The sequence below is a fragment of the Lactuca serriola genome, chromosome 2 (assembly GCF_051521515.1).
Source record: "Lactuca serriola cultivar US96UC23 chromosome 2, Lser_US96UC23_V15, whole genome shotgun sequence".
NCBI classification, from domain to species: Eukaryota; Viridiplantae; Streptophyta; class Magnoliopsida; order Asterales; family Asteraceae; genus Lactuca; species Lactuca serriola.
Window position 1 is genome coordinate 21,710,499 of NC_136409.1, and position 72,089 is coordinate 21,782,587.

At 40.0% G+C, this 72,089-nt stretch overlaps 3 protein-coding genes and 1 pseudogene across 4 annotated transcripts; 2 read left to right on the forward strand and 2 right to left on the reverse strand.

Moving 5' to 3' along the window:
- Positions 1-4,437: 4,437 nt before the first annotated feature.
- Positions 4,438-4,980, reverse strand: LOC145089052 (uncharacterized). Its single transcript, XM_079027552.1, has one exon. It carries the CDS (start codon positions 4,978-4,980, stop codon positions 4,438-4,440), a length of 543 nt encoding a protein of 180 aa, XP_078883678.1.
- Positions 4,981-11,787: 6,807 nt separating this feature from the next.
- On the forward strand, positions 11,788-17,366 carry LOC145086049 (uncharacterized). Its single transcript, XM_079023763.1, has 9 exons — positions 11,788-12,821; positions 12,941-13,180; positions 14,401-14,517; positions 14,664-15,474; positions 15,552-15,670; positions 15,768-15,848; positions 16,846-16,912; positions 17,070-17,161; positions 17,247-17,366. The coding sequence occupies exons 5-9, from the start codon at positions 15,650-15,652 to the stop codon at positions 17,286-17,288; spliced, it is 303 nt and encodes a 100-aa protein (XP_078879889.1). The 5' UTR covers positions 11,788-12,821; positions 12,941-13,180; positions 14,401-14,517; positions 14,664-15,474; positions 15,552-15,649; the 3' UTR covers positions 17,289-17,366.
- A 5,150-nt stretch (positions 17,367-22,516) lies between these two features.
- On the forward strand, positions 22,517-23,026 carry LOC145089054 (secreted RxLR effector protein 161 pseudogene; annotated as a pseudogene).
- Positions 23,027-23,870: 844 nt separating this feature from the next.
- Positions 23,871-30,326, reverse strand: LOC145086050 (disease resistance protein At4g27190-like). 2 transcript variants are annotated; one of them, XM_079023765.1, is made up of 4 exons: positions 30,249-30,326; positions 29,197-29,271; positions 25,031-27,740; positions 23,871-24,899 (listed from the first exon to the last, which is right to left on the reverse strand). In XM_079023765.1, exons 3-4 carry the CDS (start codon positions 27,710-27,712, stop codon positions 24,402-24,404), a joined length of 3,180 nt encoding a protein of 1,059 aa, XP_078879891.1. In that variant the 5' UTR covers positions 27,713-27,740; positions 29,197-29,271; positions 30,249-30,326; the 3' UTR covers positions 23,871-24,401. The 2 variants fall into 2 exon arrangements, with proteins under 2 accessions (XP_078879891.1, XP_078879892.1); XM_079023766.1 differs by lacking the exon at positions 29,197-29,271 and having other exon boundaries at positions 30,249-30,317.
- Positions 30,327-72,089: the final 41,763 nt, after the last annotated feature.

A 72,089-nucleotide genomic window follows, 5' to 3' on the forward strand; every position in this document is an offset into this window, starting at 1 on the left:
AGCAATTAAAAGAACAAAAACCAAGCTTGCATACGCTTTAAAGCAATAAAACGTCTGATACAACTTGGAAAACACGAAGGCATCAACAACCAATAAAGTCTGATACCACGCCCTATTTATAGACTCGAATTACAACCGTAAGGAGTTTACGGCCGTAAACTCACTCTGACCGTAAACTCAGACAAAAACCTTCCTTATACACACCCACTACTATTAAATACTATACCTAGACCAAACCACTATACAAGGGTCTTTCAATAACTACCACAATGCGTTGTGATTCATTGGTATAGTTAGATCCTGAAATTGTTCCATGCTATAGCACCTTATTACGTTCTGTTCTGTTTTGTTCTGTTCTGGTATTGTTCTGTTCTGTTTTGTTTTGTTTTGTTCTGTTCTGTTATGTTCTGTTCTTCATTGTACTAGAATTAATGAATGGCATTCTCTTAAACTATACCTATAATAGCTTACTAACGCTCTAACTGGACTGTTACTGAAAAGACTCATTTATCTAATAAGTTATGCTTATACTTTAAAAATAGAGTTTTGTATAACTATAAAGTAGCATAACCTTTAAAAGAGTTTTGAAATGTTTTAACAACTTATAAATAACAAAAGTAACATTTTGAAAGATGTTTATATCAAACATTTACACAATTATCATTGTGTTCAACTTGTATTCCCCCCTTAAAACAATTAAAATAGTTAAAAGATTCATTAAGGCGTATGAACTCACCTGATGTGGGTGATTCAAACGGGTATGTGTGTAAGGATGAGAAGCTCCACGAATGAAGTCCCGAGACACAATAAGTCCTAAATGACATATAAGGATACATATTGACATAAATATAGTGTTTACAACAACTATATGAAAGGAAACGCCTTCCGGGACTAGGGAACACCTTAACCAAGTGTTGGAATCACATGTGATTCAACATAGGAAGGTATAAAGGCACTTAAATGAGTTTACTACCATGAGTTCATGGCCCAAGGGAGTTTACGGCCGTAAACTCATGGTTACTCATGAGTTAGTGCAAGTTTGAAGTCTAGGGGGGTGATTTAGGGACATTAGCTTTAACCTAGGATGAGAAAGACCACTTCTTTTGGCACTTTTGGGGTGTTCACGGCCCAAATGAGGTTACAACCGTAAACTCATGGCCAAATATTCTTATGAGGGTCCTAAAGGTCATAAAGAAGCATTCTAAATTCATGCCTAAGCCCTTGGAAGTGCTTGTGGCATCAAAACACCCCTAACTTGAGTTCTCGGCCCATAGACCATTTGGTCATGTGTTTGCGGCCGTAAACACTTGTGGGTGATTATATTTTAATTGTTTTGGGTCCTAGACACATCAAGGTAAGAGGCTATGCTAGTCTCTTGGCTTAAGGGTGGCATTTAGGGCATTTTGAGACCCTAAAATGGAGTTAACTCTCCAAATGGAGTTTACTCTCCAAGATGTTCTTGGGGAGTAAACTCTCAAATCTTATTGTTTTGAGTTTGTTTTCTGTTCCTAAACTCATTTGTGTACAAGTCCAAACTAGTTTCATGGCTTAAGGAAAGGCTAGGCTCCATTTGGCTCCTGAAAAGGAGTTTACTCTCCAAGATGTTCTTGGGGAGTAAACTCACAGATCTTGATGTTCTGTTGTGATTTTGATGTTATTAAGCACAATCTAAGCTATATAATACAACTAGATTGAAGTACTCACGATTTGGGATAAAAACCCAAAGATCCGTGAGAGAGAATTTGGCTTTTCTCTAATTGGGAATGTAACTAATGAATAATTTGGTTCAGAATCCTATATATAGTCCTGGGATTTTTGGCAGAAAATATTTTATTCTCGGAATGAACTCTAATATCATAGAGTTTTGGAATAACAGAGTTGCACAAAACCCAAGTGCATCCTCTCTCCTAATATATCCTTAAGTGTAAATCCCGAATTGCTCAAACTTGTCCCAAAAGTTTGAAAGTTAGCAGCAACAGGCTTGGCTTCTATTGAAGTGGATGGTTTCACTGAATGGAAATTTTTGGGTTGGCACATGGATTGAAAGGAATTCATCCATATACTGCTAATGATAAGACGAGGGTGTAGCATAATGGGATGAGCTGGCACCACCGGCAGGAGAAGCATGGTGGTCCTCCTCTTCATCATCATTATCATCACCATCTTCCTCTTCTTCCTCTTCAGAGAAGGAATTGGGGAAAAGATATGGTGTGATTTGCCAGTCGGTCATATGATTGGGGTCTCGGAGATCAAGAATGCCTTTGTTGTCGGGTGTGATGAAGAGCTTGGGATCATGATTTTGACCCACGGTCCAGTGATGTGTGCCATCGTCTGCCGAACGGAAGAGTCGCATGGACTCAAGGACAGTAGTGGTGAGGTAAGGCTCACCCGGCAGTGGCTGGTGGGGACCGGGGTATGGGGCTCGGATTTGGGCGCTCTTGGCGAGCATGCTGACAATACCCCCGCAAACAATCTTTCCCGATCGGGATGTGCTTAGGCGGATGAGTTTGTGACACAAAAACCGACCATGATGAGGAATGAGGTTGTTCTCGGGATGGGTCATTGCATAGAGGATTTTGAGTTCTAGCGCGCTGATGGTGCTTCGCTCCTCTCTAGGGGGGACGAGCGAAGCAATGATTCTATGAACTACCTTCATCACGGGATGGATGAGTGATGAGGCTTTAGCGGCACTAGAGACATATGGGTGTAATCGGGTGAGTTGGGTCCACCACGTTAAGTCAAAATATCCTTGAATTGGGTCGGTGGGGCCAAATGTGTTTTCCGTTGGGGCCCCCACAATGGCATTGATTTGATCTAAAGAGATCTCATAGTCTTGATTCATTAGACGGAAGGAGAGGATCCCATGGTCCAAATACACTGAGGATAGAAACTCAGCTGTTGGGACTTTATAGCTCAATTCATGGACCCTCAACAAGCCGTGCCACCCTATGTTGCGAAACAGGGTTTTGACTTGACTATAAACATGCAACTCTTTTAGGGATGGAACATGCGCAAATTTTTGGATGGCATGACCCCGTTAAGGAATGACTCAAGTTTGCCTTGTTGAATTGGGCCAAGACATACGACACCACAATGAGACGGGTCGGCTGGAGGTGTTGGGGATCTAGATGGAGGTGATGGAGATCTAGATGGAGGGGATGGGGATCTAGGCCTCCGACGGCGGGCGGATGATTTGGTGTGTCTTGGTCTTTTGGAAGATGTAGCTTCCATAGTCAAGTTTTGGGACAAATTAAAAGTCAATAGGTTAATATGTCAAAAAGTCAACTGTTGACGGGTCTAGTCAACTTTGAATTTGGCCACCAGAATTTCGCGGGAAATTTGGTTTTCAACAATTTCCTACTAAGAATCAAGTCCAAATAGACCACAATTTCAAGTAATTTGACCCAAGAACACAAAATCCAAAAGTTAAGAGTTGGAAAGAATTTACCGAATCGTGTGTTGGATTGTGTTGTTCTTGATGGAAAAGATCTTCCTTAACCTCCCCAAGCTTACTCCTTTCAAGATTAAGACACTAAAACACCAAAATCAAGTGAGATTTTCGGATCTAGGGTTTTTCAAAACCCCCAAATCCACCATTAAAATGCAAGAAAATGGTGTTTAAGATGGAGAAGATGAAGTGTAGATGATGAAAATCAAACCTTTTTGTAGATGAAAGCCAAAATCTTGAAGAAATTGAAAGGTTTTTGATGAAAATCGGACCCTAGGTTTTTGTTGGGAGAGAGGGGCTGTTAGGAAGTGAAAGTGGGGATAAATGAGGTCAAGTCCCGATTTTTTTTCTTTAAAAAGGGTCATAACTGCTGCGCGGACACGACCCGTGTCGACCCAGGCCAAATTGACACGCCCCGTGTTGGGGGTTTTATGCTGAGTTAAGGACAAACACGACCCGTGTTGGGTCAAGGCCAAAACCAACACGACCCGTGTTAGTCTCTGGAAGAATTTGGGTGTACTTTTGCATGGACACGACCTGTGTCCATTATAAGCCAAAATGCGACACGACCCGTGTTGCCCTCTGGAAGAATGTGGGACTTTTTTTCACGGACACGGCCCGTGTCAATTGTAGGCCAAAACCAACACAACCTGTGTTGGTCTCTGGGGGAATTTGGGTCTTTTTTTCCATGAACACGCCCCGTGTTCCATTAAGGCTAAGAGGGACACGACCCGTGTTGGTCCCTGGATGCTAATCCCCACTTTTTGAACTTGAAAATTTCCATCTCTTTGAAATGAAATACTTTTCCACCCTAAGGTCCGTTCTTTTGGTTTGAAAACAATGACAAAACACATTTGGAACATTAAAAACCATAAGAATGCAAAGAACGAAATGTTTTAACGAAAAATGACGAAAATACCCCCGGGTTGCCTCTCGGTTAGCTGCCCTTGTTTTAGGTCATTGGCTCGACTTTGTCCCCCAGGTGTGCTTCATTCTTGGTATGTGGGGTTCTCCAACTCATCAACCTCTTCATTCTTCACCTCAAATCCTTCATAAAACGGCTTCAACCTGTGACCATTAACTTTGAATGTTTTACCTGTTTGCTTGCTCGTGATTTCCACTGCACCATGGTCAAACACCCTTGTGACCATGAAAGGACCAACCAATCTTGATCTTAACTTTCCTGAAATTAGCTTGAATCTTGAGTGGTAAAGCAACACCTTTTGTCCTTGTATAAAAGTCTTTCGGGAGATTGCTCTGTCATGATATGCTTTTGTTTTCTCCTTATAGATCATGTTACTTTCGTATGCATCATTCCGAATCCCCTCTAGCTCTTGGATATCAAGTTTCCTTTTATTTCCTACATCATCCTCACTCAAGTTGAATTTCTTTACCGCCCAAAAAGCTTTATGCTCAAGCTCAACTGGAAGATGGCATGCTTTACCAAACACAAGCCTATATGAGCGCCTTTGGTGTGCCAAACCGTGAGAAAATCTATACCTTAAGGAAATCGACCACAACTTTGGAATCATTAGTACAGGTGGCCTTAGCCTCCACCCATTTGGATACATAGTCCACCGCTAACAAAATATAAGAACAACCAAAAGATGGCGGAAATGGTCTCATAAAATCAATACCCCATACATAAAAAATCTCATATACTAGAATAGGGGTAAGGGGCATTTGATTTCTAGAGCTTAAAGATCCGGATTTTTTTCACTTTTCACAATGTGCACAAGGCACATAGGAATCATGGAAAATAGAAGGCCAAAAGAATCCACTATCTAAAACTTTCCTAGCTGTCCTTTGGGGTCTAAAGTGACCACCACAAGCATAAGAATGACAAAAATTAAGGATAGATTGTACCTCTTTTTGCTCAACGCATCTGCGAATTACTTGGTCCGTACAGTACTTCCAAAGATAAGGCTCGTCCCATATGTATCGTTTGGCTTCCTTCTTGATTTTGTCTCTTTGCCAACGGGATGAATCTGGGGGAAATTGACTTGTGACCAAGTAATTGACGATATCTGCATACCATGGTGCTTCTTTGGCTGCAAATAAATGCTCATCTGGAAATGTGTCACAGATTGGTATACCATCTTCGGGCGATACAATGCGACTTAGATGATCCGCAACCACATTTTCCTTTCCACTCTTGTCTTTGATCTCAATATCGAACTCTTGCAAAAGCAGCATCCGCCGTATTAACCTCGGCTTCGAATCTTTCTTTGTAAGTAAGTGCTTTATGGCTGCATGGTCCAAATATATGATCACTTTAGTTCCAAGGAGGTATTGTCGGAACTTCTCTAAAGCAAAGACAATAGCAAGCAACTCTTTCTCTGTTGTGGTGTAGTTGCCTTGTGCCCTATCAAGGGTCTTTGATGCATAATAGATGACATGGTGTGCTCGGTCAACCTTTTGTCCCAAAATCGCCCCAACCGCGGTATTGCTAGCATCGCAAATGATTTCAAATGGAAGATCCCAATTTGGCGGTTGAATAATGGGGGCGGATGTCAACAAATCTTTAAAAAGATCAAATGCCTTTTTACATTCATCACCAAACTCAAAATCGGCCTCTTTTTGTAGAAGTTGACACATCGGCACCGTGATCTTGGAAAAATCCTTTATAAACCGCCGATAAAAACCTACATGGCCAAGAAAAGAACGTACTTCTCGAACATTTGTCGGGTATGGTAAGCTCTTAATAACATCTGTTTTGGCCTTGTCAACTTCTAAACCTTTTTGGGACACCACATGTCCAAGTATCAAGCCCTTGTCAACCATAAAATGACATTTTTCATAATTAAGGACTAAGTTCGTGTCAATGCACCTTTGTAAGATTTTGGTGAGATTTTGCAAACATTCATTAAAAGAGTTTCCATAAACAGTAAAATCGTCCATGAAAACCTCTATGATATTTTCCACATATTCTGAAAATATGCTCACCATACATCTTTGGAAGGTCGCGGGTGCATTCCACAAGCCGAAGGGCATGCGTCTATACGCAAAGGTGCCGAAGGGACATGTGAACGTGGTTTTCTCTTGGTCTTCTGGGGCAACCGGAATTTGATGAAAACCAAAGAAACCATCAAGGCAGCAATAGTGGGATTTCCCGGCCAATCGTTCTAACATCTTCTCAATGAATAGCAAAGGGAAGTGGTCTTTGTGGGTGGAAGCATTCAACTTCCTATAATCGATACAAACTTTCCACCCGTTTTGCATACGAGTGGGTAACAATTCCCCTTCGGAGTTTTTGACAACGGTAACTCCGACTTTTTTCGGGACTACTTGCATAGGACTCACCCACTTACTATCAGAAATGGGGTAGATTACACCTGCATCCAAGACCTTCATGATCTCCTTTTTAACCACCTCCATCATAGGTGGATTCAACCTCCTCTGTGCTTCACGGGTTGGCTTGAAGTCCTCTTCCATCAGTATTTTGTGCATGCATAATGATGGGCTCAACCCTTTTATATCCGCAATGGTCCAACCAATAGCCTCCTTGTATTTCTTCAAAATTCCAACTAACTCTTTTTCTTCTTCTCGTGCCAGCTTGGTCGAAATTATCACCGGTAATGTCTCTTCCTCTCCAAGATAGGCATACTTGAGATGGTCGGGAAGAGCCTTCAACTCAAGAGTCGGTGGTTGTATTATGGATGGGAGAAGTTTCGGATTAGAACTTTTTAGCTTCATGCGGGGTGGTTCAACTCTCATGGGTTGTGCTTTCTCCAAGGAATCAATTACTTCAATCAATTCCTCTTCCAATGTGTACTTGTCAGCCAACTCCTTAATCCCTGTCTCATCAAAGTGTTTGCTCAAGATGGTGGTTAGCACATCTTGGCTTGACATCTCAAAGCAATCATTAGTACATGAATCAATAACATCTATGAAGTTTAAAGAATGAATATCGCTAGGATAACGCATGGCTTCAAAGATATTAAAGTTAATTACGTCACCATCGAACTCCATTGACAAAGTACCATTGGCTACATCTATTTTTGTTTTTGCGGTACTCATAAAGGGTCTCCCCAAAAGGATGGAGCTCGATTGTGGGGTGTTTTCATCACCCATGTCCAAAACATAAAAGTCAGCGGGAAAAACGAGCTCATTAACTTGCACTAACACGTCCTCCAATACACCTTTCGGATGTACCAAAGACCGGTCAGCAAGTTGAATGATAACTCCAGTTTTTGATAAAGGTCCAATTCCCATTGTCTTATAACTCGAATAGGGTAAGACATTAATTGATGCTCCAAGATCAAGCATGGCACGTGGTACAAAAAGGTTACCCATTTTGCAAGGAACCGTGAAAACACCCGGGTCCTTGCATTTTTTTTGTTGCCGCTTTTGTAACACGGCTGAGACATTTTCACCAACCTTCACAGTTTGATTTCCTTTAAGCTTTTTCTTAGATGTGCAAAGTTCCTTAAGGAACTTAGCATATCTAGGAATCTGTTTAATGGCATCTAAAAGAGGGATATTGATTTCAACCTTTCGAAACATGGTCATGATTTCGTCATCTTCCCTTTCTCTTTTGGTGCTTGCCAGCCTTGAAGGAAATGGAGCTGGTGTGACTTTCACTTCGGATTCTATTAGCTTCTTGGACTTTGGAGTACTCTTCTTTTCCTCTTCTTTGCCAGCTTCTTCCACCTTAATCTCTTTTTTTTCTTCTTCTTCTTCTTCATCCGACATCCTTGGACTGTCATAACTTTTCCTACCTCTTAGTGTAATTGCACACGCATTGTGTTTTGGGTCCTTCTCCGTTTGAGAGGGTAGCTTGCCTTGCGACTCCATCTTACTCACAGATTGAGCAAGTTATGATACTTGTTGCTCCAAGCTTTTTATGCTTGCCTTGGGTTCTTGTTGAAAGCTTTGAGTACTTGTGGCAACGCTTTTTACTATGTCCTCTAAGGACATACTTGAAGAACTTGCTTGTGGAGGGGGTTGTTGTGGATGCCTTGGTTGGTAATTTTGAGGTTGGAATGGTGGTCGTTGTTGATTTTGAGGAAATGGTGGTCTTGGTTGATATTGATGCGATTGATTTTGCTGATAATTCCCTTGTTGATTGCCTCCCCACCCTTGATTATTGTTCCATCGCTGATCACCTCTTGGTTGCTCATAACCTCTCTGATTTGCCCCTGAATAGCCTCCCATGACTTTCGCTTCTTCATAATCTTCCTCTTGAAGTTGTGGGCACATATCGGTTGGATGGCCCACTTGGGTGCAAATACCGCATGGGCGGGGTGTGGGCTACACACCTTTGTCTTTGGCCAACATCATGACTACTTTCGTGAGCTCGGACAATTGAGCTTCGATCTGAGGAGTTTGAACTTCTTTTACACCCCGGGGTGCATCCGTATCCCATTCTTCATCATGGTTTGAATGTTTGGAATCTTCGGCCATGTTCTTGATTAGATTTTGGATCTCAGTTGGGGTCTTATTGGGCAAAGATCCGCCACTAGAAGCATTGAGAAGCCTTCTTTCCTTAGGGGTCATACCTTCAATGAAATACTGTAGGAGTTGATACTCGGTGATCCCGTGCTTTGGACAACGAGCACAAAGTTTCTTGAATCTTTCCCATTATGTGTGGAAAGCTTCTCTTTTGTGTTGTTTGATTCCGATAATTTCTCGTCGTAGGGATGAAGCTTTCATTTCGGGAAAATACTTGTCCAAAAACAACCTCGCAAGGTCCACCCAAGTAGTCACCGTCCCCGGTGGAAGGTCATAGAGCCAGTCTTTGGTGACGTCTTGCACTGCAAAGGGGAATGCCCTAAGCTTAATATGATCCTCCGTGACATTGTGTGGTTTCATACCCACACATACTACATGGAACTCGGTGAGGAACTTGTGAGGATCTTCGTTCTCCAATCCTCTAAAAGTTGGGAGTAAGTGAATAAGTCCGGATTTTAGTTCCAAGTTGGTGGCGGCTGGGTATGTGATGCAAAGGGGTTGTTGAGTCACCTTTTGTCTTGACCATTGACGGAGAGTTTGTCGGGGTGGTGGGTTTGGAGGACCTTGATTCCCTCCAAGGTTATGTGCCATGGCTTGAGAATTGGTTGTTGTTTCTGTAGGTGAACTGTTTAGGATATTATGAATAGGTGAAGAGGGTTGAGTGGTATTTATGGGTGAGGCTATTTGTGGTGAGAGTGATGGGCTGTCTGTTTCTGATGCGGATACACTTGAGAGGGGTATGTCCTCCCAAATGTTGATGACCGGGGGATTGGACGATGAAGAAGTACCGGAAACCGGTTGCCTCTTATGAAGCTTGGCTTGCTTCCATAACTTCTTTGTAGTCTTCTCTATCTCCGAATCAATTGGCAATGGTGTACCTGTACGAAAAGATCTAGGCATAAACAATTAGTAACACCGTGTCCCCGGCAACGGCGCCAATTTGTTAGGGGTGTCAGACCCAACAAATAAAGGGGTACGATATACTCCTAAGTAACACTACTCTATTGCACTAAAAAGTAGTACAAGGCAAGTAGGGTCGATCCACAGAGAAACGAGACAATCAGTCTATACCCTTTTTGTGTAAGGTATTTGTTCATAAAAGATGAAAGAAAAAAGGGGGGTTTGATTGCAATGATTAGACAAATAAAGTAAAATCACAAGTAATTGGCTAAACGAGTAAATTAAATTCAAATATTATAAAGACTCCAACTTCATGTATGACAGTTCAACAATGTGAATCCAAGATGACAAGACCTTTGTTTCATTCTATCTAAGTTGGTACTTGAAAGTGTTAACAAGCTCTAAAACTTTCCATTCACCACAACAATTAACCAAAACAAGCTCTTTGATTAATCCTAATCTTACTAACCTAATCTAAACAAGCTCTTAGAATTAGATTGAAAGATTGCATGAAGCGTTATGTGACTATTCCCAACAACACCCAATACTCCTCATAAGCTCGGGAGTGTAAAAGTGTATGAATAATATTTACACTAAATTCATTCAATAGAGATCAATTTAATGCTTCTTACTTGTTCAATTTCACAAAACAATTATGGATTTTGTAAAAGAGATAACTGGAACGACCTAACCCTAATTCAAATGGCCAATAAGAATCACAATTAGAATCAAACATTCGATTGAAGCAAAATCAAATTCATTAGATAGAAATTAAGAACAAACATCAAGTCATATGATTAGATTCACAACTAGAAAGTCAAAACATGAGTTGGAGAAAGTAGAGTTCTAGCCATACATGACTAGAACAAAACCAGAAATCTAGAAGATGAAATCAAGAATTAAAATGCTTACAAATACGAAATCAAAATGTTTCCAAATGCTTAACGGACAATCCTTGCTAAAAACTTCAACTTCTTCCCCTCAAAAAATGCTTTCTCTCTGCTCTGCTTCCCCCAAAAATGACCTCATTCCCGAAATAAGAAAAGAGGAAAAACTGCCAAAAAGACAGTTTTTAAGTCGAACACGCCCCGTGTCGAAATAGAACAAATCAACACGGGTCGTGTTGAGTGTAAGTACGATGCTCAAAAATGCCCAAATAGCCCAACACGCCCCGTGTCCATATAGGTTAAATGAACACGGGTCGTGTTCATCGAAGTCAGAAGATAAGTGTTTGATAGCCAAACACGCCCCGTGTTTGATTCCAGTGCAAACCCAGCACGCCCCGTGTTGCCCTCTAGATGCTCGTCCAAACTTGAGTTTTCTAATTCTTCCGATTCTCTCCCAATCGTCCCGCAATCTTCATCAACGCTCCCTAGCACCTCCAAAAGTGCGCTCCAACCTCTGGTTCACCTGAAAATGACATGAAAGAGTGCAAATAAGGTCATTCAAGAAATTAACCTAGATATGCTAAAATGAAATAAAAACAACGAAATTATGCTAAGGATATACATAGAAAAAGGGCTAAAAATTGTGCAAAAAGGGTGCACAAAACGCACCCAACATCTATAAACTAAAAATGTTTTTTTTTCATGAAAAATTAGGTAGGTTTCAAATATATACTTTTTTAAGATTAATTTATAATTAATATATATAGTCAAATATCATGTTTTCATTTATAATTTATGATGTTTGTTACATTTATAAACGCTCGTTAATCATGTTTGGCATGGTTTGCAATATTAATTCAAAAGAGATTGGTAGCGGTTAATTATATATATATATATATATATATATATATATATATATATATATATATATATATATATATATATATATATATATATATATATATATATATATATTAAAATTATCACTTCTTAGCTACAGGTACCTAACCCAATTACTGTTCATCAGGTTACTTTGGCTCCACCATGGTTACTTAGCCACCGCCTCATCCGGTATCTACACCTTTTCATCTAGATCCTTCCTCATTCCACTGTCCCAAGAACCCACCGCCTCATCTTATTTTTCCTCAACCTTCTATCGACCAAATGTATGCTTCCTTCTCTAGCTTCTCTTTGGATTCGATTACTGCCGCCTAATGTAACCCTTCACCCGCTTCACCAGTAGCGATTCTTCATTTATCGTTTTTAGGGTTTTATCTCAATTTCATGTTGTTTGCTTATAAAATTGAATTTGGGTTGTTCGTTGTGTACTGCAACAATTTTTAGGTTTTCTGATTAAATCCAATATGATTACCAAGGAGGAGGAGCAACAATGGTTTCTTCTTCCATTTGTTATTTCGATTTGGTGGTGGGGGTGCTTGGGAAACCGGAATGCTTGGTGGTGTTGTCACCTGGTGGGCACGTCTTCTCCCCTTTTGTTCTTCACCGTCTATCTGTTTATCACGTTTCCAACCGACAACTCTCTTTGCATCCAGTAGGAGATGGAGGTAGCTACAGGAACTAACGCCACCACTGTTTATAGGGTTAGTTAGTGTATCATGGTTAAAGTTTAATTCCACACCGTATGTTCACCGAATCTACATGTTCCCACCGTCTTTCTCTTGATCGAGCGCTCCTCCCCTAATCGAATCAATCGGTGTCCCAAAGCCGAGAGAGAGAGAGAGAGAGAGAGAGAGAGAGAGAGAGAGAGAGAGAGAGAGTGCAGTCGATGTTGGTTTGGGGTCACCGCCCCCTTCTTCCCGTCTTCTTTATTTCTACAATGTTCGATTGAAGCTTTTCGATTTTAGGGAAGGTACATTGAAAAGATTGAAGTTGTATATTATGCTAATAGGGGAGATGATTGAATGAGATACTTTTTGTAGCCCTTCTTTATCTTTTGAATCCTTTTGCACGTTACCTGCTTCTTAATCCCCTAATGGCTTACTTGGAACATTCTTAATCTAGCCTTATCAACCATCGGATTTTGAATATCATTTGAAAAACTCAAATTTTATATGACATTGTTACAGGAACCACATTTGCACTACATCTAAAAGTTGCATCTCATTTCTAAGGTAAAAATATCTATTTTCAGATTCATTGTTTTTTTTTTTTTTTTTTTTTTTTTTTTTTTTTTTTCATTTCAAAAATATTTTTATACTAAAATGTTACATTTATTCAATATCATCCCAAGAAAATCTTGAAACAAACTATCAAGATCAACTACAAGAGCTACAGGCTTTAAAACATGTTGACAAAGATGAACGTCGGTTCATAGAAGCTAATAACTCCTCAAAGGCATCATTTTTAACCAATAAAACTTTGTTCCAAGTTACCAAGTCAAACGGAAACGACACAATCTGCTCTCCTTTCCAATAAAGCGGAAACAAGCACTTAAGAGTTAAGATGACAAAACGCCCTGTCCTTGCTATTGGTAAGTTTAAACTTTTTGCTAATATTCTATTTTGTTATATAAAATTGGTATGGTATTACTGATTTTATACTTCAGCGATATGCAATATTGTTAGTGGGGTGCCTACAACAATTAAAACACTTTGTGTTCATATTTTATTTGTAGGACGCAATAAGGGCAGATTTGATTTCACATAATTACACCAACTTTAAACAACCTATTTATTTTTAATTGTTATTAATTATATATATAAATAAATGGCTATAATATATGAAAACACTACAAGAAAATTCCTAAATAGCTACGGAAAGTTGCTACGGAATCAAAATCTATAGCTATTTTACTATGGAATATGCTACGGAATAGATTGTCGTAGCTTTTTTGCAACATAAATGGCTACAAAATTGTATTTCATAACTAAATTTTAAATAGCTACGTAAAATTGCAACACCATCAAAATTTGTAGCTATTACATTACGGAATATGCTACGGAATGGATGGTCATAGCTATTTTGCTACGGAAATGGCTACGGTGTTGAATTTCAGTGACTAAATCCTGAATTGCTACCGAAAGTTGCTACATAATTGAAATCTGTAACTATTTTACCATAAAATATGCTACGGGATTCTTGGTTGTAGCTAGTTCGCTACGAAACTTATTACAAAATCTATATCCGTAGGTAATTGGCTACAAAATTTTCTACAAAATTAAAATCCGTAGGTAGTTGGCTACGTAATTGAAATCCGTAACTATTTTTCTACAAAAATTTACTACACAAAAAAGGTTGTAGCTAATCTACTACGGAATTAGTTACGAAAACGTTAACCATAATTATTTTATTTTGTACTATGGGTTGCATTTTGTGCGAGATATTATAAGCAATACATGTACGTTAACAAAAATATATATACGAATAGTCTGAAAGTCATATTCGAAATGCTTTATCTCACTGCTTTATCTCACACAAGAAAAAAGTTTGTGACGATTCAAAATGAAATTGCTTTATTTACAATGCAATGTAATTTTTCGACTAAGGTTGTCAATTTAATTACTCCCAAAATTTTGGATCATTTTTGTGATTATGGCATTATTTTAAGTCTAAGGGGGTATTCATGTAGATCTTGCAAACATTAGGGGCTATGATGGCAAGATAAATGAGTCGGAGGAAGTTTAATCGCAGCTCTCAAGTCTCAATTTATCGTCTCTCTTTCATATCGATCTTCTATTTCTCTTTTTTCAGAAATCGATCAATTAAATTATGGAATATTAGTAAACGATTGCATCATCATCAACATGAGGAAGTGAGATTTAGCAATCTTGATGCTCTATGCTTTCGCCATTTTCTTTTCCATTTCAGGTAAATCAGATTATCTCAATTCACTATGTTAATCGACCTCAGTACCTAGAGCTGTTTAGTTTCTTATTTTTTTAGTAATTTGTACTTCTAGTTGAAATTGCATGATTACTACGTCTAATTTGTCTCTATTTGACAATATCATGAAGGCGATTTTACGTTTAAGGAGGCGTAGTGCAATCTATTGGATGAATATCCGATTAAATACGAGGGGGAACCTATTGTGTCCGATCTTAATGGCGATCGAAAGAAAGAGGTTCTTGTGGCTACTTATGATACTAAAATTCAGGTATTGTTTATCTAGTTCGTAGAATCGAATTTGCGGTTTCAATTGAAGGTCATTCAAGCACGTTTGATAGCTCATAAGGATTGGTTCGTGCTCAAATAGTTTCAAAGTATGAACGATTTGGAGTTATATTCTTATCCCAAACCTCTATAGTCTTCTTCTTCCAAGCATACTCTCAAACACTTTAATTTTTAATTTTTAACTAAGTGTTGCTCCAAATGAAATATGGCTATTAGTTGCTATATAATCTTGTGTTATATCTTATATTAGCAGATACACTTGTAGCATTTGCAACTTAAAAATCATGGGGTACTACTACACTACTATGTTTTATTTATATTTATAACTACCTTTATTGAGATTGGAGTTATGAATATGTTCTTAATCTTCTTGTACTTAATTTTTTCATATTGATCAGGTTTTAGAAACCTCACTAGGCGTGTGGATGAAGGATTTAGTGAGGCTCATGTTCTTGCAGAAGTAATCTTGTTACTTGATAAAATTTGTTGCTTTGGGCAGATGTGAGTAGCCATGGGAACTGGGGTAGTGGGGTAGTTGACTGAACTTTCAAATGTGGTCATGTACAAAACCAAGTCTTGGTTGTTGTGACATCAGGTTTGTCTATAATGTTCTTTTATCATAACCTCCAAAGGCTATGGGAAACAAATGTGTAGGTCAGTTTTTTTTTTTATAAAATTTGCATAAATCTCAGTTTTTATGGTCAACTTTAATTACATTCTAGTTTTTTTAGGAGGATTTCCCACACAATGCTCACCATAGAGAAATGTCAATTTATTTAAGTAATTATACATCAAAACATGGGGATGTTGGACATGTATTGTTGGAGGAATGATGGAAATGCAGCCACATGTATGTCTCTTTAACTCTTCTGTTTTTATATATTCATTAATATAATTTATAACATTGTATAAAAATTGAATAATCATTTATTTCTACACTATTTTAGATGCACCTTGATCCATTTGAAGAAATTAAAATGGCTGAGGAAAGTGCAGATAAGCATCAAAGAAGCGGAAGCGAAAAAGAAGTAACAAATTTTGAAGTTTTATTTCTTTCTTAAATTTTTGTTTCTAGTGTTTCTCAAATCAAGTTATATATATATATATATATATATATATATATATATATATATATATATATATATATCCCTATTCTAATAAATGAATAGGTTTAATCTCCATTTGACATGTGTCACTCTAATATATATATATATATATATATATATATATATATATATATATATATATATATATATATATATATATCCCTATTCTAATAAATGAATAGGTTTAATCTCCATTTGACATGTGTCACTCTAATACAATTTCTCATTAATATCATGCCACATGTTAAAAAGATATATTAGGCAACCCTTCAAAATTTCAAATTTACTTTTTCTAATTATATTTTAAATTTGAAGTTATAATAACTTTAAAATTTTGATATGTCTCATAATTAATGATTTATTTAAAGTAATTGATAAATAATTTATGAATTTTTACTATGAAAATTTAATTTATTTTGTAACTGTGGTTCCCACGAGTTATAAACTAGTATATATATATATATATATATATATATATATATATATATATATATATATATATATATATATATTCTACAATGCATCATCAGCTATTGATTTATGCCATTTTACAATTTATGCTTTTGCTGGGGCGAACCGGTGCGCTTCGCTGGAGTAGAAAGAATGAGATAATAATTATATCTTATAGATTATTACTTATTCAATTTACTAACATTTAATCTCTTATTAAAAATCTTGGAAGCCACTTCATCAGATGAATCTTCACTAATTGCATAACATAATTATAAACTCGATGTTCAAGCTCTTAATAGGCATCAACCATAAGAACCTAGCAAACTTGTTGTTTTGTGTAAAGCACAGGGCGACACCTTTTGTGATTTACTAAAAAATCAAATTATTTAAACATATGAATTCAAAGTCAGTTAGTTTAATTTTATTGAATCTTGTACAACTAAAGAATAACATAGTTGGAATGCAGTTCCCTTACAGCTTCTTTGTCCCGCATAATTGGTCTTCAATATGGTCATATTTTGATCGAATTACAGGTGTGAATTTCATTTAGATTTTAGAATATTTCCCTTGGTCAAATCTTGGTTGACTGAATTTGTTGCAGGGGCATAAATATTGACTTTCCCTCATAGCGTATATGCTTTTAGAGTTTTAGTTTTCAATATTAAGATTTTTGGTTTTTGTTAATGTCAGGTATTCCTTTGGACAAGGGCTTATACACTATAAGTTACCAGATGGTAATGTCGGCAGCATCAGGACTCATATTTTGTGCATTATATTTATTGGTACATCAAATTCAAATATAAAATATATCAAAATAAAATGTGTATTTATTTTAAGACGTGTAAATCATTATATTTTATTGTATAGGTGAACAGATTAAGGTATACAATGTTTGTGTTGAATGGATGAGAAAACATTCTTGAAGCATTTTTATTTGTCACATCAAAACTTTTATTGATTATGTATCGAGTGGTATTTTATGTTTAATTTGTTGCAACTTTTGATTTTGAAATTGTATTTTTTTATGTACTGGATATTTCTTTTAGTTCTTATAGAAATACTTTATTACTTTTGGTTTTATATTAATTGTATTTTTATAAATTGATATAAATAGTAAAATTGAATAACCAAAATTTATTGAATAATGGTATGGGACAATTTCTACGGTATTGGGTACGGAATTTGTTATGGAAAATTGCTACGGAATTTGCTATGAAAAGTTGTTATGTAATTGGCTATGGAAAAATCGCTACGGAAAAATCATTATGGAATTCGCTACGGAAACACAGCTACGGTATTGGTTACGGGAAAATTTCTACGGAATTTGCTACGGATAAATCGCTATGGAATTTGTTACGGAAAAATCATTACGAAATTTGCTACGGACAAATTGCTACCGAATTAGTTAGGTAAAAATTGTTATGGAATTTGCTACGGAAATACTATGTAGCTCAAATTGCAACGAAATAGATGCCGTAGAAACTGTCATAGTAAAATTGCTACGAAATTATAATTCCTTAGCTAAACATATTGCTACAAGAAATAATGTTATGGAGTCTAATTGGAAATTTATGTAGCAAATTCCGTAGTTAATCAACTTTAGCTACGGAATTTTAGCCTTTTGCTACGGAAATTTTCCGTAGCCAAATTGAAATTTTCTTGTAGTGAAAAGTGATAGTTGTCTCACATAACTGAATAAGGTTTTTTTGTACATGGGTTGGAGGATACCACAACCACAACATGGGATTATAATAAACAAATTAATAAGAAACAGGAAGATGAAGATGGGATTGTTAAAAGGGACGATAATGTCCAGAGAACTTATTTCAGCAATTAAATTTGAATGTGGAGTGGAGGGTAATATAGTCCATGAGCGTGAAGGAGTTTCTTAGGCTAAAAAGGTATGTTGATTTTTCCTGTTTCTACTTTTGAATTGTTTGTACTTTGGTAAATCTACTTAATTAAATTAATTATGTTAATTTCATTGTTTTATAAATTTTTATTATTCCAATATTTTTTAGCTACCACTTGAAAAAAAAAGGAACCAAATATATCAAGCATTTGCTATTTCTGAAAGTAACATGTTATTTATATTTTGCACCTAGGATTCATTGCATAACATATTTATTCTAATGTGCTCAAATGTTGGTCGAATGGGTTGAGACCATGGGCTTAATGTCGCGGGTCGACCCATCGGTGTTTTGGAGTGTTGTCCAAGATACGCGTTATATGGAAAGTTTCCTAATTCTTTGTTTAGGAATTGTAATCCAATATGAATTCTAGATCTATATATGTATGCATTGATCATGTATAGAGGTAGGTCAATTGTTAGAGTTTTTGTGATACTGAATTTCTCTAATACAATCAAAGTGTTAGTTTGGTTGATATATTCCTTTAATTGGTATCAGAGCCACAACCTCTTGCTCCCGATCAATTGATTTTTTCAAGCCGGCAAAAGCTTTTCTTCTTATGCAAAACTGTTGCTTTTCCTCCAAGTATTTAATACCCCAATTATTTATTAATTGTTTCCTGGATCAAGAACACGTTTTGAAGAAAACAATTGTTTTCTTGTGGTCCAATTAAAGAAAAAGCTTCTGGTCCTATTGGTCGTCGTTTCCATTTTCTTAATTCGAATAATTATTTTATTGCTCATCTGTTGAAGAAGGTGTGTGGTTTGTTGTTGATTACTCATGGCAGGAGACGGAACGAATCTGCCCGTGAAGGAGGCACACTCGATCTCGTTTCAATTTCCGCAGCTGACGCCATTAAACTACACGATATGGAACATGCGTATGAAAGTTTTACTCGACATTCACGGCGTGTAGGACGTGGTTGATCCGGGTTCAACGGATGCAAAGAGAAACAATATCGTGATGGGATTATTGTTTCAATCAATACCGGAAGATTTAATCTTGCAAATCGGGAATCTCGCCACTGCTAAGGAGATGTGGGATGCAATCAAATCTCGGAACATGGGTGCGGATCGAGTGAAGGAAGCACATTTGCAAACATTGACTTCGGAATTCGAAAGTTTGAAGATGAAAGATACGAGCACTATTGACGATTTCTCTTCAAAACTATCGGGACTTGCGACCGTTTCAGCGACACTTGGAGGAACAATCTCACAAGAGAAGTTGGTGAAGAAATTTCTTACGAGTCTTCCTAGTCGATTCATTCACATCGTAGCAGCACTCGAGCAAGTTTTGGATTTAAAAACCATTACTTTTGAAGATGTAGTTGGGCGGCTGAAAGCTTACGAGGAACGGACTAAAGAAATCGGCAAAGCATCCGATTCCGGTGAAAAGCTACTTTATGCCAAGACCGATAACTCAAATCGAAACCAAGACTCAAGCCGTGGGAGAGGACGTGGTGCATACCGTGGGGGACGAGGCCGAGGACGTGGCCGTGGTCGAGATAACACCCAAAACCATGATCAAAGGGTCTCATCAAAGAATCGTGATGATCAAAGACGAAAAGGCAAAAATAATGAACAAAGAGACCTATCAAATATTCAGTGTTACCGGTGTGATAAGTTTGGGCACTTTGTTTCGCGATGCCCGGAACGTAACAGGAAACATGAAGCAAATCTCAACGATGCCCGAGAGGAGGTCGATCACGAAGAAGGAACATTTTTTATGATGCAAGAGGAGACAATCTTCCTAAATGAAGACAAATACATTCCACCCAAAGTAGAGGCAAATCAAGAAGACGACGATATGTGGTACCTCGACAATGGGGCAAGTAATCACATGACCGGGAAGTACTCATATTTTTCGGAGTTGAATAAACGGATAACCGGAAGAGTAAGATTTGGAGATGGCTCGTGTGTTCGAATTGAAGGAAAAGGATCAATTTTGTTCGAAGGAAAAAACGGTGAGCAAAAAGTTATGAAAGATATCTACTATATTCCCTCTCTTCGTAGCAATGTCATAAGTCTTGGCCAAACGACACTATCCGGTTGTGACATTAGAATGCATGGCGATTACTTGACAATGAAAGATCGAAATGGAAGGTTGCTAATGAAGGTTCCACGTAGTGAAAATCGTCTTTATAAAACACGACTTAAAGTTGGAAAACCCCAATGTTTGCAAGCAAAGATCGATGACGAGTCTTGGTTATGGCATGCACGACTAGGCAATATCAACTTTGGTGCGGTGAATATGATGCACAAGATGACTAATGGAGTTCCAATTTTGAAACATCAAGAAGAAGTTTGCGAAATTTGTGTGATAGGCAAACAAAACAAACACACATTCCCGAAGAAAACCAATTATAAGTCTAAAAATATTCTCGAGATGTTACATGGAGATATTTGCGGGCCTATTGATCCTCCCACGATGGCCGGTAACGTTTATATTTTGGTGCTAATTGACGATTTTTCTAGATACATGTGGTCTTTTTTGTTAAAACACAAAAACGACGCGGCGGATGTAATTAAAAAATTCAAAAAGTCCATTGAACATAGGACTGGGAAGGCTATAAAGACGTTCCACACAGATAGAGGAGGAGAGTTTACTTCAAACGATTTTAATCGTTTTTGGAGCGAAGAAGGTGTTGCAAGAATGTTAACGGCTCCGTACTCACCCCAACAAAACGGCATAGTAGAACGACGAAACCGGACGCTAATCGAGATGACACGTTGTCTTATGAAAGCAAAAGAAGTTCCAAATCAGTTTTGGGGAGAAGCCGTTCGACATGCAACCTATATTATAAATCGTACCCCTACAAGAGCGTTAGTAGGAGTCACACCTTACGAAAAACTCTATGGTCAAAAACCGAATCTTGAAGATCTAAAGGTGTTCGGATGCGTTGCGTATGAAAGGATTGTTTCGAAACATCTAAAGAAACTTGACGATAAATCGAGACCATTGGTTTATTTCGGAACGGAACCGGGTTCGGGAGGTGCTCGTTTATTTAACCCATATGAAAATAAAATTATTATAAGCAGCAATGTAACTTATGATGAAAAGTTGTCATGGCAATGGAAAAAGGAAATTGAAAAAGGTACGAGAACAATAGCAGCGGAAAAGGAAAATGATTCTGGAACATTCAAAATAACTTGGGCCACTTTGATAAATCAGCCACATAATGGGACTCACCAGCCCAATACCAATGCCACCCCATCTCCGCAACATTTAAATGAAAGCCCATTAGTAGCGCCGAGCCCAGCAGCCCCGAGCCCAACAGTGGACAGCGCAATCTCGACAGAACCTGATACGGACAACAGCGACCACGAGTCCGATGGCAATAACGAGTTCGAGAATAACCCGGTACGTCGTTCTAATCGTGTTTCCGTTTTGCCAGTTCACCTCAATGATTATGAGCTTAGCATGAATGAATTAATGTTATCGTTTGACGAGGAACCAAGTACTTTAAAAGAAGCCATTGTGAAACCCGAATGGCTTAAGGCAATGAAAGACGAGATCGAGTCAATTGAAAGGAATAAAACTTGGAAGTTGGTGTCTCTTCCCAAGAATGTTAAACCTATCGGATTAAAGTGGGTATATAAAATCAAAAGAAATGCGGACAGATCTATTTCTAGGTACAAAGCACGAATCGTAGCAAAAGACTATGTACAAGAACACGGGATTGATTTTGATGAAGTTTTCGCACCGGTAGCCCGACTCGAGACGATTCGTTTATTGATCGCTCTCGCGGCCGGGAAGGGATGGAAAATTTATCACTTGGACGTAAAGACGGCCTTCTTGCATGGTGAATTAAAAGAAGAAGTGTACGTACAACAACCCGAAGGTTTTGAGAAAAAAGGAGAAGAAGAAAAAGTTTACAAGTTAGCAAAAGCTTTATATGGCCTAAGACAAGCACCAAGGGTGTGGAACATTAAACTTGATGGCATCTTACGAGGAATGGGTTTTAAACGATGTTTGCAAGAAACGGCAGTTTATAAAAAGGCTTCAAAAGGAGAATATATCATTGTGGCAGTGTACGTAGATGACTTATTCGTAACGGGAACGTGTCATGAAATAACAAGCCAATTCAAAAACATGATGTCGTCAAAGTTTGAAATGTGAGATCTTGGCTTGTTGACTTATTACTTGGGCATTGAGGTTTCTCAAGAAAAGGGTTGTGTTACTATAAAGCAAGAGGGATATGCAATGAAAATTTTAAAAGAAGTCGGGATGGAAGAATGCAATGCCACTCAATGTCCAATGGAACCGGGACTAAAATTATCAAAAGCCGAGAATGAACCAGAAGTTGAAGCCACTAATTACAGAAGGATAGTTGGATGCTTACGCTACCTCCTTCACACTCGTCCAGATTTATCTTACTCGGTCGGGGTAGTAAGGCGTTATATGCAAAGTCCAAGAGAATCTCATGCGCGCGCGATCAAGCAAATTCTTCGTTACCTTCGTGGTACAATTTCGCTTGGAATTAAATATGAAAAGTGTGACGAGTTGAAATTTTTGGGTTATAGTGATAGTAGTCATAATGTAGACATGGATGATGGTCGGAGTACTACTGGTCACATTTTCTTTCTTGGTAATTCCCCTATTATGTGGTGCTCGCAAAAGCAAGAAACCGTTGCTTTATCTTCGTGTGAAGCCGAGTTCATGGCAGCTACTTCAGCAGCATGCCAAGCAATTTGGCTAAGGGAGTTGCTCGCGGAGGTGACCGGATTAGAGAAATAGAAGGTGTTGATTCGTATAGACAACAAGTCGGCGATCGCGTTGTCTAAAAATCCGGTGTTTCACGGGAGGAGCAAACATATTCACACTTGTTTCCACTTCATTCGGGAGCATGTGGAAAACGAGCAAGTAGAAGTCGAACACGTGGCGGGAAAAGAACAAGTAGCGGATCCCCTAACAAAAGCCTTAGCGCGAGTAAGGTTCGGTGAAATGAGATCGTTACTCGGTGTGTGCGAGTTGCCGTCTCAACCATTCAGGGGGGTGATTGTTGGTCGAATGGGTTGAGACCATGGGCTTAATGTCGCGGGTCGACCCATCGGTGTTTTGGAGTGTTGTCCAAGATACGCGTTATATGGAAAGTTTCCTAATTCTTTGTTTAGGAATTGTAATCCAATATGAATTCTAGATCTATATATGTATGCATTGATCATGTATAGAGGTAGGTCAATTGTTAGAGTTTTTGTGATACTGAATTTCTCTAATACAATCAAAGTGTTAGTTTGGTTGATATATTCCTTTATCAAAACATTACATACTTGTAGGATTCTACTACTCCAACTTGTGTTATAATGTCTTAATAAGATTTTTTTAAAGTATAATATTACAATAGAAATAAATGAAAGCAGGATGCTATAATACAAACATAACATAATGTATATTGGTGTATTTTGCACTTATCCTTTTCTTGTATAAACTTTGGAATCAGGAAAAACATGATCTTCTGACTCTGGACGTTAGCATGAAACCAAGCAGACATTGGACTGAATTCTTCTACAAGACTTTGACACCAACCGATACAAACACATATGGTGGCTTTTTTGTACCCCGAAGGGCAGTAGAAAAACTCTTTCAACAATTGGAATTTTTCTTTTTAATTCATTTCCATTTTGTAAATAGAAAACAATATTAAAGTTAAAATTGTACAAAGAGTTACTTGACTTTCAATGCAAACACTCGCAAGGGTTACCCCTCTAGTTATATATTAAGGTTGTCTTCACCCCTTTTCTTATTTAATTTTGATGAGGTTTACAAGTACATATGAAAATGGGTGTTACATCTATGTCTTGATTGGTCAAATGAAAAAAACTTAAGAAAAGTCAAAATATGGAAAGTGAAATTTAAACCATACCTCTTTCTTTTGGCTGCTCTCTCCGAATTCAAAATGCTTCACACTTTGTGTAAGGTTGGTTGTAGCATAGGGGCTATGAGGGGGCAAACTTAGCAGCAGCACAGAGTCTAATTTTTTTATTATATATTACATATATATTTTTTTATTTAAAAATAAAAATTTATAATAATGATAAAGACCTTTTTTTTTCTAGCCGGTTCTGGGCCTATGATGATATTTAGGGCCTATGATGATATTTAATCCTGAGAATCAATCGTGAGTTGTAGTTGCACCCATGATTATATGTGCCCTCATTTCAAAATTGATGGTGGTAGGTGTGAATACGCCTCTAAACCTTGTACATGCGGTAATGGTTATTGTTTCAACAGCTTGAAAGCCACGGATGGAGAGACCAGAGTTATTTTCACCTTTTATTCTCCACACCTCGTTTAGCTTTCCTAATTCCTTCACTTGGATATTTCTCAAGCTGCTGTTGTTGCAGCCTTCTCCAGTTTGACCAATAGAATCCAAGTCGATGTTGAATAACTCTTCAATGGAACCACATTTCTTGACTTTAAGCTCTTCAAGATGATGCAGCAATGGCATGGGATTGCACGGAAACAGATTCACAAGATTATCACAATCCTTCGCATAAATCTCTCTCAGATTAACTTCTTCCTCACTTGTCCTAATGTAGTCACGAGGCCAAATCTCCTTCAAATTTTCCAAGTGTTCAATTTGCAGTTTCTCCAAGTTAGGAACCCTAATCTGCAAAAATAATCATACATGAATAACCTCATCCAAACAATACATCATACAATCAAATTACAAACAATATGATAAACCTTTTAAATGAAAAGATTGTTTGAATTGTGTTAACATCAAGCATATAATCTTACCTCTTTCTTTAACAAGCAAGATGTTTCCGAATTATTCACCGGATAAATGTTTGTGATCTTTGGAAGGGTTCTAAGTTGCAGCTTTACTATTTGTGGTAGCGCAATTATGTTGACGTTACAACACAAACCCAATAGCTTCGGTAGCCCACACAAAGATAGAAACTTCAGCTTGGGGAATATAATTGTCGTTCTGCTACCATTAGTATGTATGAGTTCTTCCATATTACTGCATTTTTCAACTTCAAGATGCTCAAGCTTTGACAAATCCTTTGCAACACCTGTTGTGAAAAGGTATTTCAGCTCTGCACACTCTGAAACGACAAGGACTTTTAAATTGTAGAACGAAGAGTGTTGATGAGGACGTGCGGACTTCAGGTCAATATTTTCAAGATCATTCATATCTGCCACACTTAAACAGAGCACTTCTGTTTCCTTAAATAACTCATTCGTTTTATATTTGAATACATCAAAGCTGTTAGTCACCAACTGCAACGTGTTTTCGTATGAGTGTGTGATCTTACTAAAACCTCGGTCTAGAGAACGCCCCACAGATATCTTAAATCTTTTAAGCTTCTCAAACGAAATATTCTCCAGTTGGGCATTGCTGCCAAAGAACTCAAATTCTAACGCAGAAAGTGTTTTTGAACGTTCTGCCATTCCATTTAAGTTATTATCTGTGAACTTAATGGCATTTCGATCTTCACCACCAGCTATCGCATAAAGCTCTTCAAGTTTTTCCAAACTTTTGAAGACACCCTCATCTATAAGAATAGCACTGCAATCTGTCAAATCCAGTAGCCTTAGCTTCTTCAAATTTCCGATTCTGGGATGTAACCATTGAATGTTGGATCCAGCAAAACTGAGCACTTCCAGGTTATATAGATTTCCAATAGAAGAACAACCAGTTATCGATAATGAGCATTGATGGAGATGAAGCACTCGAAGTTTAATGGAGCATTCCTCTATTGCTGGATAGCGCTTCATGCTAGCATATTCTATAACGTTAAGTTCTTTCATTTCTTTGTAAAAGTATGAAGGAAAGCTCAACGACTCATCTCCTTGCATAAGTTTCAAAAACGAGAGCTTTGGAAATTTAAGGTCTTCAGGAAAACGAGTCATACCCTCGCATGTTGATATAATTCTTTCGTATATGCTCATATCATCTTCAGTCCACTTTGGCATACTACCATATCGGACAAATGAAGCATCCTTGCCTTTGGAAACCATATTCAAAACAAAAGAAAGCATCAGATCATGCATCTTGATACAGCTAACATCTTCACTTTCCATCAGCAGATTCTTCAGCATGAGCTTCTCAATGCTGCTGCTTAGCCTAATCCTCGCAGCTTCTATTGAAAACACTCTAAATACTTTCAAGCCATATGCATACCTTAGCAACTCTTCGGTAGGAATAGCACTTGGAAACAATCCACAAAGCAAAAAAATGGACCGCGTCTCCTCTTCGAGACTGTCGAGGCTCTTTTCAAAACCAGTAGGCTCAATTTTGTTAAGTCGATCATGCTGCTCTAAACGAGAAAGTGTGTCCTTCCATGTACTCCTGCTTTTATCTTTGAGATTAACTGCCATTTTCTCGATAGCCCCGGGTAAACCGCCACACATTTTTACAATATCTTTGCCTATCTTATTGAGCTCCTCCATCTCCACATCATCACGCATCCCTACAACTTCATCGAATAAACTTTGTGCTTCTGCTTCTGTTAAGACTTCCACATTCAGAACTAAGTTATCTTGAACTCCCATCTTATTGCAAATATCTAAATCTTGAGAAGTCAATAAGACCTTAAAGTTCACACCTTCATTTGACAACCGACTTAAACCAATATCATTTAAATCAACACGCTGACACACATCATCAAGTATTATGAGGAACTTAATCTCACCTCCTTTAGAGATAGCCTTGAATCTATTAAGAATCTTCTCAATTCTTGCTGGTTGATCAGCTATCTCTCCAATCTCTACACCTAGATAATGTGCTACAGTATTCTGAATGATATTCAAGTCCGTTTCTTGCCCTATAACCACGTGAACCCAATAATCAAACATTTTCCTTTCTTGCACAATCATCTTCAGTCTTTCCACCATTTTTGACTTCCCTACTCCACCCATCCCACATAAGGCTACCATGCGGGTAGCATTGTCGGGTTTGAGTGCGTTTAGTGCTTCTGTAAAAATATGCTCTCTTGATGGGAATTGATCATGATGGTCACTTGATGTTACAGAGCTGGTGGATGCATTCATGGGACGAATTCTGCCCGGAGGAATGCGATGATCAGTCCATATGATCTTCGAATTGCATACCATGATATGGTGGATCTCCTCATTAATCTTGCAGGCTCTCTTTCCGTTCTTGTACCTAATTCTGATATTGAAACAACATACAACATCAGTACTGAGCAGGTTTTCCACCTTTTCATTGATCTTTTTTACATCTTCCAACCATTCTTGGACATTAGTTGGGATCTCAAGATCGTCTCTCTCGTTATGTACCATTTTTTCTTTCACACCGTCTCTGTCGATATTCAATGACTTGATGTTTCTACGCATATCCTCAACATGTTTTGTGCACGAAACTATGTAGCTTATGTGGTTCCTGACAGGGACCATGGCCTCCTGAGCAAGTGGGTTCATAAAGGCACCAATAAGTGGGTCGAAAGTTGCCATTCCTCAATATTCTTGATTTTAGTAGCCCCTACACATATAGAAGCAACTGAATTAACAATGGGAATTTAACACCATATATGGAAATTGATAAACGAGCAAGAGCAACTACATTCATACTAGCTAGCCTAATGATAATTGCGAACAAATACACTAAGCCTGATAGAAAGGAGATAAATTAAGACTGAGATTGAGAACTATTTGAAGATCAGAGATGCAAGATGGAGAAATTATTTACTGTGATAAATAAAGATTTTTGTGTCATATATTATACTCTCATTTATTTTGCCAAATATACTACATAACTATACAAGGCAAAACCCATGAGTTTTAAATAAGTATACAAAATAACTTATTAAAAAGTTTTTAATTTTTTTATATACAAGCATATTTATAATAAAATAAAATATGACTGTGATCAAATCAAAATAAAATACAAAATATTTTTGTTTCATCATCGTTGTTAGACCTCATTTTATAAAGGTTGGAAAAAAAAAAGTTGTATTAGCTACCAACTTTTGCCGCAAAGGTCTAATATCTCAATTTTATTTTGTATATTTACATAATAAAATTTATTTTGTATAATTACGAAAGTATTTTTATTTTGTATAATATCTCAACTTTTTATTATACGAATTGTCATATAATATTTCGATTTTATTTATTTATTTATTAATATTAACGATATCAATATCGTTGTAAATGATATTTGTTCATCTCCGAAGGCTTAACTCTAAACCATAAGAAACTTAGTGTGTCCATGTTTGTTATGCATGTTCGTTAAGTTGATAAACGAACAAAAATAAACATAAACGAACACAAATGAATATAAATTAATCAACAAGGTGATGTCGAAATGACCACCTATGACAATTCGTCTATTAAATAATCAGATATTAATACGAGCTTAAATAAATATAGAAAATAAAGAATAAAAATATTAATACAAGATTAATGAAACATAAATAAAAAAACAACAATTATGATAGATTATAGCAAATATATCTTGTATAAAAAAATAGAAGAAAATTTAATTGAAATAGTATAATAGTATATATAAATAAAAAAAATAAACTTTATGGATAATAGTTAATAACTGAAATTATAATATTTTAAATATTAATATAAAAAATATTTTAAATGAGAAAAAGTGAAAATGGTTTTAAAAAGTGGATACATAATTATACCTTATTCATTAAACCATAATTATTTATTTTTTTAATAGTTTTTTGTTTGATACAGGTAATTATTTATTTCTTTAATAGTTTTTTGTTTGATATAGTTATAAGTGGTATTGACTTATTTATTAGTGGTTTTAGTTATGGTGCATTAGAATCCCCTTATTCTTATTCTTATAGATTAATATATACTTTATTAGTTCAATTTTATTTTATTTTGTCTTTTTTCGGTATTTCTTTTCGGCATGAATGTTTTATGGGAATCATTATATAAACCAATAATAAAAAAATCAAAATCAAAAAACGTACCTGATACTAAAAAGGAATACTCTAATTCTTGAACTTTGCAACTTGAAAAATAAATAACTTTATTCTCAATTTTTCCTACATAATACAAAACAGAAAATACCATTACTTTAAAATTATATACGAACCTCCTAAAAACCTATATATTGGCAAACATTAAAATTTTGATAATCATCAGTGTAAAAGAATCTCAAATACGATAAACATAAATACGAGTAATTTTCAATTGCTTGACAAAATGGTTTTCTAAGCATTCAAATGGTACGAATACAGGGGAAGGAGTGGTGTAAGCTGGGCGGAATGGAGCTGCTGTCCTCTGTAATTTTTTACTCATTCACTCTTATGTTGTTTCCTATTAATTTCTGTTTTTTTTTTCCTGCAACTCCAAACTTAGCAGCTTGCTTCGTTTGTTTTTTTGGTTATATATAATTATGCACCGTTTCCAAAAAAAAAAAAAAAGACAACATGGTCTTCAACATTTAATAAAAATTTTCATTAAGATCATAAATTGAATGTTAACATAGTAAGAATCAGAATAAACATCGATTAAACCCAAAGATCAATCAATGTCCTTTTTTCATACCCTTGTACTAAAACTAAATACAAAAATCCATAAATATAAACCACCGACATCTGAAGACTATGAGTTTTTAGTGAGCTTGTTTGGTTAGAGAAGAGTTAGCTGTTACACCAACAAGAAACAAATTCTAGATTCTTTTATATGTAGTTGTTTTTTCTTCAAAAAGTCAAACAATAATATTAGAAGACATCCATCGGATACTCTTTTCAAACATCCAGATCCATAAGAAATTTAGATTCTTAAGGTGAATAAAAGGGTTAATTGAGTTTGATTTGAAAAGCACGCAGTTATAAACTTCGATCTAGGTTTACTTTAGAAAACACCATTTTGTTCTTACACAAACCAATATTGAATTACAAGAGGAAAAAAAGGTATAGTGGGTTACATTAGCAAGTACAGCAGCTGGATTAACAAAGCTATCAAGCCAGCAAAACAATAACATATATAATGTGAATCAATAAATAAAAGAGAATACCTGCGTGTGCTTTGTATTCCAATCTTTCGAGGATTAAACTATGAATGTGAGAGAAGATGAATGGCAAATGGTATAGATAGACTTTATAAGTAATATTTTGTGAGTGGTGGGGTATGCCTGTAAATCTTAGTCCATAGATGGTGGATCTTAAATTGACCTTATTCTTTTTAATCTTATAAGTATAATTATCAAATTTCTTTTTTGTGAAATTAATTATTTTTATTAATTAAATTTTTTTTAGTTAATATTTATTTATTTATTTTACGTTTATTTATCTTTGTTTGTTTATGTTTCAATTGTTAATTTTGTTTTTGGTTTGTTTATATTCATTTTTTTTAATATTTGATTTGTATATTTTTTTTTAGTTTCAGTAATATATATATATATATATATATATATATATATATATATATATATATATATATATATATATATATATATATATATATATTCAAATGAGAACAACTTTTGATTTGAGAACAATGAAAATAATTATCAGCCAATCAATTCAAAAAATATGTGCGTTCTCTTTTTGATATCGTCAGCGGTAGTGAGGTAATTTTAACTTTTATAAATGAGATATTCATCAACGTCAATCACATATTCTCATTCAATATCATACTTACAGTTCATCTTGTTGATTTGTTTCGATTGATATAGACCCCCTTCCAAAATTGCATTTTTCTTCTGATTATAATCATTGATACTTATCCAAGGAAGAAAATACATGTAACGTCCCAACTGTCAGGTATCATTATTATTCAATTTAGACATCATGTTTTAAGGCCTACTCGTCGAGTTGATGTTATGAGTCGTTGAGTAGAAGCGGGATAGGACACGTCATTTAATGAGTTGACTTGGCGAGTCAGGAAGGGGACTCGACGAGTAGGAGCTGGCGGGGAAAACCCTGAATTTCAGGGTTTTTGCACCCTATATATGTAACATCTCGAAATTCAGGTACATCTATTTAACCCTTCTTCTTTATCAAGTTGTCAAGTTTAGCCCTTTAGTGGAAAATGTTGCAAACGAGTATGTTGGGCGTATTGAAGAGTACGTTGCGCGTACTCATGCGCTTATTATGGACGCGGACTCAATTAGGTACGCCGGGTGTACCAAAGTTATGTTGGGCGTAACTGGCTCAGATGCAAAACCCTAAATGAGACTTGAGGACTATAAAAGGAATGATACAGCCCTTACCCCCAGCCACCATATTATAGAGAGTGAAACCCTAAGAGAGCAAAAAACCCGTTATAAGCTTGTGTGTGTGTTCTTAAGCTTGAAAGTGCCATTGTGTGGTAGTGAAGAAGAAGAGAAGGCCATTGTGGGAGCTAGAAGTTGGAGAACAAGCTTAGATCCGAGTTCTATAGAGGTTGGAGCTTCACTTGGAGGTAAAAGCTCAAAGCTTTCCTTGTCATCTTTGATTTGTGCTTTATGGACCCATTTTTTAGGGTTGTTGGTTCCAAGGTGGAGACTTTATGAGCAAAGGGTCTCCATAAGCTTAGATCTGCCCTATTCCAGTGTAATATGTGTTGTAGGTTCATAAAAATCCAATCTTGGACGTGAATATTAAGTCATGCATGAATTAAAGGCTTAATGAGGAAAGAGGATGGTGTTTGGAGTGATTGGTGACCTTTACAACCATGCAAAGGCTTAAAGGTTTCGACTTTTATGGATTAAGTGGCCTTAGAATAGTTAGATATGGAATTTGAGCTTTTATCTTAACCGTTTAAGACCAAAAATCAATAAGTGCATGAAACTAAGACTTACGCTGGGTGTAAATCTCAGAACACACCGCGTAAGGGGTTAAGACCTCGATTCTAGATCGCCGGCGTACGCCCCGCGTACAGAGCTGGTACGCGCCACGTATTGCCCTATGTTGACTTTCGTTGACTTTTAGGGTTTGGTCAACAATTGGACATTTGGACCATTGAAGGGGTAAAATGGTCTTTCCCCTTCTGAGAGATTATAGAAAGGATCTAGTCTAGCTTTTGAGAATCGTGACTAATTAGAGGTAAAATACTTTATGTGATTAGGCGGAGGCTAGATCAGTATTTCGAGTTCGATACTTTCCAAGATTTCCCGAGGTGATTCTTCTCACTATACATTACCTAGAGTGGTATCTATGTGTAGGCCGGAGGGTCTTATGTGTTCTGTGTATGTGTATGTCTGAGATCTATGTGCATTGTGTTATATGTACGCTATGTGTTATATAGACCGGACCAGAGGGTCTAACGACTCATGAGGCCAGAGGGTCCTCGTTCAGACCGGACCGGACGGTCCAACGATTTAGACCGGATCGGAGGGTCGAACGAGCTAGACCGGACTGGAGGGTCCAACGAGCTACGGGACTGGAGGGTCCCGCTGAGACACTTTGACCGGAGGATCATACCGAGTTATAGCCTCGAGTGGCTTATGTGTTGTATGTGGTATTTTGGAGAACTCACTAAGAATTTATGCTTACAGTGTTATGTGTTATGTGTTTTAGGTACTAGCGAGGATCGCGAGAAGGCGTCGGCATGATCCGTACACACTGACAGAGGATTGTATTTTTGTGATCTTGGGATATGTGTTGGGCTTATTATGTTGCATCTTTGGACTTTTGTATATATCCGGATTGGACCTGTCCATCCGTGATTATCTCTTAGGGTTAGACTATATATATGCATGCATGTATGCATTATATTTTACACGTCTTATTATTTACAATCGAGCTTTGTAACCCTAAACACCTCTACAGTCGAAGTTCTTAATCGAGCTCTTCTGAGGTGTTGAAGCATTAACCATTCAACATATTCAATCCATATTCTCTTTCACTTTACATTCTTTCTTGTTTGCGTATTTAGAACTAATCAATCCTGATAGAACATTGTTCTAACAATTGGTATCAGAGCAGGAGTTTGTGTGATCAATACGCATTCCTTCTGTATTCAGAATTCTTTAGGGTGCCTGCTTTTATCGAATATATAACAAGTCATCTTCTTCTTTTCGTAGGCAACTTTGTTTTAGATAAAACCCTAATCTCGAGTTTAAAAGTCTGATTCTAAAAACTCAACATGTCTCATGATGATTCGCAAACAAATCCCATTAACATCTCTAACAACATCGGATCTACAACTAGGATACCCATACTCTATACTCAAGACTATGAAGTATGGGCACTTCACTTTGAAGACTACGCGATAGGTTCTGAAGATCATGGTTATCTCATCTGGGAAGCCATCACTCTTGGACCGTTTGTTCATTCGGGAACGAACACTACTGTCAAGACTCAGCAGGAGTACAACAAGCTGGTGGTAGACGAATAGAAGATGCCACAGGATGACAAAGACAAATTGCTATGTAACGTGAAATCCATGCGAATGATAAGATTCACCTTGCAATCCGACACCTTTTGGTTAGTTGGTTCATGCACGACTGCTAAACAAATCTGGGACAGATTGAAAGAACTCTATTCGACTGATGAAGATCTGGAACACTCAACTCAAACCTTGTTGCTGTCAGAGTTTGGAGCTTTCAAACAGAAACCAGAAGAGAAACTCGTACAGACGTTCGATCGGTTCAATCACCTACTCATCAGAATGGTCAAGCATGGAATAGAAAGAAAGGTAATTGAGCAAAAGGTAACCTTCATGAACGGACTAAGAACCGAATGGATGGCTGTGGTCTCTACAGTAAAAGCGCATGAGCAGTTCAAATCTTACTCACTTGCAAAACTTGTGGGAATCCTTAAGTCCCATGAAAGCGAAGTAACCAAAGAAGCGAAAGTGGTCTCTGGGATGGGATCATTGGCTCTTATATCAAAAGGAAAGGGTGTTGCAGAAGAAGAAGAAGAGTCGGATACATCTGAATATGACCTCTCAAGCGAAGAATATGCTATGATGGTCACCAATCCAAAGAAGTTTTCTAGAAGAAAGTTTCATGTCAACAAGAGCCGAAACTAGCAAGGAAGTTATAGTTCCGAGAAGGCAAAGGATGAAGCGAAGATCGCCTCTCAAAAGACTGAAGACAAGAGCGAGAACAAACTTGCTGGAGACTAGGGATATGACTGCAACTACTACCATGGCAAGAACCACTTTGCCAAGGATTGCATGTTAAGGAAATTGGCTGAGAAGAGAGACGGGGAAGATGATGAGGCATATTACATGCGAAAGCTGGAAGAGATTAAGAACAAGAAGAAAAATAACGGCACAAAAGGTACGATGAATGCTTTAATTATGCAGGAAAAGGGTGATGAAGATGAGTTTGGTGGCGTGGAAGTGTGGACAACCGACTCTGAGGATGAAGAAGTAAGAAAGCCCACTTATGGAAGGGCTTATGTGACAAAGGAAGCAGGTTCGACTGGGAAGTGCTTGATGGTCACCGTTGGATCATCAACCGAAAGTGCAGATAAAGAACCGAACCTGAATGAAGACAAATGCTTCGCGGCAAATCCTGTCAGTGAGCAGATCAACGACTGCGATCAGTTGATCAAAAAGGTACAAACCATCCTCGAATCACTTAAAATTCCATTAACTAATTATGAAGAAGAATTAAACAAATTAAAATTTAAATTCTCTAACTTAAGTGGTAGTCTCACGCAAACTCGCTTAACGAATTCTAACCTAACTGACCAACTCAGCAGGTTGTCTTCAAATAGTGAGGAGAGAAGGATGTGGATAGAGTTGAAGGAGGCGGAATTAGTGAAAGCTAGGGACGAAAGTTTTTATTTACAAAAAGACAATTTGAAAATTTTTAAACAGAGAAATGTTTTTTGTTTAATTGCTAAGCGTTTATACACTAATATAGCCGAATTGCATTTAAGCTGTGAGATAAGTAAGAAAATTCATAAGATGATTTTTCCATTTCTTGAATTCAAGGAAGATGAGGTAATAGCAGAATGCGAATCAGTAGTGTCATTAGAAGAGACATCCATGTCATACAAAATCGGTCTAGACAAAATAGAAACATTCATAGATTCAAAAGAACACAAATGTATGTTAAAAGACATTTTGGATGGAAATGATAAATTGAAAATCAAATCAGACACTATTCATTCATTTGATCAATCAAGTGCCAAACTAACTTCTGAAAATAAAATAGACTTAGACAATGCATCTGAATTTGATGAGATGAGTGAGATATCTGTAGAAGATGTAGTTGATTGCTCTGAGTTTACTAAGAGCGAAACTGAGAATGATAAACCATTAATCTCAGAAGATTCGGTTGAGTTTGCTCGTCTAGCAAAGGATAAGGAAAAGAAGCTTAAAGAAAAAGCTATGGTTTATCAAAAGGTTCAAACCGTGCCAAATCAAGTATATGCAACTGAAGGAGTTACTCATAGACAATCAGAAGAATTAAGAGTCTTGGTAGAAGCATATAATGCAGAAGTATGCGAAGAGTTCTTCTGGTCAGCTACCATAGATAATGCAGACGAAACTGTAGGTTTATTTGAGCAGACCTCCTGGAAAGTTAAAGGAAGATACGTGGCTGAACCCTTAAATAAACCCACAGGTTCTGACAAACCAAGCATGAGTGGAACCAAGGACATTCCTATGGAACAAAGCGAAGAACCGAAAGCTCCAGTCAAAACAACCGAAACCCAAAGAGAGAAGCAAAAGGCAAGCTTCAACATGCACAAATCGCAGAAGGAACTGGCTGAGCAAAAACGCTTAAGAAATCAAAGGTATGCATAGAACTTAAATGATCGAAAGAGTTACTGGAATTCACAAAATTCCAACTATGTTCCTCCAAAGAAGATCTCAGAGGGCAAAGGAAAAGAAAAAGTAACAGACGAAATCAGCCAAAGTTCCTACAATTCCAAGTCTGAGAACTGAAAATCCACTTTCGGTCCTCGACCCTGTTTCGGTCCTAAGTCGAGGTTCAGTCCCCTTAACAAAAGGAAACCCATTTTCGGTCCTCAATCAAGTTTCGGCTACAACAAACCTCAAAGCAAAGCATCTTTCAAAGGAAAAGAAAAACTAACTGCTAATACTAGGAGCAACAATATGCAATCATCAACTAATCCTAGGAGTCAAAGGCCATCAAAAAAACTAACCAACGAACTTAAATTTAAACAAGATAAAACAAAAATTAAAGTATATACAATTAAAAGAAAAGATCAAACCACATTAGTAAAAAGAACATACTTGGTTGATATTTCTACTGCAATTCCTATCTTTGTGAAAAACTCACAAGGACCCAAGCAACTTTGGGTTCCTAAATCTGCTTAATTTCGCAGGTAATGAGTGACGAGCAGTTTGACAAAGAATGGTACATAGATAGTGGCTGCTCGCGTCACATGACAGGGAGGAAGGAAGAACTTAGAGAATTTCGTTCGCTGAAAAATGGTGGCTGTATGAAATATGGGAATAACTCTTTTGGAACAATCAAGGGATACGACATGATAACAAACGGTGACTTCACAATTCGAAAAGTGGCTTACGTAGAAGGATTACAACACAACCTCATTAGTGTGTCACAATTAGTTGTGGGCACAGGTTTAAAAGTATCATTCGATGATGAAGGTTCAGAGATAATTGAGAAACAATCCAAGAAGGTTCTACTGAAATCTGAACATAAGGGAGAGATGTATCCATTAAATCATAATCCCATACGAGGAAAACCGACAATATGCTTGCTAACGAAGGCAAATACGGATGATAGTTGGTTGTGGCATAGACGACTTTCGCACCTGAACTTTAAAGACATTAATAAGTTGGTGCTCGGTGATCATGTATGTGGACTTCCTCTTATCAAATTCGACAAGGACCATCTGTGTGCAACATGTGAAATGGGGAAACAAAGCAGAAAGAGCCACCCTACCCGGATCAACACAAAGATAGCTGAAGCTCTTGAACTCTTGCACATCGACTTATGTTGACCTTCGGCTATTGAAAGCTTTGGTGGAAGTAAGTATATTCTTGTAATTGTAGATGACTTTTCACGCTTCACCTGGGTTTTCTTTCTTAAACAGAAATCAGATGCAACTCCCAAGCTGAAAACATTCATTAAGCAAATAGAAGTGTAGCTGAGGAAAACAGTGAGGAATATTAGAAGCGACAATGATCTGGAATTCAAGAATAATGATTTTGATGGTTTTCTGGCTGATAAGGGAATAACTCATAACTTTTCGGCACCTTATACACCACAACAGAATGGCATTGTTGAAAGACGAAACCGTTCTCTGTGTGAAGCAGCCAGAACTATGCTAAGTTTTACTTCATTTCCATTATACTTCTGGGCTGACGCTGTCGCAACTGTGTGTTACACTCAAAATCGGTCCCTACTGAACAAGAGATTCTCATTAACTCCGTATGAGATACTGAACAACAGAAAGCCGAATGTTAAATTCTTTCACATTTTCGGTTCAAGGTGTTTCATTTTCAACTCGAAAGAAAACTTAAACAAGTTTGATGTCAAAGATGATGAAGGAATCTTTCTGGGATACTCACTAACGTCGAAAGCGTACAGAGTGTTGAACAAACGTTCAAAACGAATTGAAGAAACTTACTATGTCACCTTTGATGACAGCTATACGAAGAAAGTCCAAAGAAAAGAAAGTGATCTGGGAGACATTTTTCAAGAATCAGGACAAGTATCGGTTCCCATAGCCAACTTGTTTGAAGAATACATGCAACTGTTTGATGAACTAGAAAAAGCAGCTACCTCAGAAGCGAAAGCCACATATAACAAAGTTGAAAATCTTCAAAAAATTATCGATGAAGCTGCTAAAGAGATGGAAAGCGAACCTCCAACTGCTAAAAGCGGTCCATCATTACAAGGGGAAAGTTCAACTCCAACAGAAACAAGTAAAGCATCTTTCGAGGGGGAGGATTCAGCTTCGTCTCCATCTCCTAAAGGCTCAGAAAAGGAGGAAAGTTCGGCTCAAAGTCCACCTATTGGTAGTTCAACCGAAGGGGAGAACTTTACTCCTACAGCAAATGCAACCTTGAGTGAAGACACAAGTTATACTTCACCAGTTGAGGGGGAGAAAGAGACCGAAAGCACAATTGAGGAAGGTGAAGGTGATCTATCTGAAGCCGAAGTAGAAGTGAATGCTAAATTGGATCCAAAATATGACCCAAATTATCCTCCATTGGTGAAATGGACCAGAGGCCATCCCAAAGAACAAATAATTGGTGAAACATCTAAAAACGTTCTCACTCGGTCTCAAATAAAGGCGAAACAAACTGCATTATTCTCTAAAGTTGAATTCTATATGTTTAATTCATTTGTTTCAAAGATCGAACCAAAAACGGTAAATGCTGCACTTGATCATTCAGATTGGGTCCAGGCAATGCAAGATGAACTTAATGAATTTGAACGAAACCGAGTTTGGAGGTTGATACCTACATCAAAGGTGCCTCTGTAGTTGGATTGAAGTGGGTTTTTCAAAATAAGTTGGATAAAGAAGGAAATGTCATTCGCAACAAGGCTCGGTTGGTTGTGAAAGGATACTGTCAAGAAGAAGGGATAGGTTATGAAGAAACATTCGCTCCGGTAGCTAGGCTGGAATCAGTAAGGATCTTCTTGGCATATGCAGCTCATAAAAACCTCGAAGTTTTCCAAATGGATGTCAAATGTGCCTTCTTGAATGGAGAATTAGAAGAAACGGTCTACGTAGAACAACCGTCTGGGTTTGTAAACGAGAAATTCCCTGATCATTGTTATGTGCTAGATAAAGCAGTGTATGGATTAAAGCAAGCACCGAGAGCCTGGTATGAAAACTTAACTCATTTTCTAAAAATGTCAAAATTTAAGCAAGGTTCGGTTGACCCTACCTTAAAGAAAGAAGGCGAACATTTATTGATCGTTCAAATTTATGTTGATGATATCATCTTCGGCTCTACGAATCCTAGCTTAACAGCTGAATTCAAAAAGTTGATGGAGACTAAATTTGAAATGAGCGCAATGGGTCCAATTAATTTCTTTCTTGGTTTAAACATCAGACAGGGAACAGAAGGTATATTCATCAACCAGGAGGCTTATACAAAAACATTACTAACAAAATTCGGTATGACAGGTGACTCAAAAGTAAAGGTTCCAATGGCATTTGGCACTAAACTAACACCATCTCTGGAAAAACCGGCTGTTGACGTAACAAAATATCGTCAAATGATAGGTTCACTTATGTATTTAACGGCTAGTAGACCATACATTATGTTTTCTGTGTGTTATTGTGTCAGGTTTCAAGCAAATCCAAGAGAACCTCACATGGTTGCGTTGAAGAACATATTCCGTTACCTAAAGAGAAATTCTTCTCTCGGTCTCTGGTACCCTGCAAGATCTGGATTCTTCACTTAATCTTATTCTGATGCTGATCTTGGAGGATGTGGACCGGACAGAAAGAGTACCACAGTTGGATGCCAATTTCTCGATGGAAAACTTGTTAGCTGGTAGTCCAAGAAGCAAACTTGTGTGTCGTTATCCACAGCCGAAGCTGAGTATATTGCTATAGCCTCTTGTACTTCTCAAGTCATCTAGATTCAAAGTCAACTGAGAGACTATGGGCTAAGCATGAAGAAGATACCTCTTTATTGTGACTCAGAAAGTGCGATAAGGAATTGTCACAATCCGGTGCAACATTCAAAGACTAAGCATATTGCACTTAGATACCAATTCATTAAAGATCATGTTGAAGATGGGAATGTAGAAGTACACTTTGTTCGATCTAATGATCAACTGGCCGACATATTCACTAAGGCATTACCTGAAGCACTCTTTAACAGAATCTTATAAGGCCTTGGTATGATGGAAGCAGAGTCGGTACCGAATCCTTAAACCTCTTGCTAAAAATTAGACAAGTGAAATGGAGCGACCGCTCGGTCTATTTCGGCTCCTTAAATTTCTGGAACCGAAATGCACCAACTGATCGGTCTATTTCGGCTCCTCAAATTTTTGAGAATCGAAATGAACCGACCACTCGGTATATCTCGCTTCATTCAACTAGTTAAGGTTTCGATTGTAACTTGCTTACGTTTCTTCAATGTTTATTTAAATTTCTTTTTCTGTTTTTATTTCTTTTTCAGAAAATCTCAAAAATCCAAAAATATTTTCTTTTTCTGTTTTTATTCTTTTTCAGAAAAATTTAAAAACTCAAAAATATTTTCTTTTATTTTTTTGTGTGGGATATTGGTTTGTTTTTGTCTTCTTTCGGTCCCAAGGATACACGAAGAACAGAAAATGGAGCTGGTACAGGTATTAAGTATATTTTATGAACTAGTTAAGGGTCCCTAGAAGCATGCTACTGCATGTTGACTCAAGCCTCTACGACCAAGAGTAAGGCCTTAATGATTCGATTCAACCTATCGTTTCTTCCCAATCAGGCAATTCATCTTTACTCGGTCTAGAGCTACCTTACTCTTCTCACATGAGTTAAGAGTTACTCTGCTTTTTCCTTTTATATATCAGAAGGTACCTTCATTTCTTTCACCATCCTCAAACCATTATCCATCTACTATCGGTTCACTATTGTAGCCCTTGAGACTCTCCGTTCTTACCACTGAGGTATATGGTTGCACAACATCTGTGTTTGTGATCTTAGATACGTATACCACGTGCTAAGTGAAACCCAAAATTCAACACCTATAATGACTTAACGGTGAATTTCAATATTCAAGATCTTACTTTGTACCAAATGAAATCTTTTTTATTTGCGAGGTGTTTTATGAATTTGTCTAATACCAAGACTATTCTTCCCAAAAAGATCCGTTTTTTTTAAGATTTGTATACACTCTCTTGTCATCACAAAATAACACCTGCCTACTTGTTCAACAGATCACATCGGTCTCACAAGTACTTCTTCCGACATTCGGTCTTATTTTAAATATTGATGTTCGGTTGAAGATAAGCCACCCTAAGCCTATATCATGAAAAGAAGCCTTTCAATGTTTATTAACAAACACTTGATCGTATTCTCGGGAATCCATACAAGCACTTTGAGTCTCTCTTGACTTCGAAGGAAGCGATTCTTGCCCAGAAGCCTCTTATTTTCGTCTAATTGTCAGACATCACTCACAACCTAAACACATTTGCTTTATTACTTTATCGTTTGTCACTCTAATGCACGGAATTTTTTAATTTTCCACATTCTATTGATGATATGTTTGCGTATATTTGTCATTTAGTGACTCAAGGGCAATTCAGGTTTTGGTGGTACATTCTAATTCAAATGAAGATTGAAGAAATCTTTTGGGCGCGTGAATTTGAACGGTCGCCATACGCACGCGTGCTGACGCCTACCTAGGAATATCCAACCTGTCAAATAGCGCTTATTCGGGCTACTTTTTAGAAGATAACGTCACAATCGTCACATATTTCTCTCTCCTACCAACGGTGTATAAAGGGGTTGCACGCTTCATTGTCTTCTACTGCTTCCAAGAATTCTAAACTGTAACGGCGATTTCAACTATTCATCTTCTTCCTTTGATCAACAATGGCGACTTCTTCTTCTGCACAAGATCAAACCGCTTCATCAGCTTTTCTCACCATCAAACCTAATCAGAACATGATTATCGAACTTACTCCCTTCATGTACGATTCTTATATGCTGCATGTTGTGGAGTGTTTGAAGTATTCTCCATTGGTGGTTGCCCTCACCCGGTACGAGGCGGTTCTAATGTCCTTATTATCGCAAGTTTACTCATCTGCATCATATGACAAGAACAAGGAACGCATCTATTTCCAAACCACAAGAAGAAGGCTTCAATTTCAAAAGGGAGGTTTTGTTCCTTATGCCATCTTGCAGTGGATTCATCTGTGGTTTCTTCTGATTTCATCACCACAACACAACTATTCTCAATGATGTATGAGATGGGCTACACTGATGTCTTGACCACCATTTCCAAAGTCAAGAAGTCATGTCTACCCTCTCAGTGGAATGGTCTTCTTACTCTATTGATAAAGGGCTTGGCAGAAAGGAGTGCTGGATCTGATGGCACTAGCAAGGGGTTTTTGGCTATTCTTTACAGTTTGTACAATGGTTTGAACCTGGATTATGGGTCAATCATCTGGTCTCAGGTCGTGCAGAGTCTGAACACATCTACTCGTCAATCTGAAATTTCTTGTGGGAGGTTCTGGACCATCATCACTCAAAGGGCTATTGATACCTTGGAGATTCCATTGATGAAGGATGCTCTCATTGCGTCAATTTCAACCTCCCATACGCAGAAGATCATCATCTCAGACTTGGTCAAATTTCGTCATTATGGTTCAATACCGGAGACGATGTACCGAAGTGTTACTCAGCAAAGCAAAGTGATGGCGAACTACAACAAGTTGCATCCCACAGAGCCGAGAGTTCTCACACCAGAACAGCAAGCTGCTCTAGACGCTCTTGATAAACCGAGTAGCCGAGGAAAATGAGTGACTATCAAGAAGGAGACAACCGAGACTAAACCTTCTAAGCCCTCAAAGAGCAAGAAGCGAAAATCCGAGACCGAAGGTACTTCAAAGCCAAAGAAGATCAAGCAAATGGCCCGAAAACCTAAGGGTTCATCTCCAACACCATCTGACAACGAAGAGGATCAAGAAGCCGAATCTCCTCATATGTCTCCAAGAGGTAATACTCCATCTCGCTCTCCTTCTCCAACTCAAGAAGACAAGATTCCAACCCCACCTCCATCCCCTAAACACTCCCCTCCTAAACCAGAAGAATTTAAAATTCCAACTGCACCCCCTTCACCAAAACAAACAACACCAAAACAAACACCACTGAAACAACCAACTCCTACTCCGAAACCGACACCGACAGTTCCAGTTTCGGTTGTTCCAACTTCTATAACCAAAACTTCTCTACCACCTCCACCAGTATCTTCGGATTCTATTTCCACCATTCCTTTAACCACTCCAATCATTACACCAATTACCACAACCACTACCAAACCTGAGGAAACAGCAAGGGTCAACGTATCTCATATAGGGGTACCTACTGTATCCGAAACTCAAGTCATCACTATCCCTGTTTCGCCAACCAAATCAACCGATTCAGGTGCTACACTCAGAAGTGACAATGATGAGTATGACTCAACATACTTTAGTCCCTATCGGTTACAATCGGATGAGGATACTAAAGCTACAATCAACCGACACCACTTAGACAGTATTCACGAGAAGCTGGATAAGTTGCTTGCTGATAAGAAAGCTTATGGCGGGGTTGTTCTTAAAGCCTTTGTGGAAACCGCCATAGAGCAATATACAAAAGCAATGGATAATTCAACTTCTTCTGTCAAAGAATCCACTTCAATCTGCAAGAAAGCTACAGTTGATGTTACTGAAGTTGTTCGCACAACACAGATCTTTCTTGATTCTTTGAAAGGGCATGCAGATACAAATGCAGCTAAAATTCGTGCCTCAGTTGATTCTCTTTCTCAAGCTTTAAAAGAAGAACAAACGAAGTTTGAAGAAGTTTGTTCTTCTCTGAAAGCCGATAATGAAACTCTCATAAGTTCGGTTTCATCCAAACTGGCCTCTATGCATGCTGATATAGCCAAAGACGGTGCTTTAAAAAAAGAAATTGCCAGACAAGCCTCTACCATCGCAGTCCAGCAAGTCCAGCTTACTCAGTCAGAGAAGGAGATTTCTTTGTTAAAAGCCGAAAGAGCTGTCTTTCGAAGCTGTGCAAACGATGTGAAGGACATGCTCACCAACATCCTTGGTGCTCATGATCCGATTCTAACTCTCACTATTCGCAATCATCTCACCACCAAACTGCTTCCCGCCCTTGTTATTCTACACGAAATGAAAGGTGTTTCAGAGCCTTTCGTCACTCCAAAAAAAGGGGGAGAGGAATCGCAGAAAGCCGATATCACAAAAGAACTGAAGGTTAATGTAGCTTCAGGTTCTGACCCGAAAGAAAAGATGAAACATATTGCTCTTGATAGTGACAGTGATACCGATGAGACTATAGCCGAGGCTTTGCAAAGAAAGAAAAGAGATAAAGAGTTAGATGAAAACTTGAAGATCACTAAAGAGGCTGAGGAAGCTGAGCGAAGAAACAAAGAAACAGAAGATATATTACAATGTAAGAAAGCTCTTTTTTTGAATGGACTAGGGATGTGCTGATCAGTCAGGCAATTGAGTCACCAAGCTTCTACTGCTTAGAGTCGATTGCTTCATTTGACTGTGACAATTCCAAGGACTCACAGTTTGACATGCCGATTACATGGAAGGCATTTACTTTTCATTGTTTCGATTCAACTGTTAAGGTTCCGTTTCCAAGTCCAAAGGTTGACTAAGAGCTTATTGAATGGTCTTTAAAATATGGTCAACCTCAATACCTTACATGGAGTGCTCAAAAGATTACAACTGTCAAAGTTTTGAAGCCGACTCCAGCTGGCAAGTTTGTAAATGTCCATTTCAAAGTAACACGAGGGACTGCAAACTCTGTCTCATTGATATTGCTTGCTGATCTTCCCAATCTTAATCCACACGATTGGATTTTGCTTGTCAACATTCTGCTTGATCATTCCAAGGAGTATGAACCGATTATAGAACATCTAAAAAGAATGTTGGGATCCTATATCCGTGAAGTTGCTACGAGGGATCAGGAGATTGCAAGGGTTATGAATAAAAAGCCGACAGTTAAGCCGACCTAAAAGCCCGGTGATGTGAATAAGATGAAGATCAGACAGATCGACTCAACTCATTTAACGGTCATATTTACAAAGGGTGACGCTCACAGGTTCTTGTTCACTTTGGTAGATAAACATCTGTTTTCTACTGACTACTTGGAGCACATCATTAATTTGATACATTGGTGCAAGCAGAACTCGGATGCTGATAAGAAGAATTTTACTGATATGCTTCGGTGGTACATCACCTTTCGGTACCATATGTTAGCTATCATACCGAGAGTGTTCAAGATGGTGAAAAAGCCCTCGGTTCCTAAGAGTTGAAGTCTCGGTCCCGAAGACGCAAAGGGGGAGATTTTTGGGCTTATTATGTTGCGTCTTTAGACTTTTGTATATATCGGGATTGGGCCTGTCCATCCATGATTATCTCTTAGGGTTAGACTATATATATGCATGCATGTATGCATTAAATTTTACACGTCTTATTATTTACGATTGAGCTTTGTAACCCTAAACACCTCTACAGTCGAAGTTCTTAATCGAGCTCTTCTGAGGTGGTGAAGCATTAATCATACGACATATTCAAGCCATATTCTCTTTCACTTTACGTTCTTTCTTGTTTGCGTATTTAGAACTAATCGATCCTGATAGAACATTGTTCTAACAATATGTTTTATTTTGATGACATTTGATGAACATGAGATTTGAGAATATTATATGAGTTTTTATGTTGTTGGAAAAATGAAAAATTGTTTTAAATTTTCACGTCGTTACAATATATTGGACCATTAGCGCCTCCCACTATTTTTTTATCACCCCTTGAGAGCCAAAAACCCTAATTTTCGTGTGTGTGAGCCTTGTGAGTGTTTTGGATTCAAAGTCTACTTCAGTTTGGGCACATTTTGGAGGTACCCAGTTGATCACCTTGGTCTTTTTCCTCCTAGAATCTCTCTTGTGTGATGTTTAGGGCTTCTTTAACTTATTTATGAAGGGATTATTGTGTGGGAGCTAGTTCTGAAGTTGAAACTGCAGATCTAAACCTCCCTTGGGTCCTAAGTTCATAAAGTTCTCAGTATTGTCATGAAAGAACCCTTCCTTATGAGTAGAGCTTCATTTCAAGCATAGATTCATATTTTGAGGCACACAAATACATAAAGGTAGCAGCTTTACGTTGCTAATGCACTCTAGGGACCTAGATCTACTGTTTGGAACAGATGAATAGTTTAGAATCACTTGATCATGGAAGTATTAGTATGGACTCAGCGAGTCTAGGAGATGACTCGGCAAGTCGAGTAGGGTTTTTGTCGGAATTGGTCCCACGTGGGCTCGGCGAGTCTGGGAGATGACTCAGTGAGTCAGTTTGGGTTTCCAAGCACTGGGTCGCATATTGACTCGGCGACTCTGTTAGAAACTTGGCGAGTTGAGTCGAGTAACTCTTGAATCAGTAGGGACTCGGTGAAGGGGAAAGTTGCACTCAGCAAAGAGGTCAACATGGACTATTGACCATTGACCGGTGACTTTGACTTTGACTAGGGAGTGTCTTGTGCTTTCCAAGGGCATTTTGGTAATTTGAGTAATTATTGAGGGGACCAGTTATGGGTACAGGTGAGGTGGTTGGAGCTATATCTGGAGGTGCGGACAGTATTATTCCGAGCTGCTATCGAGGTGAGTTATCCTCACTATATCAATAGGGTCTAAGGCATGAAGGTCGTCCCTTCAGATTGTTATTCTAATTATAGTATGTTGTATGTGGTTATGATCTGTTAGATCGGTATCAGGATAGACAGTATGTTGTTATGCTTTATGATCTGTTGGGATTGGTATGTTAGTGACTTGGATAGGTCGGTATTGTGGTTATAAGTGATTGCTATGATAGATGATCTGTGAGATAGTTATATATATATATATATATTCCAGTATATGTTATTTATGCGCACATGGTTATTTGTTCGATGGTTGGGTTGAGGCGGTCCTACTTTGTGCTAAAGGCCAACATACCCGACGAGCGGTCCGGATAGACTATAGGCCCTGCATGACAGTCCAGTCATACCGAAGGCTCAGGATAGATCCAGATAGACTATAGGCCTTGCAAGGCGGTCCAATCAGGCTGAAGGTCCAGTATGCATGTTGCTGTTATCTGTTATTGGTATGGTATTATCGGTGTAGTATTGGTATTTTGGGGGTAACTCACTAAGCTCTCGGGCTTATAGTTTCAGGTACATCAGGAGATCGTGACAAGGCAAAGGCGTGACTGTACCGCTCCTCACCCTTATGATTTTGTTTCTGGGACACTATGATGAATAATATTTTGAAAACAATTTGTATAACACTATTTGGGTTTTAATGGATGAAAAGTTTAAAATTTGGCTTAAAATTTTTTAATGTTATAATACAACATTGATTGTTAAATCCCATCTATTTTCGGAGATCGGAGCATATATCGTTAAAACTGAGGAAGCAAAATGCAAATTTGCTTCGTATTCTCTTCATCGATTCCAAAAATTTACAATGAAAATGAGTTAGATTTGTATTCTGTTCATTGTCAAATGAGTTTGCTTTAACAAATCGTTCATAAAAATCTAAAAATCGACATGTTTTCATCATTTAGAAATCGACATTAAACACTAGTATTTGAAAAAAATCATTTGTTTTAGAAATCAAAACATTTATTGAATGATTCGATTATGATAATGCTCGATTTTTACTGTTATCATTTGTTTTTTATTTTCATATTGTTTTCTTCACTTACGAGAGTTTATTTTGCTTTTGTGGTTCTAAACCTCTATTGTAAATGCATTTGTTATTATCTACCTACGATTATGTTAATAATCTTGATTTATTCTTGCAGAAAAACCTAAAATATTAGAAAAATATGTGATTAGCATATGTTTAGAAATGTAGTACTTGAATCACATGTGATTATAATTTGTTATTAACATTATACGCTTAGTTATTATAGAAACAAATCCTTGATAAAATCATATATATTATTAACATTGTATGTTTAGTTATTATAGAAACAGATCCTTCATAAAATCATATGTGATTGTTATTGATATAAACTCTGAGTATTTTCATGATATATCTTATAATATAATGTTTTAAATAATATATGATTAATATATGTTATAATCATACATGTTTTATTCATATATAATTAAAAAAAATTATACATCAATCGCATATGATTATACACATAAACAACCCATATTGTGTTTTAGTCACATGTGATTAATATGTAATATATATATATATATATATATATATATATATATATATATATATATATATATATATATATATTCAATCACAAGTAATTAGCATATGTTATGAATATTTACATTTTATATTGTAGTGCTTTAAGTCATATATGATTAACATCTTTTTTAATAATAATATTTTTGTTGTTAATTACAAGTTTTTTTGTTTGAAAATGTCATTTATAAGTGATAATATGAATTTCTTTACAAATGAAAATCAAAATAGTATTTTTACTGAGAGTTATGAAGATGTTGATGAAGATTTTGAGCATTCATGTTATCAAAACTAGAACTATAGTGTTTCAGGTAAATTTTGATTCAAAAACTCATTTAATCACATATGATTATATAAGGCATTCATTGTTTTTTTTATTCTTGTTGTAGTAGAAGTTGAAAGATCTTGTATGTTCAAGAGTCATATTAGAATGATATTGCTAATTAACATATGATCCTAAAGGGGTCACACTAGCATTCATTGTTTTTTTATTCTTGTTGTAGTAGAAGTTGAAAGATCTTGTATGTTCAAGAGTCATATTAGAATGATATTGCTAATTAACATATGATCCTAAAGGGGTCACACTAACAACAACTTGATATAAATGATTATTTATTAGAAATTAATTTTAATGAATATTCAATAAACTCTTATAACTAATTCGAAATTATTTATTTCATGAAAAACTTAATTTTCAATGGCAAGTAACATAATATATCATATGGTATGATTTATTAAGTCATATACAACATTTTGGACTATAAATGTTTTTTGTATTTTACCAAAAGGTTAATGTTTATATTTTATAAAACAAGTTTATAAAATTTATAAACTTTTTGCTTTATTTTTTGCTAGAAAACCATGGACTCTTATGAGTCAAAGGGTACGGGATTTTGATTAGTTTAATCTAAAGAACATACCCTAAGAAAGTATGTGTGGACAAGATTATGACATAAGGACATGGTTGCTCAAATGTGCTAAGATCTCTTGATTCATTCTTTGGTGCATGAAATTGTTTCATGTCTTCTCTCTCTCTCTCTCTCTCTCTCTCTCTCTCCCTCTCACACACACACACACACACACTTCTCTTGAAAAAGTGTTCAAAGCTTTGGTTACTTGCATTTTCTCTCTTTGAATCAAACTTGGTTTTGATTTAAAGCTTAAGAGTTCATAAGACATCAAAGGTTGTTATTTCATTTACTCTTCTATGGTTGGTGTTTTTCTTTCCATTTAATTGCAAGATGATCATTAGTAGGTGTAACTTGTTTATGTTTGTTCAAAATTTCTAAGTCTTCCGTTGTTAGAATAGTGAGTTTTTGAAAATAAATTTTGAAATAAAAAACCTAACAATTGGTATCAACGCCACCTTGCAAGTTTGGTTAAATTTTATATTTTCTTTTGGAAAATTGTGGTTTTTGGAAAATATGAAAAAAAAATTGTATAAAAATGAGTTCATATATACTTTCTATGATAACTTTGTAATTGTTATTTATTTTGACAAAAGTCTACATGCATTTTTTGTTACATAAATCTGTCTTAGAAAAATAAAGGTTATTTTATGTTTATATGTATTTTTAGAGTGCATCAACAAGTTATGGACCATTTGAGTTGTTATTTTGTGTGGACTTGTGAAATGGTTTGTAATATTCTTTTATTCATAAAGTATGTAATAATTAGTAGCTAGTTTTTCATTTTTGTTAATTTATGTAATAGTTTAGTTTTAGCCTAGATTTATTTTATATAAAATATAACAAGATAAAGATGAAGGCCATTTTGAAGATCGAGCATGAAGCCCACGGTTTTGTAATAAGTTTATAAAAGTTCATAAATTTTATAAAAGTCTTATAAAATTGAAACAAAGTAGGTAGTCATTGTAAGTGGGGGAATGAAGTCAAAATAAAGGTCATTTGGTCCCCTTTTTCCCTTTACAAACGGATGTCACACCCCCGAACCAGACGGCGGAAACGTCCGACGGCTCGTGTGACTTAAATTGAATATCATCAAAATGAATATACATGAATCATAACATAAACATCACCATGCATCAATATATTACAACTGACATTGTTCACATCAAGTACATTGTTTTAACATTACAAATCCATACATAAATTGTTTGATAGTTTTCAAAAGCAAAACACACTGACATACTTGGTACTTATTTTTCAGCTTACCTGTTACCTGAGAATACAAGTTATTTTGAAAAATGGTCAACGTATGGAATGTTGGTGAGTTCATAAGCAGGTTTGATATGAAAATGATTTGTGTAGTTCGAACGAAAACAACCCAGAAAATCCGATATTTTCTGAAAAGACCATTGTTAATAAAAATGTGTGAAGATCCGTAAATATATGCATGATGATTTCAAAACATGTATAATTGAAAAACTTTGTATTAAACGTATAAGTGATAATGTTGAACTTCTCCGGAAAGCTCGATGCTTTCCAAAATAAAAATATCATATAACGGTTTGAATGGTTATCCATCACATGAATGGTGTTGAATTACCTTGATTACTTGATTTGTATTGGATTTATTTATGTGAGTCGTTATAACCATGTATGATAATGACTAGTTCGCCTGTCTTGGCACTCTGGTGAATGCCAGAATTGATCTTAAGATTTTGTCACCCTAGACTGGTCGAGTCTAACTGTAGCGAACAGCTGAGGTGTGGGGGAGTCACCCCCGTATATATCTATACACAAACTCTCGCTCTCCCTCCAGGAGACTTTGATTATAACTACAGACTACGACCGACACACGTTGGTGCCACCCGTTAATAATCACTAAATCCCAATTGACTTTGATTACTATTGATTATCGACCTGTATTTGTTTACTTTGATTACGCATAAGCCTAACAAACGAGGAGAAGAGGAAATACAAAGCCCTACTACTTTCGTGAGTTATTTTAGGCTGTTGGGTATACGAAGGACACGTTGACCCATTTCGCATTTGATTACTTGGACCTTACTACCAATGCTAATGGGCCACTAAGGCCCAATAGCATTTAAAAGCCATTGAGGGTCTCTTAAATATGAAATTGGGTCATAGAAGGCCCAATAACATTTATAATTACCCCTTGGGCCCAAAAATCATGTTAATGGGTCATAAAGGCCCAATAAGCATGTTTGGAACTTTCAAGCCCATAGAATTTAATGTTTACTTGTTTTGGGTATAGTATAGTTGTCAGAATGTTTAATTGAACAATTGTTAAATTTGTATCGTTACGAGACCGGTTCGTCATTTATAACGATATTCGGATGTTTATGTATATTCATCTTGCCATTTTTCATAAGTTGTGGTTTGGTATTTTTGACCCAGATATCTTAATTATAAAATGATTGACTCAAAATATTGGTTTGACCATTTCAGCCCTTCTTTGATAAAAATGACAATTTTAGCCCCTTATATATATAAAAAGACATTTTAGGCCCTAAAACCATTTTCTTGACATTTTTGACCCATAGACTTTGTTTAAGTGATGGTTTTAGCTCAAAATTTACTTTTATCAGTTTCAGCCCTTCCAGAAAAGTATTTTTTTTGGCTAAAGTCCAAACTCTTTGCAACTTTTACAATTTTGGCCCAAAATCCAAAAACTTTACATTTTTTTTTATCCTTTTTGATAAAGAAAAGCTTTTTAACCCCTGAAATGATTTTGTTTACCCTTTTTATCCCCTGTTTTGAGAGATTTTTCATTTTAGCCCTTTGAAAATCAGATTTTTCGCAACCTTGGGCTTAATGGGCCGAAAAGCCAAAAAATTAGCCCATTGAGCTATTATTTACATTTCAAGTCCTGTAAAGAGCATAATAGACACAAAAACATTAATTTTAACTGTTTTGACTCTTTTGACCCTCAAGAAAGCCGTGAATAGCAACTTTTCACCCAACTTTTGTTTATTAAACAATTTAAGCCCAAAATTTTGTTTTATTTTACAATATGTCAATTTTAAATCTTAGAGGGTATTTTTCTTAACTTAATTAGTGTACCTTAGATCATGTTTGTTTTCCTTCTTATGTCATAGATTTCGAAATTTCTTCTCTTTTTGTTGCATATTTACCACATAAACACTTACAATCACACATACATGTATAAAATCATACATAGAACACATATGCACATAGATCTACACATTTTACTTGTATTCACCCCCATAAAACTTGTAATAACCGAAAAAGAGAGGTATGAACTCACCTTTGCTTGTTGTTTTTGATTTAGAAGGAAGAAATGAAGAAAACTTGGTCCTAGCAAGCCTTCTTGGAAGATCTCGAACTTAGAGGTTTCTAAGATGGGAATCATGAGTTTAAATGGGTTAAGAAGAGATTTTTGATAAAACAAAGAATCTAGATGTAACACTCAAAATCAGAAAGGCCAAGAAAGGAAAGAAAACCCTAAGTCAAGAGGTCAACTCGTCGAGTCCAGGGAGGAACTCGATGAGTCGGAGCGGGATCCGGGGAATCGATTAAGTAACCGACTCGGCGAGTCAGCAAAGAGGACTCGACGAGTCCGGTCTGAAGAGGGAAACCCTAAATTTGGGACTTGGTGCATTATTTAAGCATCTCATTCCCTCTCTTAGGATTCCTTATAGCCTCTCTTATCCAGAATACGAAACCCTAAGCCTCTATTGTTGCACATTCAAGCTTTCTTGCCATTTTGGGTGATTTGAAGGAAGAAGGAAGAAGGGAACCATTTAGGATCCAAGGATTGGCAGTAGATCCAGAGTTTGTGGGATTTTCCAAAGCATTTGAAGGTAACAAGTCGCTACCTTCACTCTTTTGCATGTAGATCAACCTTTAACATGAGATTTGGGGTTTTAGGGAAAATTCATGAACCATTTCGAGTTAGAAGCCTAGATCTAAAGTTGCTACTTCATATCTAAGTGTATCTTGGCCTAGAGAATCATAAAGCCTCAGTCTGTGGGATGATTGTAAAGCCTCTTTGTCTTAAACCCTAATTTATGGTGTTTTGAGCGTAGATCACCTTAGCTACACGTAAAGTTTCCACTTTACGTGTGTAACGACCGAAAAATCCAACCAATTTAAATTTTTCAAAAACAACCCGATTCCATTAAATTATTACAAAAAGGTTTTCAATACAAATCATTTAGAGTATTCCCAGAATCACATTACTACAAAAACATGAGGAGCGGTACAATCACGCCTTCGCCTTGCCACGGTCTCCCGAAGTACCTGAAAAACATAAAACCACAACTGTAAGCCCGAAAGCTTAGTGAGATATCCCCAAAATACCAACCACATATACCATACACGCATAACCAACCATACATATCCGATCACAGAACAACCATGCACTTCGGGTCTACTGTGTGACTGGTCCGCCGCACCGGCTAACAGTCCACCTGGTCCACCCTCCAAGTCTATCCATATACCTCGAGTCTGCAGTGTGATTGGTCCGCCCGCACCGGGCCTTCAATCCACCCGATCCACTCTCTGAGTCTATAGTATGACTGGTCCGCCCGCACCGGGCCTTCAGTCGGCCTGGTCCACTCTCCGAGTCTACAGTCTGACTGGTCCGCCCGCACCGGCCTTCAGTCAGTCTGGTCCACTCTCCGAGCCTCGGCATGTCTGGTCCGCCCTCTTGGGGCCTACAGCCTATCCGGACCGCTCGCTGGGCCTTCGGGACAACCGGTCCGCCCTGGGTATCTTGGCCTACAGCACAAAGCAGGACCCGCCTCAACCCAACTCCAGTCCAAAAAATCATGTGCAAATAAACATACAGGCATATAACAGATAACAGTCAACAAACCGATCAATCAGATCACATAACATATCAATCCCCTAATCAGGAATACCGACCTAACCGGTCACTCGCATAGCACCTCCCTATAGAACAGGATACCGACCTCACCCAGGTCTCTAACACATACCATCCTAACTACCAGGATGCAAACATATCAAGAAACAACATAACAACAAATACCCGGATCTCAATCCGATAAAGGGCCGGCCTTGGTGCCGTAGACCCTGTCGATATAGTGAGGATAACTCACCTCGAAACTGCCGGCTGAAAGGATAAGATCCCGCTGTTCCAAAATCGGACACGAACTCCTCCACTGAACACCAAAACACTATACTCAATAAATACCCTTAATTACCAAAATACCCCTGGAAGACAACTGGTCAACCCTTTAACAAGGTCAAAGGCAACCCCTGATTGACCCTACTCGCCGAGTCAACCCGATGACTCGCCGAGTCCCCATGCTCAGAACTTCCCTCAATCCACGACCTAACTCGCCGAGTCAACCCGAGACTCGCTGAGTCCAGCAACTCTGAGTCCACTCGCACACAACTCACTGAGTCATCCCTTGACTCACCAATTCTCGACTCGACCAGCAATTATTGGGACTCTTCGACAAGACTCGCTGAGTCCAAGAACAGACTCGCCGAGTCTAAGGCTATCTTCAACCTACCCGCCGAGTTGTTCATACAACTCGCCGAGTTCCAAGCCATCTTCATCCAACTCGCCTAGTTGTTCTTCCAACTCGTCGAGTTCCAGCTCATCTTCAAGCAACTCGCCGAGTCCACCCATGTGAATCGCCGAGTACCAACGGTCTGAATCCTTACAGAAGCACTCCAGGCCATGCAATTGATCCAAAACATAGATCTAGCCTCCTACAAATCATCCATCACGTAAAGTGGCAAACTTTACGTGAATCCAAATAGATCTAGGCCATTTGCACATTGGGCTAGGGTTTGGGACATGATGGCTCCACTAAACACTCCAACACAGGGACTTTCATGCTCTCTGATCCTTCTCCATTCCAGATCTGAGGTAGCAACCTCAGATCCAACCTCTAGGCTCCAATACATCCAAAGGCAAGCTCCCCACAAACCCCAAAATGAAGAAACACGATAACAACAGCCCAAGAACGAGATATTACCTCCAAGGAACGCCCCAAATGCAATGAAACTCAAATCCAAGCAAAGCCCCTTGCTCCAAGCCTTCAAACTCCCAAAATTTCTTCAACAAACACCTCCTTCAAGCTCCCAAATGAGATATGATCACTCACACACGAAGGCTAAGGGTTTCTGGACTTGAGGATGAACAAAGAGGCTGAGAGAGGGCTGTTATGTTCTTTATATAGGGCTCAACCCCGAGAATTAGGGTTTTCTCCACTCAGCACCTACTCGCCGAGTCCATCCATGGACTCGCTGAGTCGGCCACTTAACACGCGACCAATCGCGACTCTACTCGTCGAGTCCACCCATGGACTCGCCGAGTTCCTCTTTTCCACTTTACTCTTTTAGCCCTTCAACTCTACTCTTGATATTTCGGGATGTTACAAGTCTCCCCTACTTAAATTAGGCTTCGTCCTTGAAGCCTACGACAACTCAACTCCAAAAAAAAAACTCCCACAACGCGCCACCTGGCCTTAACCGGACCAGGTCCCTCAAGGCATAACCTTCGAAACTCGAACTCACTTTCACTTTCCTTGTGGTGTCCTGACCACCGTCTCAAGCCGGGCACCGGCTATACCCTCTGATAATCACACTCAACAATGGCTCTGAACCTCAACAATCGCTCGACCCCCCTTTCGAGCTTAGAAAAATAATCACGAACCACCGGATCCCCGATCCGAGTCCCACTCTATCCATTCCATACTGACGGAAAGACCCATTTGTCAATCTCAGAGCAACTCCCACGAGTCCTCTTCTTGCAATCACATGCACATGCTGCACCAACCCGCGCACTCTCGGGTTAGGAAACCTGCCACACTGACGACATCTCAAACATCCCCAGGAGGAATCACCACTACATACACAACTACTTGATCAGAATCAAGCTGGGAGTCCCAGACTCCATCTCTGCATCCCTCCTGAGACTCTTGGCTCTATATTCGCAGAATCACTTCCGCGTCCTCAGCAGACATCCCATCATGATGTCATTCCATATCACCAACGCAATCATGCTGCTCAAAGACCACTGTCGGACCACTTCGATCATAACTCTACACTGCCGCTTTCACTTCCGTTAATTTACTCTTCCTCTTGGAGCTTCACTCCTCTCTTTCCTTCCTTACCAAGGAAATCCACTCGGCTTCCTTGTCACCACGACAAGTGCCACGGTGGTCACCCAACGCTGCACCACCCATTTTTAGCATAACCGCTATCCATGCCACACACATGCTCTGAATCTGCTCGCAAGGACTCTCGAGTCCATGCACCATCTCCACTTAATCAAGATCAAAACACCGGGCCAGACCTTCCGATGCTAACACATCGCAACATATTCAATCCACTTCCTCAACCGGACTAACAATACCCGCAGAGTCTTCAGCATGACTGGACCGCCTTGCCAGGCCTTCAGCCAATCTGGACCACTCTCAGAACCTTCAGCCAATCTGGACCGCCCTCCCGGGCCTTCAGCCTGGCTGGACCGTTTTCCGACTCGAGCCTTCGGCTTGACTGGTACGCCCACCGACCTTCAGTCTATCCGGACCGCTCAACTAACATTCATCATTCCGAGCTATTTCTCCCGGAAATCCTCCCATGCATATTGTTCTAGCCCTTTAAGGGTTTCGAACTCTATCTCAATCGCACATGCTCAATCCCGGCTTGATCCCAGGTCCTCCACGATCGAATGCCCTAGGTCTGTATCCCGCCCCGCATGATTGCCACTTACTCATACCAGCCTATACTCTTTGACTGACAGAACCACTGCTGAAACCCAAGCAACTAATCAACCTCTCATGTCTATCGACCTTCCGGAGAATCCTTAATTCTCCCCCACTTTGAGCACTGACTATCCATCTCCGGCCGCGAATAATGACCTCGCTAAACACCTCACACAACACAATCACTTACACGCGAACTGCGCCCCGCAAGCACGAGCCACATTCACATGGCACATATCAACACCGATCCACCCGAGCTCAAAAGAAACTCAACCCGCAACTAGCCACTCCTCAGGAAACAATACCATCCAATCCTCAATTCGAAAGCCAGAATACCACTAAGATACTACCAAGAAAGATAACCAACGAAATCCGCCATACTAAACCCATAAAGAACAACGAATACCACACCGAGAGCCACACAAATAAACCAGTAGATACACAATACTCCATATCAATCACAGATATTGAAGACATCAAGAATGAAACATACCCGTGGCTGCATCCAGCACTGCTCTGACCTCATATGCTGTAAACTGAAACGCACGACCCTGAGCCCTTGGGAGCTCCGCTCCACCCTGACCTCCACCCGTGATCCGCAAAGTGGCCGGTGCTGGAGCCTGCACCGGTCCTGCAGCGATCTGTGGACAGTTGACCTTCAAGTGCCCAACCTGATGACAATGATAACAAATCCTCAAATCCCGAGCCGGCGTTGACTGCCGACAATCCCTCGCATAGTGCCCCTCCTTTTCGCATTTGCGGGACGTGCCACCGGACCTACAAACCCCGATGTGACCCCTTCCACACTTCCCACAAGTGTGACTACTTTGCTCTCCTACCCTGGAATCAACGGTCTTGGATGGTTTCGGCGCGGGCTGCCACTGCACCGGAGCCTTCCTCAACTCACGCAACTGCAACTCAATCACTAACTCACGCCGCCTGGCGGCTTCCTGCAACTCCAAGAAAATCTCGCACCTCTGTGTAGACACAAACTGCCTGATATCTCTCTTGAGCATACTCAGATATCGGTACATCTGAGCCTGCTCCAAAGCGAACTCAGGGCAAAACATCACCCTCTCAGTGAACATCCTGGTGATCTCTGTCACCGACTCTGAACCCTGCTTTAGCTCAAGGAACTCTTGAGCCAATCTTTCTCTCTCAACCCGCGGAACATAGCGAGTACTGAACATCTATCTGAACTGATCCCATGAAACTGCAGCCCTCTGCGCATCCGAATATGACCTCGTGGTCAATCTCCACCAATCCTTTGCCCCGAGCCTCAATAGGTTCAAAGCACACCTCACCCTCTGATCAACAGGACATGAACATGTGAAGAAACACCCCTCCACGTCCGATAACCATCTCATAGCAAAAATCGGGTCCTGAACTCCATTAAAGGTAGGAGGCTTTGTATTATCGAAGTCCCGATACTGAAAATCCCGACCAACTCGTCCCCCTGCCGCTGCTACAGCCGCTGTAGCCGCCGCGGCAGCCGTCTCTGTGAGAGTTGCATAGAGCTCATCAAAATACTCGATGATTGCGGTCTTGATTGACCCAAACAGCTCTGGCAACTCGGCCCGGAATAATGCACCAACCTCATCATGCAGGATCTCACGAATCCTCGCATCCAACTCGCTTGAGATCATCTGATCCATAACCTCGGGCAGCACTGACCTGTCCGGTGCACCCTCTCCTGCTCCCGATCCTGACCCGGATCCACTCCCATCATGCATCAGAATCTCCATAATGGAAAGAACACCACAAATCTCAGATACTTCCCACTATCCCGGGAAGCAACGCTCTCAACCCAATCCTAGGAGTCATGGTTTCCCTGATACGCGTATGGGTCCTGTGCTTCCAGTAGTACGGGCCCATACTACCTTCCACACCTACCCATATTTGTATGAAGTACTACCACAACGCCCTAGAGAAAACATACAATCAAGCGCTCAACCCTCACCACTAGAGGAACTCTAGAAATCTCCCACAAGGAAACCCTAGGCTACAGGCATCACAAATCAGGCAGCATTAACATGAAATCCTGAAGATCCCTAGCCTAGCTCTAGCATGTCGTTCTAACAATACTAAAAAACAATTATCATGTATGGTATTTTGGGGGTTACTTACTGGCTCCGGCTGATCGTACCTCCGCCTCCTCCTTTACTCGTTTTGAAAACCATTTTAATTTCTCTTTTGAAAACTCTCCTCGATTTGAGACTGGAGTCACACGAATGTTCCTCCAATTCACTCAAACCAAGGCTCTGATACCAACTTGTAACGACCGAAAAATCCAACCAATTAAAATTTTTCAAAAACAACCCGATTCCATTAAAGTATTACAAAAAGGTTTTCAATACAAATCATTTAGAGTATTCACAGAATCACATTACTACAAAAACATGAGGAGCGGTATGATCACGCCTTCGCCTTTCCACGGTCTCCTGAAGTACCTGAAAAACATAAAACCACAACTGTAAGCCCGAAAGCTTAGTGAGATATCCCCAAAATACCAACCACATATACCATACACGCATAACATGCCATACATATCCGATCACAGAACAGCCATGCACTTCGGGTCTACTGTGTGACTGGTCCGCCGCACCGGCCAACAGTCCACCTGGTCCACCCTCCAAGTCTATCCATATACCTCGAGTCTGCAGTGTGATTGGTCCGCCCGCACCGGGCCTTCAATCCACCTGGTCCACTCTCTGAGTCTATAGTATGACTGGTCCGCCCGCATCAGGCCTTCAGTTGGCCTTGTCCACTCTCCGAGTCTACAGTCTGACTGGTCCGCCCGCAATGGCCTTTAGTCAGTATGGTCCACTCTCCGAGCCTCGGCATGTCTGGTCCGCCCTCTTGGGGCCTACAGCCTATCCGGACCGCTCGCTGGTCCTTCGGGACAACCGGTCCGCCCTGGGTATCTTGGCCTACAGCACAAAGCAGGACCCGCCTCAACCTAACTCCAGTCCAAACAATCATGTGCAGATAAACATACAGGCATATAACAGATAACAGTCAACAAACCGATCAAGCAGATCACATAACATATCAATCCCCTAATCAGGAATACCGACCTAACCGGTCACTCGCATAGCACCTCCCTATAGAACAGGATACCGACCTCACCCAGGTCTCCAACACATACCATCCTAACTACCAGGATGCAAACATATCAAGCAACAACATAACAACAAATACACGGATCTCAATACGATAAAGGGCCGGCCTTGGTGCCGTAGACCCTGTCGATATAGTGAGGATAACTCACCTCGAAACTGCCGGCTGAAAGGATAAGATCCCGCTGCTCCAAACTCGGACACGAACTCCTCCACTGAACACCAACACACTATACTCAATAAATACCCTTAATTACCAAAATACCCCTGGAAGACAACTGGTCAACCCTTGGACAAGGTCAAAGTCAACCTGACTGACCCTACTCGCCGAGTCAACCCGATGACTCGCCGAGTCCCCATGCTCAGAACTTCCCTAAATCCACGACCTAACTCGCCGAGTCAACCCGAGACTTGCCGAGTCCAACAACTCTGAGTCCACTCGCACACAACTCACCGAGTCATCCCTTGACTCACCGATTCTCGACTCGACCAGCAATTATTGGGACTCTTCGACAAGACTCGTCGAGTCCGAGAACAGACTCGCCGAGTCTAAGGCTATCTTCAAACTACTCGCCGAGTTGTTCATACAACTCGCCGAGTTCCAAGCCATCTTCATCCAACTCGCCCAGTTGTTCTTCCAACTCGTCGAGTTCCAGCTCATCTTCAAGCAACTCGCCGAGTCCACCCATGTGACTCGCCGAGTACCAACGGTCTGAATCCTTACAGAAGCACTCCAGGCCATGCAATTGATCCAAAACATAGATCTAGCCTCCTACAACTCATCCATCACGTAAAGTGGCAAACTTTACGTAAATCCAAAGAGAACTAGGCCATTTGCACATTGGGCTAGGGTTTGGGACATGATGGCTCCACTAAACACTCCAACACAGGGACTTTCATGCTCTCTGATCCTTCTCCATTCCAGATCTGAGGTAGCAACCTCAGATCCAACCTCTAGGCTCATTACATCCAAAGGCAAGCTCCCCACAAACCCCAAAATGAAGAAACACGATAACAACAGCCCAAGAACGAGATATTACCTTCAAGGAACGCCCCAACTGCAATGAAACTCAAATGCAAGCAAAGCCCCTTGCTCCAAGTCTTCAAACTCCCAAAATTTCTTCAACAAACACCTCCTTCAAGCTCCCAAATGAGATATGATCACTCACACACGAAGGCTAAGGGTTTCTGGACTTGAGGATGAATAAAGATGCTGAGAGAGGGCTGTTATGTTCTTTATATAGGGCTCAAACCCGAGAATTAGGGTTGTCTCCACTCAGCACCTACTCGCCGAGTCCATCCATGGACTCGCCGAGTCGGCCACTTAACATGCGACCAATCGCGACTCTACTCGCCGAGTCCACCCATGGACTCGCCAAGTTCCTCTTTTACACTTTACTCTTTTAGCCCTTCAACTCTACTCTTGATATTTCGGGATGTTACAAGTCTCCCCCACTTAAATTAGGCTTCGTCCTCGAAGCCTACGGCAACTCAACTCCAGAAAAAAAAACTCCCATAACGCGCCACCTGGCCTTAACCGGACCAGGTCCCTCAAGTCATAACCATCGAAACTTGAACTCACTTTCTCTTTCCTTGCGGTGTCCTGACCACCGTCTCAAGTCGGGCACCGGCTGTACCCTCTGATAATCACACTCAACAAACGAGAATCACCCAAGATGCATCACCGCTCCGAACCTCAACAATCGCTCGACCCCCCTTTCGAGCTTAGAAAAATAATCACGAACCACCGGATCCCCATTTTTCAATCTCAGAGCAACTCCCACGAGTCCTCTTCTTGCAATCACACGCACATGTTGCACCAACCCGCGCACTCTCGGGTGAGGAAACCTGCCACACTGATTACATCTCAAACATCCCCAGGAGGAACCACCACTACATACACAACTACTTGATCAGAATCAAGCTGGGAGTCCCAGACTCCATCTCTGCATCCTTCCTGAGACTCTTGGCTCTATACTCGCGGAATCCCTTCCGCGTCCTCAGGAGACATCCCATCATGATGTCATTCCATACCACCACCGCAATCATGCTGCTCAAAGACCACTGTCGGATCACTTCGATCATAACTCTACACTGCCGCTTTCACTTCCGTGAATTTACTCTTCCTCTTGGAGCTTCACTCCTCACTTTCCTTCCTTACCAAGGAAATCCACTCGGCTGCCTTGTCACCACGACAAGTGCCACGGTGGTCACCCAACGCTGCACCACCCCTTTTTAGCTTAACTGCTATCCATGGCACACACAAGCTCTGAATCTGCTCGCAAGGACTCTTGAGTCCATGCACCATCTACACTTAATCAAGATCAAAACACGGGGCCAGACCTTCCGATGCTAACACATCGCAACATATTGAATCCACTTCCTCAAACGGACTAACAATACCCGCAGAGTCTTCAGCATGACTGGACCCCCTTGCCAGGCCTTCAGCCAATCTGGATCACTCTCAGAACCTTCAGCCAATCTGGACCGCCCTCCCGGGCCTTCAGCCTGGCTGGACCGTTTTCCGACTCGAGCCTTCGGCTTGACTGGTACGTCCACCGGCCTTCAGTCTATCCGGACCGCTCAACTAACATTCATCATTCCGAGCTATTTCTCCCGGAAATCCTCCCATGCATATTGTTCTAGCCCTTTAAGGGTGACGAACTCTATCACAATCGCACATGCTCGATCCCGGCCTGATCCCAGGTCCTCCACGATCGAATGCCCTAGGTCTGTATCCCGCCCCGCGTGACTGCCACTTACTCATACCAGCCTTTACTCTTTGACTGACAGAACCACTACTGAAACCCAAGCAGCTAATCAACCTCTCATGTCTATCGACCTTCCGGAGAATCCTTAATTCTCCCCCACTTAGAGCACTGACTATCCATCTCCGGTCGCCAATAATGACCTCGCTAAACACCTCACACAACACAATCACTTACACGCGAACTGCGCCCCGCAAACACGAGCCACATTCACATGGCACATATCAACACTGATCCACCCGAGCTCAAAAGAAACTCAACCCGCAGCTAGCCACTCCTCAGGAAACAATACCATCCAATCCTTAATTCGAACGCCAGAATACCACTAAGATACTACCAAGAAAGATAACCAACGAAATCCGCCATACTAAACCCATAAAGAACAACGAATACCACACCGAGAGCCACACAAATAAACCAGCAGATACACAATACTCCGTATCAATCACAGATATTGAAGACATCAAGAAAGAAACATACCCGCGGCTGAATCCGACACTGCTCTGACCTCCTCTGCTGTAAGCTGAAACGCACGACCCTGAGCCCTTGGGAGCTCCGCTCCACCCTAACCTCCACCCGTGATTCGCAAAGTGGCCGGTGCTGGAGCCTGCACCGGTCCTGCAACGATCTGTGGACAGTTGACCTTCAAGTGCCCAACCTGATGACAATGATAACAAATCCTCAAATCTCGAGCAGGCGCTGACTGCCGACAATCCCTCGCATAGTGCCCCTCCTTTCCGCATTTGCGGCACGCGCCACCGGACCTACAAACCCCGGTGTGACTCCTTCCACACTTCCAACAAGTGTGACTACTCTGCTCTCCTACCCTGGAATCAACGGTCTTGGACCGTTTCGGCGCCGGCTGCGACTACACCGGAGCCTTCCTCAACTCACGCAACTGCAACTCAATCTCTAACTCACGCCGCCTGGTGGCCTCCTGCAACTCCAACAAAGTCTCGCACCTCTGCGTAGACACAAACTGCCTGATATGTCTCTTAAGCATACTCAGATATCGGGACATCTGAGCCTGCTCCGAAGCGAACTCAGGGCAAAACATCGCCCTCTCAGTGAACATCCTGGTGATCTCCGTCACCGACTCTGAACCCTGCTTTAGCTCAAGGAACTCCTGAGCCAATCTTTCTCTCTCAACCCGCGGATCATAGCAAGTACTGAACATCTCTCTGAACTGATCCCATGAAACCGCAGCCCTCTGCGCATCCAAATATGACCCCGTGGTCAATCTCCACCAATCCTTTGCCCCGAGCCTCAACAGGTTTAGAGCACACCTTACCATCTGATCAGTAGGGCATGAACACGTGAAGAAACACCCCTCCACGTACGATAACCATCTCATAGCAACAATCGGGTCCTGAACTCCATCAAAGGTGTGAGGCTTCGTATTATCGAAGTCCCGATACTGAAAATCCCAACCAACTCCTCCCCTACCGCTGCTACAGCCGGTGTAGCCGCCGCGGCAGCCGTCTCTGTGAGAGCTGCATAGCGCTCATCAAAATACTCGATCATGGCGGTCTTGATTGACCCAAACAGCTCTGGCAACTCGGCCCGGAACAATGCACCAACCTCATCATGCAGGATCTCACAAATCCTCGCATCCAACTCGCTCGAGCTCATCTGATCCATAACCTCAGGCAGCACTGACCTGTCCGGTACACCCTCTCCTGCTCCCTATCCTGACCCGGATCCAGTCCCATCATGCATCAGAATCTCCATAATGCAAAGAACACCACAAATCTCAGATACTTCCCATTATCCCAGGAAGCAACGCTCTCAACCCAATCCTAGGAGTCATGGTTTCCCTGATACGCGTATGGGTCCTGTGCTTCCAGTAGTACGGGCCCATACTACCTTCCACACCTACCCATATTTGTATGAAGTACTACCACAACGCCCTAGAGAAAACATACAATCAAGCGCTCAACCCTCACCACTAGAGGAACTCTAGAAATCTCCCACAAGGAAACCCTAGGCTACAGGCATCACAAATCAGGCAGCATTAACATGAAATCCTGAAGATCCCTAGCCTAGCTCTAGCATGCTGTTCTAACAATACTCTAAAACAATTATCATGTATGGTATTTTCGGGGTTACTTATTGGCTCCGGCTGATCGTACCTCCGCGTCCTCCTTTACTCGTTTTGAAAACCATTTTAATTTCTCTTTTGAAAACTCTCCTCGATTTGAGACTGGAGTCACACGAATGTTCCTCCAATTCACTCAAACTAAGGCTCTGATACCAACTTGTAACGACCGAAAAATCCAACCAATTTAAAATTTTCAAATACAACTCGATTCCATTAAATTATTACAAAAAGGTTTTCAATACAAATCATTTAGAGTATTCACAAAATCACATTACTACAAAAACATGAGGAGCGGTACGATCACGCCTTCACCTTGCCACGGTCTCCTGAAGTACCTGAAAAACATAAAACCACAACTGTAAGCCCGAAAGCTTAGTGAGATATCCCCAAAATACCAACCACATATACCGTACACGCATAACATGCCATACATATCCGATCACAGAACAGCCATGCACTTTGGGTCTACTATGTGACTGGTCCGCCGCACCGGCCAACAGTCCACCTGGTCCACCCTCCAAGTCTATCCATATACCTCGAGTCTGCAGTGTGATTGGTCCACCCGCACCGGGCCTTCAATCCACCTGGTCCACTCTCTGAGTCTACAGTATGACTTGTCCGCCCGTACCGGGCCTTCAGTCGGCTTGGTCCACTCTCCGAGTCTACAGTCTGACTGGTCCGCCCGCAATGGCCTTTAGTCAGTATGGTCCACTCTCCGAGCCTCGGCATGTCTGGTCCGCCCTCTTGGGGCCTACAGCCTATCCGGACCGCTCGCTGGTCCTTCGGGACAACCGATCCGCCCTGGGTATCTTGGCCTACAGTACAAAGCAGGACCCGCCTCAACCTAACTCCAGTCCAAACAATCATGTGCACATAAACATACAGGCATATAACAGATAACAGTCAACAAACCGATCAAGCAGATCACATAACATATCAATCCCCTAACCAGGAATACCGACCTAACCGGTCACTCGCATAGCACCTCCCTATAGAACAGGATACCGACCTCACCCAGGTCTCTAACACATACCATCCTAACTACCAGGATGCAAACATATCAAGCAACAACATACAACAAATACCCGGATCTCAATACGATAAAGGGCCAGCCTTGGTGCTGTAGACCCTGTCGATATAGTGAGGATAACTCACTTCGAAACTGCCGGCTGAAAGGATAAGATCCTGCTGCTCCAAACTCGGACACGAACTCCTCCACTGAACACCAAAACACTAAACTCAATAAATACCATTAATTACCAAAATACCCCTGGAAGACAACTGGTCAACCCTTGGACAAGGTCAAAGTCAACCTGACTGACCCTACTCGCCGAGTCAACCCGATGACTCGCCGAGTCCCCATGCTCAGAACTTCCCTCAATCCACGACCTAACTCGCCGAGTCAACCAGAGACTCGCCGAGTCCAACAACTCTGAGTCCACTCGCACACAACTCACCGAGTCATCCCTTGACTCACTGATTCTCGACTCGACCAACAATTATTGGGACTCTTCGACAAGACTCGTCGAGTCCAAGAACAGACTCGCTGAGTCTAAGGCTATCTTCAAACTACTCGCCGAGTTGTTCATACAACTCGCCGAGTTGTTCATACAACTCGCCGAGTTCCAAGCCATCTTCATCCAACTCGCCGAGTTGTTCTTCCAACTCGTCGAGTTCCAACTCATCTTCAAGCAACTCACCGAGTCCACCCATGTAACTCGCCGAGTACCAACGGTCTGAATCCTTACAGAAGCACACCAGGCCATGCAATTGATCCAAAACATAGATCTAGCCTCCTACAACCCATCCATCACGTAAAGTGGCAAACTTTACGTGAATCCAAAGAGATCTAGGCCATTTGCACATTGGGCTAGGGTTTGGGACATGATGGCTCCACTAAACACTCCAACACAGGGACTTTCATGCTCTCTGATCCTTCTCCATTCCATATCTGAGGTAGCAACCTCAGATCCAACCTCTAGGCTCCATTACATCCAAAGGTAAGCTCCCCACAAACCCCAAAATGAAGAAACATGATAACAACAGCCCAAGAACGAGATATTACCTCCAAGGAACGCCCCAACTGCAATGAAACTCGAATCCAAGCAAAGCCCCTTGCTCCAAGCCTTCAAACTCCCAAAATTTCTTCAACAAACACCTCCTTCAAGCTCCCAAATGAGATATGATCACTCACACACGAAGGCTAAGGGTTTCTGGACTTGAGGATGAATAAAGATGCTGAGAGAGGGCTGTTATGTTCTTTATATAGGGCTCAAACCCGAGAATTAGGGTTTTCTCCACTCAGCACCTACTCGCCGAGTCCATCCATGGACTCGCCGAGTCGGCCACTTAACACGCGACCAATCGCGACTCTACTCGCCGAGTCCACCCATGGACTCGCCGAGTTCCTCTTTTCCACTTTACTCTTTTAGCCCTTCAACTCTACTCTTGATATTTCGGGATGTTACAACGTGAGGAATAGGCTTTAGAAGAGTGGATCTACAGTTTGGAGTCTATGCATGACTCAAAAGCCTCTGAATATATGAAGGACTGGATAGACTTGGCGAGTCCTTCGAGTGGACTCAGCGAGCAGCATGAAGATGGAGATGAACTCGATGAGTTGGATCAACAACTCGGCGAGTCTGTTGAAGATTGTCTTGGACTCGGCGAGTCTGTTCTTGGACTCGGTGAGTCAAGTCGCGAAACCCCAAACCCTTCGAGTTAAGACTCAGATCAGTGAGTTGAGTGGGGACTCAGTGAGTTGGACAGGACAAGACTTAGAAATCGGTAAACTCGGCGAGTCGAGTCACGAATGAAAGGATCCTGAGCGTATGAACTCGGTGAGTCAGTAGGCAGAATCGGCGAGTAGGGTTGACCTGGAAAGTTGACTTTGACCAGAGTGGACTTAGTTGACTTTCGGAGGACAGTTAGACTAAGTGTTATATTGATATTGGTAGCTCGGGGAGCTAGTGGAGCAGCAGTTCGGAGGGAGTTGTCAGACAGAGGCCATAGGGATTACCAGCAAGTTCAGCAGTACCAGGTGAGTTTCCTTTTGTGTGAATGGGTCTACGGCCATAATTCTGGCCCATATAGTTATGAGTGGAAAGACCTGGGGGTTAGCCGTAGGCGCAATATGCTAGTATAATACTCAGGACCAAGGTCCAATGATAGCGGGCGGGTGCCCAAGGAATGGTTTATATGATAGTTTATACTTGTTGTCTATGTGATACATGTATGTGCCTGGTAGGAAGGTGAGTGTGGGCGAGGTCCCGTGTCTCTCTAATAGCAGAGTATGTATAGTGTTCCATATCTCACTAGTAGTAGAGCAGGGGGCGAGGCCCAAGTTAGGAAAGGAGTGAGTGTGGGTTGGGCCCGTATCTCACTGTTAGAAGGAGTGTAGACGGGGCTCCACGACTCATTAATAGCAGGACAAGGGCGAGTCCCAAGATAAGCGAGGCCTTAGTACAGGATTTAGTAGTATATGTTCAGTTATGTGTTATGTGTTATATGCTATTTGTATTATGTGGTTAGCGGGCGAGGCCTAGAGACAGGCGGGGCCTAAGAGAAACATATTTGTATCCAAGCGGGGCTTGAAGCCAGGCGGGGCCTGGAGCGGCGGGGCCGTTGTAGCGGGTGGGGCCCGAGGTAGGGGGCGAGGCCCGAAATAGCGGGCGTGGCCTAGTATATGATGTATGCGTTTGTGCAGGGTATGTGGTAGGTTGGGGAACTCACTAAACTTTGTGCTTACGGTTTTTAGTTTTGGTTTCAGATACTTCCAGTAGCGGAGGGAAGAGCTCGGGGTGATCTCATGGCACACAGCATTGATTAGTCAGCCTGGGATGTTTTACTCTGAAAATGAAATTATGTTTTTGAATTAATACTATGATTATGTTATGGTTTGATAAATGTGTTTTAAGTAATGTTTTATAAAAGAAATTTTTAGTCTTGAAAATTGGGACGTTAGAAGTTGGTATCAGAGCCTTGGTTTGAGGTATTCAGACATACTCTCGGGTGTGTCTGAACTCAAACTAAGGGATTGGTATAAGAGTTTTCAAAATACAATTTTGTAAAAAGAGTTTTGAGAAAGAAAACAGTTTTAGAAAAGCAAAAAGAATTCAGAAAGAAAAGAATTTTGATAAGAGAAAAGGGTGTGGTGCATGCAATTAGCCGAGCTCAAGTAAGTACCCCAAAATACACATACAAGTTAAGTTACGATTATCAGTTAGTATTACAACATGCTAGATTAGGACTAAGGATCTAGGGAGGTTGCCTTATGTGCCTGTTATATGTGCTTTTGAGCTGCATGATAGTATTGGCTAGACAGTAGTAGGGTAGCCTGTTTAGGTTATGCCTGAGTTATGAGTTTATGTTACATGCTAGTACATATTCTTGATATGAGATTATGATTGCTTGGGTGTGTTATGGTTAGATTTTCCCTTGTCTGAATGTTGCTTGCTTTGTGTATTGTGGGATTCGGAGTGATGGGAGTTAGCCATTAGGTGAATACGTCACGTCACATGTGATCAGGGTTGAATAATCTCAGAGTGCTGGATTTGGCCCTATTGTGCAGCTCTCGTTTGAGTCTAACCGTTGTAGGGATGAGTCTTTTACTCGAAGGATTATCTGAGCCTCGTCACATGTGATGGTTTTCAGTTGATGGATAATTGGCATCACAAGGAGACCTTCAGCGGCTGAGGACTGGTTTGGTTGGAGTCGGAGGTTTCCCTAGGGTAAGCCTAGGATGCGATAGTGTTGGGAGCAGTAGTAGTAGAGAAAGGGACCTGGTGGAGTCGAAGCAGTTCTTGAGGAAAGTACGGATAGATGTGGAAGGTAGTATGGGCCTGTACTACTTGAAGCAGAGGATTCGTACTCGATTCGGGAAAGGCCGAGATGAGACCGGGGAACTTGTAGTGTGTGTATGATCCCTCAGCAGTGATGAGTATTCTGATAGTTATTGTGTGATGTTTTTAGCATGGTGACATTGCGAGAGAGACCAGTGGGCGGATCAGGCGTCGCAGAGGGATCAGGCTCGGGTTCAGGGACTGAGCATGTAACAACGTAACTTTTCAAACAAATTTTTCATTTCAAAATAAAGTATTTTCATTCAAAACAAGGCATAAACGTTCCAAGTGTCATGTCAGAATACAAATCATATGAATCCCAAGATCACAAAACATCTATTAATGTGTATAGATCACGCCGGCGCCTTCCCACGGTCCTCGCTAGTACCTGAAACACATACACAACAACTGTAAGCATAATTGCTTAGTGAGTTCCCCAAAATACAACTTACGCATATACGCCTTTCCAGGCCCCGACCTTCCGGTCCATGTGTATCAGGGGACTTCCGTCCCTGCTGGGTAAACCTTCCGGTCCTACCCACGCCAACCTTACGGTCCACATTACATGCCTTCCGGCCCATGACATAATGCCTTCCGGCCCACATAAACATACATAGCACGCATAACAATTAACTTATCACATATAGCACGTATATCACATATCATATCCGACCTTCCGGTCACTCAGTCAAATCCTTCCGGGTACGGTATAGTGAGAAGACTCACCTCGTGAATATCGAAAATTAGCAAATCCCGAAGTCACTCGTGCTCGATCTGCCGAGCTACAATCTCCCTATAACATCATACATCTTTAGTCAATACTTTTATCTTCTAAGTTTGACTATCCCTAAGAAGTCAAACATAGGTCAACTCTAGTCAACGGTCAACGGTCAACTTGACCGGACTCGGCGAGTGCACAAGGGCAACTCGGCGAGTCTAGACGTATTCGTCAACTCCCTAGGATTCCCTTCTTACTCGTTGAGTGCTTAGTGCCCCAAGTGTGACACCTCAAATGGAATCACAATCATCAAAACACTTGGAATGACTTGAGAGAATTCTACACCCATCAAAATCGGCTAGCCCTTTCACTTCACACACTAGTCGCCGATTTTGGTCAAGAATAAGATGCTTATATAGTTAGGGTTACACCATGTAAACCCTAATTGACATGGCCTTTCATTTCCATGATCCATGGGTACAAATACACCATGGAGCATCCATGGACCATCCTATGGGTTTTAGCCCAACTTGATTATCCATGGAGCATTAGCCCACTATACAAGTATGGATGATTTACACAATCAACCCATATATTTAATTAGTCTTCTTTTGATCACTTAATTAATCCTAGATTAATTCTTGATCAATACTAATTAAATAATCTTATTATTCTTATTATTAATATACTAGAACTTATAATATATTAATAACCATAAGTGTCTTATTTCTCTCATTATAGTCTATCCAAGTGCATGATGGTATGCAACCCAAATGGACCATGCCGGGTCGGTTCAAGTCTTACCAATTATAGTTATGGACTTAGACATTAATCCAACAAAGCTATCACATGACCCCTCTGCATTAACACTGCACCCAGCCCCAAAATCGATGCATCGCAATATACTACGAAATCCTCCATCCCTTCCGGGAGAGCTAATACCGGGGCTTCGCACAACCTTTGGCGAAGTGTCTCAAAGGAGGTCCGCTGCTCGGGACCCCATGAGAATGCAACACCCTTCCGGGTCAATCTGGTGAGTGGCACTGCGATCTTGGAGAAATCCTTGATAAATCTCCGATAATACCCTGCCAACCCGAGGAAACTCCTGATCTCAGATGCTGACTTCGGCACTTCCCAACTCATCACCGCCTCAACCTTGGCCAGATCGACCAGAATCCCTTCCTGGTTAACGAGATGTCCTAGGAACTGGACCTCCCGCAACCAGAAATCACATTTGGAGAACTTTGCATAAAGCTTCTCCGATCTCAATACCTCAAGGACCTCCCTCAAATGCTCCTCATGCTGCTCTCTATATCTCGAATACACCAGAATATCATCGATAAATACCATCACTGACCGATCCAACATCGGCCTGCATACCCTGTTCATGAGATCCATGAACACAGTCGGGGCATTAGTGAGCTCAAAAGGCATCACCACAAACTCATAATGCCCATATCGTGTCCTAAACGCTGTCTTCTTGACGTCCTCATCCCATACTCTCACCTGATGATATCCCGACCTCAGATCGATCTTGGAAAACCAAGATGCTGCCTGCAACTGATCGAATAAATCATCGATCCTCGGTAACGGGTAACGGTTCTTGACCGTCAACTTGTTCAACTCCTGGTAATCAATGCACATCCGGTGTGAACCATCCTTCTTCTTGACGAACAGAATAGGTGCTCCCCACGGCGAGCTGCTCGGCCGAATGAATCCCTTTCCCAGCAACTCTTGAAGCTGCGAGGACAACTCTTGCATCTCTGGAGGTGCAAGACGATAAGGCACCTTAGCGATAGGCGCGGCCCCCGGAACCAGATCAATACCAAACTCCACTTACCTCACAGGAGGTACC

What these genes read in the sequence shown, in the direction of transcription:
- LOC145089052 (XM_079027552.1), bottom strand. Translation starts at nt 4,980, where the DNA reads ATGATTCCAAAGTTGTGGTCGATTTCCTTAAGGTATAGATTTTCTCAC.
- LOC145086049 (XM_079023763.1), top strand. Translation starts at nt 15,650, where the DNA reads ATGATGGAAATGCAGCCACAT. An exon ending in TGATGGAAATGCAGCCACAT is followed by an intron (nt 15,671 to 15,767) that starts GTATGTCTCTTT and finishes ACACTATTTTAG; the next exon opens with ATGCACCTTGATCCATTTGA. An exon ending in ATATTTTGATCGAATTACAG is followed by an intron (nt 16,913 to 17,069) that starts GTGTGAATTTCA and finishes TGTTAATGTCAG; the next exon opens with GTATTCCTTTGGACAAGGGC.
- LOC145086050 (XM_079023765.1), bottom strand. Translation starts at nt 27,712, where the DNA reads ATGGCAACTTTCGACCCACTTATTGGTGCCTTTATGAACCCACTTGCT. An exon ending in CTTGCTTGTTAAAGAAAGAG is followed by an intron (nt 24,900 to 25,030) that starts GTAAGATTATAT and finishes TTATTTTTGCAG; the next exon opens with ATTAGGGTTCCTAACTTGGA.